Here is a 58,945-nt window from a genome sequence, read left to right as displayed (position 1 = left end):
AAGAGGACAGAGGTCGACCCCTAGGCCCCTCGTTTGCGGGGTGCCTCAGGGCTTGGTCCTCTCTCCCCTCCTATTTAACATCTACATGAAGCCGCTGGGTGAGATCACCCGGCGATATGGGGTGAGATATCAGCAATACGCTGATGATACCCAGGTGTATATCTCTACCCCACGTCAATTCAGTGATGCAGTGGATGTGATGTGCTGGTGCCTGGAGGCTGTGAGGGTCTGGATGGGAGTCAACAGGCTCAGACTTAACCCAGACAAGACCGAGTGGCTGTGGGTATTGCCTCCTAAAGACTATGTTGATTGTCCATCCTTGGTTCGGGGGGGGGGGAGAAATTGTCCCCCTCAGAATGGGCTCGCAATTTGGGTGTCCTCCTAGACTCACAGCTAAGATTAGAGCAACATCTGACTGCTGTGGCTAGGGGGACCTTTGCACAGGTTTGCCTGGTGCACCAATTGTGATCCTACTTGGATCAGGAGGCTCTCCTCAGTCACTAATGCCCTTGTCACCTCACGGTTAGATTATTGCAACACGCTCTATATGGGCCTACCCTTGAAAAGTGTTCGGAGACTACAGTTGGTCCAGAATGCAGCCGTGTGAGCTATCGTGGGTGCACCTAGATACACCCACATTACACCAATTTTCTGCGAGCTGCACTGGCTCCCTTTTGTTCTCCGGGCACAATTCAAGGTGTTGGTTATTACCTTTAAAGCCCTACATGGTTCAGGGCCAGGTTATCTTCGAGACCACCTTCTACCACATAACTCCCAGCGACCGGTAAGATCCCACAGAGTTGGTCTCCTCCGGATCCCATCAGCTAAACAATGCTGGCTGGCGGGCCCGTGGGGGAGGGCCTTCTCTGTGGTTGCCCCAGCTCTCTGGAACCAATTACCTCCTGAGGTCCGGACCACCCCCACCCTATTGGCCTTCCGAAAAGCGGTGAAGACCTGGCTTTTCCGGCAGGCCTGGGGCCGTTGATCTCGCTGTTGCGATCTTACAAGATCTGTCTATGAATGGTGTGAATGGGTTTTAATGTTTTAATTTTTAAATGTTTTTATAATGGTTTTTTTAAAAAACGCATTGTAAGCCGTCCTGAGTCTCCGGAGAAAGGCGGCATATAAATTGAACTAATAAATAAAATAAATAAATAAATACCACATTGGGAGCACTTTTAAAACTTGTTTCCTGTGTGGATGTCGTTGTACATAATCGGCTGCGATTTAGATCCTGTGTTTTTCCCACAACAGGCATATCTATGGAGCTTTTCCAACACTTATATTTTTGAGGTTAAAAATATGTGTGATCCATTGTTTAGTTGTGTTTTGATTAAATCTGGTTTTTTCTTCCCAATGAGGGAACACTTCCCAGTGACAGAAGCAGTGAGGCCTGCTTCTGTCTGCCCTACGTGGCTCTCCAAATGATCTTTTTCCTTCCCAGTAACTGCCAGATATTTCCCTCTATTTCTGGAAAAAAAAGTCTCCCTTGACTATTCATGTAATGTATGCTTGAGTTCTGTATAATCTACTTATTCCAGTTTGAAATCTTTCTTAATTTTTTCTCTTTTGCTTATCTGCTGCTGGAGAAGGAGAATTGTGTGAAAGAAATATTTTGATTTCTGGCTTGATTTTCTTTCCTTTTCAAAGTTGCTTGTTATTATCAGTTTTCCAGTGTGTTCTTATTGCCATCTTCTTTGCCTATGGGATTCAAAGTAAAGTGTAACGTTAATTGTTTATAAAGAGATTGTAGAAAATGTGAAAAAAGAAAAAAGTTTACGCTACAATGAAAAAGCGAATATGCCACATTGCTAGAATAACGTCTTACATTAATCATGATCCATTTGATACAAAATGCTGTGGATACAGTATATTGGAATTTCAGTAAGGCATTTGATAAAGTAGACCTCAATCAACTTCTTGGCAAGTGAAGAAAATGTGGGATAGATAGCTCTTATCGTGAAGGGATGCTGCCTGGAGAATTGTGGGGCTGAAAATCTCGAGGATACCCAGGGAGAAGAAGGCTGGTACTCTGCATGGGGCATTTCTATCATTTATTATGATAAAAAAGGCAAAGAACACTCCTAAAAAGATTTTTGCAGAATTGTACAATTTCTGCAAAAATAAATATCCAGCAACTGCTGCTCCTGATGGCCAGACAACATTATCAAATGAACATGTTCCATTTTTTTTTTCTTTCTTCCTTCCCATCTAATACCATATCATATTTGATGACAAAAAATCAGGCAAATTGTTTGTATTCAAATTAAAGAGTCAATTTCTCAGCTGAACTTACAATGGGACATTTGAAATGAAATTCAAGCCTTCTCTACACTCATCACTTAGGGTCGTAGGTGGATTTTCTTATGTGCAGTAAGGGTGGAAGGGTTCCTGAAGCACTGTCCACACTCGGGGCACTTAAATGGTTTCTCCCCTGTGTGTATAAGCACATGATTTAAAAGGCTAGCCCTAGTACTGAAATCTTTCCCACAGTCTGGACACTCATATAGTTTCTCTCCTGTGTGAGTCCTTTGGTGTGTCACGAGGTTGGAATTCTGACTGAAACTTTTCCCACAATAAGAACATTGAAAGGGTTTCTCTCCTGTGTGAGTCCTATGATGTTTTAGCAGATCGGAATTCCGATAGAAACTTTTCCCACAATCAGGACATTGAAAGGGTTTCTCTCCTGTGTGAGTCCTATGGTGTATCACCAGGTCGGAATTTCTACTGAAACTTTTCCCACAATCAGGACATTGAAAGGGTCTATCTCCTGTGTGATTCCTCTGGTGTATCAGCAGGCTGGAATTATCGCTGAAATGTTTCCCACAATCAGGACATTCAAATTGTTTCTTTACTGTGTGAGTCCTCTGGTGTTTCGCCAGGCTGAAATTCTCACTGAAACATTTTCCACAATCAAGACATTCAAAGGATATCCCTTCTGTGTGAATCCTCTGGTGGCTAATCAGGTGAGGATTTCTAACGAAACTTTTTCCACAATCGGGGCATTCAAAGAGTTTCTCTCCTGTGTGAGTCCTCTGGTGTATCACCAGGTTCGAATTTTGACTGAAAGCTTTCCCACAATCAGGGCATTCAAAGGGTTTCTCTCCTGTGTGAGTCCTCTGGTGCCTAACAAGGTGGGAATTTGTAATGAAACCTTTTCCACAATCAAGACATTCAAAGGGTTTCTTTCCTGTGTGTGTCGTCTGGTGGTTCATTAGGCTGTAATTGTGACTGAACCTTTTCTCACAGATAGGGCATTCAAAGGGTTTCTCTCCTTCAATTTTTTTTCTTCCTGTTGTGAGTCCTTATGCTCAGTATAGTATTTACCACATTGGGAGCACTTTTAAGACTTTTCTCCTGTGTGGATGATCTTGTGCATAATCAGCTGTGATTTGCAATCTGTGCTTTTCCTCACAATAGGTTCATCTATGGAGCTTTCCCAACATTTATATTCTTGAGGTCAAAAATTCATGTGATCCCTTGTTTAGAAGTATTTTGATTAAAGCCAGTTTTCTGCCAGAGCGAGGCCTGCATCTCTGTCTGCCCTACGTGGCTCTCCAAGTGACTTCTTCCTCCCCAGTGAGTTCCAGATATTTCCCTCTTTTTTCTGAATAAAAAATAATCTCCCTTGACTTTTCATGTAATGTATCCTTGAGTTTTGCATACTCTACTTTTTCCAGCTCGAAATTTCTTCTTAATTTTCCTCTCCTTTATCTCTCACCTGATCAGGAAGAAGAAGAATTGTGTGGTTTTTTTTAAAGGAAATGAAAAATATTTTGATTTCTGGCTTGAATCTCCGCGGGAAGTTTCTGCCCTCCCTGAGCTCACCTTAGGACACTTGCGTTACAGTTTGACAGGTGTACCGCCCCAGTCAAACTCCCCACCTGATGCTGTCCCTGAAGTGGGTCATACATAGCATGTGCCAGGAGCCTGGGCCACAAGCGAGCCCCCCTCGGGGCTTGTCCACCCGTCTTACTGGGTAAATGAAAAAATGTTCAGATTTTTGTGGTCAGTCCAGAGTTCAAACGGTTTCTGCCCCTCTTCCAGCAGGTGGCGTCAGGTTAGCAGTGCCCATCTTACCGTAAAAGCCTCTTTTTCCCATGCGGCCTCTCTGTGTCCATGAGCTTGTAGGAGATGTAGGCGCAGAGCTGTAGTTTTCCTTGGCTATTTCTTTGGATAATAGCCAATTTCTTTGCTCCCAGTGTCATGTCACTGGCTTGGATAATGAAGGGTTGTTCGGGATCAGGATGCTTCAGCACCAGTCCTTTGCAAAAAGTTCTTTTAGTGTTTCAAATGCCTTTGGGCAGGTTAGGTCCCACTGTAGGGGTTGCCCGGGGTGGGGCTTCGTCTCCTAATAAGTGGAATTATTTTGAAGCTTGACTCAAGGCTCATGATTTAATTAGGGAATCAGTTGGAACCCTGACATTATCATCAGTTGTCCAGTGTGCTTTTATTGCCATCTTTTCTGCCTATAAGATTCAAAGAAAAGTGTAATGTTAATTATTTATAAAATTGTTGTAGATATGAAAAAAAGAAAACAATGAAAAAACAAACATGCCACAATGCTAGAATGACCACTTAACATTAATCATGATTGATTTGACACATGGAAGACAACCAAGATCCAAGTTCAAATGTCCATTCAATCATGAAATTCTCTTGTTGATTTGGGTCAATCACAAATTCTTATAGTGTAAAGCCAAATATATAACTCATTTTGCTCATGGAAGTCCTCAGCTCCAAATATGGGCAGAAAATACTGTCCACAACCACTCTGGTGACATCCCAATTCAAGCATCTCCACCCTGGACCACCCCAACGATGCCCTTGATGTGATGTCCCGATGCCTGGAGGCTGTGCAGATCTGGATGGGAGAAACAGGCTCAGCTCAACCCATCCAAGACCGAGTGGCTGTGGCTTCCGGCATCCCGATATAGTCAGTTGGTGCCATCGCTGACTATTGGGGGTGAGGCGTTGGTCCCCACAGAGAGGGCTCGCAACTTGGGCATCCTCCTGGATACATGGCTGTCTTTAGAAGAGCATGTGACGGCTGTGGCCAGGGGGGCTTTTTATCAGGTTCGCCTGATTTGCCAGTTGCGTCCCTTTCTGGATCGAGATGCCTTACGCACAGTCATTCATGCTCTCGTCACGTCCTGCCTGGACTACTGTAATGCTCTCTACATGGGGCTCCCCTTGAAGGGCACCTGGAGGCTCCAGCTGATCGAGAATGCGACTCGGCGCTCCCATGTAACACCTCTCCTGCATGAGCTGCACTGGCTCCCGGTGGTCTTTCGGGTGCGCTTCAAGGTATTGATTATCACCTTTAGAGCACTCCATGGCTTAGGACCCGGGTATTTAGGAGACCGCCTTCTGCCACCAATAGCCTCCCACTGACCAGTACGCTCCCAGAGAGGGGCTCCTCAGGGTGCCGTCAGCCTGCTGTCGACCGGAGACCCCCAGGGGGAGAGCCTTCTCTGTGGGGGCACCTACCCTCTGGAATGAGCTGCCCCTGGAGATACGGCGGATCCCGGATCTACGCACTTTTCGCTGTACCCTAAAGACGTTCTTATTCCAACAAGCCAGGCTGGCCTAACTCTTTTAAACTCTTTTAAACTCTTTTAAATTGTTTTAATTTTTAACTGTTTAATTATGGGTTTTAATATAGGGGTGCTTTTAATTGTGGGCCAAATTAATTTAATCGGATTTTAATATTGTTTTTAATTTTGTATTTCTTGTGTTTTATCTGTTGGCTGTTCACCACCCTGAGTCCTTTGGGAGAAGGGCGGTATATAAATATAAACAATAAATAAATAAATAAATAAATAAATAAATAAGCAGTTCTCACTTACTGACCACAATTTGAACTGGCATCTGCATCACTAAACACTCTGATCATGAGCATGATGTCAATTGAGAGTGCCAACTTACATCTGATCCCCTGTAGTTCTTAAGAAAATCTTAGTTGTTAAAGGGAATTTCACATGACTGTGACTTGAGAATTCCTGCTGATATCTCCACTGATTTGCTTGTCAGAAGCTAGTGCAATCATGAGTATGGGATACAGAGGCAATCGTATATGTGCACTGGTTGGCAGAATCCAAATTGGTCCATCTGTTTTTCCTGCACCTTCATAACCACAGCAACTGTGGACGTGCGGTCACTGAACATGTGCTACGATGACCACAATTTTGGGGATCAGTATGTATCTGCCTTTACAGTACCATAGTAACTTTGAAGACTCAGGGAACAAATAGACAAGTACTACCGATACAACTGAACATCCCAAAAGATCCTCAATAACTATTTTTGGAAAGCACAATCAAACCAAGTTAATACATGGATGCAGCACTAATAGGAAACACTATGCTTACTGGGAAGACATGGAAGTTAAAAAAAACAAGCAGACCAGCTACAGCCAGCCAGCAGAGATGAGAGTCTCCAGACCACCTCTGATTAAGAAGAATTGCTCCTCCACTCGATCCACGGGTAATGAGAGCAGACCGGAGGGAGGCACGGAGGAGGTCAGCAAGGCTACTTGAGAGGAAGCAGCTCCAGCTCTCCACACAAAAAACAGCTGTGGAAGGGTGATTTAACCAGATGCTGGGTAAAAGTGTGTTTCTTGGGAACACCTGCTTGTTTTGATGTGCACTTTCCAGCTTTACTTGATCCCGTCTGTTGAACTTTGGACTGTGTTTTTGTACTCTAAACTCAGATTTTCCTTGTGGACTTGACTATTGGACTGTGCTTTTGTTGTTGAAAACCTGGACTTGTGGGTATCATTACTTCCCTCTTTGCCTCATGTTCAGCTAGGGCCTACTTTTTACAGCAGGGGAATCCAGACTGGGAACAGAGGGCTGGTGTGGAGCTTCACTGGCACCATTGGTGTTTCATTTGACACGGTGATAAGTGAGCAATAAACAGACATTACCTAAACCTTGCCTTGCCAGTGTGACTTGGTGCAGAACACTGATGCAGTTCCAATCTTCAAAAAAGGGGGAAAAATGGATTCACAAAACTACAGACCAATCAGCCTGACATCAATGCCTGAGAAGATCCTGAAAAAGAACCAAACAATTGATCTACAAACATCTGGAAGCAAGCAAACTTATAACCAGAAGCCAACATTGCTTTGTTGAAAAAAGACCGTAACAAAAAAAAACTTATTTCCTTCTTTGAGAAAGTGTCTAAATTAAATCAGCAAAATGCTATGGACACAGTATACTGGAATTTCAGTAAGGCATTTGATAAAGTAGACCAAAATCTACTTCTTGGTAAGTGAAGAAAATGTGGAATAAATAGCATCACCATCCAATGGATTTGTAACTGGCTGACAAACTGCACTCAACCGTTAGTCAATGGGACTACATCTATATGGAGGGAAGTAAGCAGTGGGGTAATATAAGGCTCCCTCTTAGGCCCATTATTCTTCAGTATCTTCATAAACAATTTCAATGAATGAATAGAAGGGAAACTCATCAAATTTGGAGACGACACTAAGCTGGCAGGAATAGCCACCATACTAGAAGACAAACTCAAGATACAGAAGAATCTCTATAGATTTGAACACTGGGCCAACAAAATGAAATTCAATGGAGAAAAAAATTAGGTTGTACACTTAGCCAAGAAAAACCAAATGGCAATGTACAGAATAGGTACAACCTGGCTCAATAGCAGTAACTGTGAGATGGATCTTGAAGTGCTAGTGAACAGCTAAAAGGAGCCAACAGTGTGATGCAGTGGCCACAAAAGCTAATGCAATCATAGGCTGCCTTAACAGAGGGCTAGAATCAAGATCATGTGAAGAATTAGTATCAATTTATAATGCTGTGTTAAGATCACACTTGGATTACTGCAACTAGTTTTGATTGCCACAATATGCCAAAATATGTAGAGACTATTTAAAGAGGGCAGAGAAGAGCAGCAAGGATGATTAGAGGGCTGGAGGCTAAAACATATAAAGAAGGGTTGCAGCAATTGGTTATGTCTAGTCTAGTGAAAGGAAGGACTAGGGGTGACATGATAGCAGTGTTCCAATATTAGAGGGGTCAAGAAAAAGGGGGCCAGCTTATTTTGCAATGCATCAGAAGGCAAGACAAGAAGCAGCGGATGGAAACTAATCAAGGAGAGAAGCAGTTTAGAATTAAGAAACAATTAACCAATTGTTTGAAATGATATTGGGTCTCTTGCTTGAGCAGGGCATAGGAATAGTAGACCTGCAAGGTCCTTTCCAGCTGTTACAAACCCCCAGTGATGGAGCACCTCTGGAGGGAAGCAATTCCCAAAGAATCAACCTTTACTTTAAAGAGGCATTTTAAATCTTCAAACCAGCAGAAACTTGCAGCCACCAGTTTCACAGCCTTGACTTCTAGCAACCGACCTTTGCAACTGAGCCAAGTGAAATAGTGAAATGTGAGGCTACTTAGTTTACCTGCTGAGTACTAAAAGGTCAACAACAACAACAAATAAAATAAAAGCAACAACACATACCCAATATTTCCCAGTTGTACTACAGACAATTACAACGATTACGGTGATCTTATACATATTGATTCTACAGAAGACAATGTTGAAAAGGCACTACATAATCTAAAGCCATCTCTATCTATTGGCTTGATGGACTATGTGCATACTTCTTAAAAAAGCTTTCCACTGCAATTGCAGAACCTCTAAGCATAATTTTTGAAAAATCTTTCAGTACCAGCACCTTGTCCTACCAATGGTCACAAGCCAGGGTCAATCCTATCTTCAAAAAGGGAGACCCTAGCCTTGTTGAAAATTGCAGACCAATCTCTTTATGCAAAGTCATAGAGTCAATCATTAACCAATCTATTACCCTACCACCTAGAGACAAACTACCTACTTTCTAACAAACAATTCGGTTTCAGAAAAAAATTATCCTGTAATCTACAACTACTACATTGCAAAAACATATGGACTACACATCTCGATCAGAGCAAAGCAATAGATGCAGTTTACATAGACTTCTGTAAAACTTTTGATTCAGTGGTACACGACAAATTACTTATAAAACTAAAATCCTATGGCATTTCTGGACTTCTACATAAATGGATAGCTGCCTTCCTGTCAAACAGACAAGTGGTCAAAATAGGAAGCGCTCTATTAAATCCTGTACCTGTTAACAGTGGTGTTCCCCAAGGCAGTGATTTAGGTCCAACACTCTTCATATTTTACATAAATGACCTTTGTGATCATATTAAAAGCAACTGTGTTCTCTTTGCTGATATGTTAAATTATTCAAAACCCAAGACAATGCAACTACCCTTCAAAAAAACCTTGACTATGTGCCAGATTGGTCTAACAAGTGGCAACTTCAAATCTCAACCAATAAATGCTCTGTCTTGCACATTGGCAAAAAAAATCAAAATATAAAATACAAATTAGATGGACATGATCTTGTAGATGACCCTCACTCTGTCAAGGACCTTGGAGTACTCATTTCTAAAGATCTAAATGCCCGAGACCACTGTAACAACATTGCCAAAAAGGCATTTAAGAGTTGTTAACTTAATCTTGTGTTGCTTCTTCTCTGGTAATGTTGTAGTACAAACTAGAGCATACAAAACATTTGCTAGACCAATTTTTGAACACAGCTCATCTGTCTGGAACATGCACTGCATATTGGACATAAACACAATCAAGAAAGTCCAAAGATATTTTATGAGAAGAGTCCTCCATTCCTCTAACCGCAATAAAATACCTTATGCTACCAGACTTCAAATTTTGGGCTTAGAGAGGGGGTGTGGCTGGCATCGGGCGATATGGTGTTGATTCTGGAGCTCTAGGAGAACACTGATATCCTAGCTGATTTTGGGGATCCCCAGGGATCATAGCTGTCTTGTGGAGACGGCAAAGAAAGAAGAGGCTGGCTGGCATGGATAGAGAATGAGCAAGTTCCCTGAAATGCCGGCATTAGTCTTCGACCCGTCGGCGAAGGAAGGCAACCATTAAGGAGCTGTCACAAGCCAGAATGGCCACGATCAGAAAGAGGGAATGTAGGAGCGGTAATTGAACAGAGTATTGTTACCAGGTGAGTAATTGGCCAACTCACAGGTAAAAGAAAAAAAAATCTTTGACAGCTTGAAAAAATTGTAGTGGAAGATTGGCGGCTAATTGGCACAGAAGGACTAAATCAGAGAGAGAAAAAAAAGGAACTTTAACAATCAAACCTAAAGCCCTGGAAAAAATATTCCATTTGGATTTAAAACTGGATTTGGGGGGAAAAATAAGACAAGGAAAAGAAGATAGAAAAACATTTTAAATAGCAGAAGAATTTAATGTGGAAAAGAGAAAGTGAACGCTTTTGTGTATTACAAGATGGCTATTTTGTTATGGAAAGGATTGTGAATCGGAGAGACAGCTGCTGGCAGAGAGCATGAGAAAGAGGTGTGAAAGAATTTATACAGCTCTACCAAGATAAGAGAATAAAGGAACAAAGACTGAAACAGTGCTGGCTCAAGTGAAGATCTGAATTGGACATTATTTAAAGGGGAAAAAAAGAACATTATATGGACTTGGAAATTTGAAATATATTTAAAGGAAAAGAATAAATGTAAAAATCGCAGCCTTTTAAATTGAAAATATGGAGAATTGGGAGGAGGAATATGAGACATTGAGGGAGATGTTTCAAAAAATAAGAGAAGCATTTAAGGGAAACAAAGAAGCAGAAGATTGGTTAGAATGCAAAAAGAGAGAAAGAGAACTGAAGAATGAGAAACAAAAGAAACAAAGAGATAATATTGGAGAAGAAATAATTGAAAATAAAGATAAAGATGATTACGCTGGGTTTAGCAGTGACAGAATAAGAATGGATAAGGGAAAATAAATCTCAAATAAGAAAAGAAGAGAAATAAATGGGGAAAGATTGAGAAAGAAAATTAATAAAGTTAAAATTAAAGAAAAGAGGCTGAAGGGAAGATACAAGAAAAGGAAAAAGAGGAAGGTAAGGGAATGGGAGAAAGGGAGAAAAATACCAAGAAATGGAGTTGTGGAGAGACTAAAGGAAAATGGTTACGAGTCAGTGAAAATGTTAATTTGTTAATAAAGAGAATTATGTTAGTGGTAGAAATTATATGTGAAAATGTTGTTAAGTGAAATAGACCAGTAGGTGCAATGAGAAAGAAAGAATGATTTTGGAGAAAGCATTAAATGGAGAGAAATAAATAACATAAGCATTAACTGAAATTATGATGGAAAATTGAAATTGAATGTAAAATTGAATGAAATTGAAATGTTAAAAAATGATTTAAGTGTTAAACTTGCAAGAAGTAAAGAAGAAAAAATATATTGTTAAAAGTAAAGAAGATAAAAGATCGGAAGACTGTTTGGGTAAAAAATTAAAGGGAAAAATGGAATAAGATGAAATATACTGTTTATAATTAAAAAGATAAGAGGAATTTTGTGAAATATACTTGATAAATGAAAGATCGGGGTTGCCTGGACTCCATAATGGAAAATATTAAATCGAAGATGAATACAGCAATAGAGAGAGAAGAGAAGAGAGATGGAAGGGAAGAGGAAGGAGAGAGAGGGAAGGAAGAGTAGGGAGGAAGGAAGGGAAGGGAAATTAGAGTAGGAGAGAAGGGAAGAGAGGGGGAAGAGAGGAGGAGAAGGAGAAGGGGAGGGGAAGTAGATAAGAGAAGAAGAGGGGAAGAAAAAGTAAGAAAGAAAGAAAAGAGGGAGATGGTAGGTTGGAGGAGAAAGATTGCTGTACAATAAAAAAGATGAAATGGAAGAAAGGCAACCCCGAACAAATACAAATATATTAAGATAAAGAATGAATTGTTAAAGAATAAAAGGGAATAAATATGAATAAATAGTAAAATTAGAATTTAAGGGCAAATGAAGTTATTGTGTATGTAAGTAAGCATAGAAATAGTGAGATATGATAAAAAAGGGGGGGGGGAGATTTTGACAAGAATTGTAATTGAGTAAAATATATTTGAATTTAATTAATTGTATAAGACAAGAAACAGCCAATACTCTGTTCAAAAAAGATGTAGGGAAATGTGGAAAAAAAAACAATAAAACTTGTTTTAAAAAAAAGTTGGGGTTTAGACAACTTAGAACTATGCCAACTTCCGTCTGACCTAAACATAGTTCATAAAATTATCTGCCACAATGTCCTTCCTCTCAATGATTACTTCAGCTTCAACCACAATACACGAGCAAATAATAGATACAAACTCAAGGTAAACCGTTCCAAACTTGATTGCAAAAAATATAACTTCAGTAACAGAGTGGTCAATGCCTGGAATGCACTACCTGACTCTGTGGTTTCTTCCCCAAACCCCCAAAACTTTAACTTTAAATTGTCTACTGTTGACCTCACCCCATTCCTAAGAGGTCTGTAAGGGGCGTGCATAAGTGCACCAGCGTGCCTACCATCCCTGTCCTAATATTCCTTTTTTACTAACTGTTTTCATGTATTCCAATTATGTTTATACTTTTCCCTGTTTTCTTATATATACTTGACAAATAAACTTATGATTATGATGTGTTTTTTTTACAGAATTACAGAATAACCTTTCTTGGGGGTGTCTCTCAATGGAGGTCAAAGCTTCTCTGCGCCCCAAATCTTTATGACTTATTTAATGTGGCTCCCAAGGATTTAGGACATGGCAGCACCATCAGGTGAGACGCTCCAGGACAGCCAGCTTCACTCCTGTTGGCCAGAGCTGCATCCAAGATCACCGAGCCTGAAGCTTTATTCCTGAAGAAGGAAACTGTATATCTACTAAATGCTTAATCCCATGTGTAACTTCTGCAAATTTATTTACAGGTAGAACAGAACAGAAAGAGTTGGAAGGGACCTTGGAGGTCTTCTAGTCTAACCCCTTGCTTAGGCAGGAAACCCTACACCATTTCAGACAAATGGTTGTCCAATCTCTTCTTAAAAACTTCCAGTGTTGGAGCATTCACAACTTCTGGAGGCAAGTTGTTCCACTGATTAATTGTTCTACCTGCCAGGAAATGTCTCCTAAATTGCTTCTCTCCTTGATTAGTTTCCACCCATTGCTGCTTGTCCTGCCCTCAGGTGCTTTGGAGAATAGCTTGACTCCCTCTTCTTTGTGGCAGCCCCTGAGATAGAACACTGCTATCATGCCTCCCCTAGTCCTTCTTTTCATTAAACTAGACATACCCAGTTCCTGCAACCCTTTTTTATATATTTTAGCCTCCAGGCCCCTAATCATTTTTGTTGCTCTTCTCTGCACTCTTTCTAGAGTCTCAACATCTTTTTTTACATTGTGGCGACCAAAACTGGATGCAGTATTCCAGGTGTGGCCTTACCAAGACATTATAAATTAGTATTAACACTTCACATGATCTTGATTCTATCCCTCTGTTTATGCAGCCTAGAACTGCGTTAGATTTTTTGGTGACTGCATCACACTGTTGGCTCATATTTAGATGATTGTCTACTACAGGCCTGTTAAACTGGTGGCTGGCAGGCCAGATGTGTTACACACAGGCCACACCCACCCCAGCTCCACAGAAGCCTGATAGTACAGTGGACTAAAGCACTGTTATTAAATCTGCTGCTTGCAATTACTGCAAGTTCAAATCTCACCAGGCTCAAGGTTGACTCAGTCTTCCATCCTTTCAAAGGTAGGTAACATGAGGACCCAGATTGTGGGGGCAATAAGCTGACTTTGTATAAATATACAAAAGTATGAAGGCTATTGCTTAACGCATTGTAAGCCGCCCTGAGACACCGAAGAAGGGCGGCATATAAATTAAAGCAAAAAAAAAAAGTTGCAATACGTCACATGACAGAATCAGGTTTGACACTCGTGGTGATCGTCGTGATTGTCTTTTAGTTTGCTCAATTTTGTTAGATATGTGGTGTTAGTCAGTTTTTGGGGTCTCATTTATCTTAGGAAATATTTTGTTGGGTATTCTGCTATTTCCTTTGGGTTAGTTTTAATGTTTCTTCTTTGTATAATGAAATTCAATTAATGTTTATTGTTGCTCTGCGCTTCACTCTTAATCATGACATAAATTATTTTTATCCTCATATGATACGTGTGGTAAGAAGATGGAACAGTGGGGGTTGTGTAAAGAGTCAGAACACACCATTACAGCTGATTGATTGAAGAGAGCTGGCTACTGCATGAGGCAATCTGAACTGATTGGCTGCCTTGAGTGAAAAGGGAGAGTTTCCTTGTTTCCCGCCTTTTTACCCTGTGTGCTGTTTTACCTCATGTTTCTGTCGTGTTGATTTTACCTCACTTTGCTCCCATTTGCCTGTCTTTACTGTAAATATATTTATTTACATAAAGCCACAAGTTCTTGTCAGCGTCTCTGACTCCATTTGGATACAGGCTGCACAATTCCCTGATACAAGAATCTTCCTTGTACCTTCTCCCATCTTCTTATACTCCTCTGAATTAGAGAGGTTTTTCTGTGAGTCTCTTCTGAATAGGATCCGTATGCTGTGAACTTGGGGAGATATTTTCCCCTCATCTCTTTAGTAATGGAGTTTGCATATCTCCCAAGATACTTTCTTTAGTGCACTGGGGCTTCTGGGCATAGGGTAGAGCGGGTGACAGTGCTGGGCTAAGAGCAGGGAGATACAGTTTGTGTTCTCCACTCAGTCATGGAAAGTCCTGTGATTATCCAGACAGACCACTGAGTTACATCTTGGTTTCTCCACACACTAGTCCTGATCTGCTCCAATGAAAAAGGATAAATGTTTGAAAAAAATTAAGGCACTCTGGGAGAGAAACAGAAAACAGGAAACGCCTCGCATGTGTTGGGAAGAATGTTGGATTGCCTTGTCTCAATGTTTACATAAATGCTGACACTTTCCTTTTTCTCTCTCAAAATCTATTCATGATTCTTATGCAATGCTGCTTTAGAAATTGAAACATTATTTACTGTATTTACTAATTTTTCTCACATTTTCCAACCAAGGGTGGACCACAAAATGTCAGATCCTTGGTGCTGCTCTCACACGCCAGCCATCAAAGACTAACAAGGAGGCAGGCACCTCCAAGCGAAGGAGATCACAACAGGAGTTGCGAATAAACCTGGAGATCCTGTGCTCAAAAACACAATGTAAGGACTTGCCTCTCCTCTCTCTTCAAGAAAGCAGGACTCTTGAAACAGGAGGGATTTCAAAAGGAAACATTTATTGAGAGACAGTGGCAGTAAGTAGAGCAAGGTAGGATCTGAACTTCCCGCTCAGAACAGTTAGGTAAAAAGTTGTAGAAACCCCTCCCCTCTGCCCAATCCAAGGGGAGCCAATCCACAGGTGCAAAGTTGTTATGCGAACTCTGAGTTGAGAAGGTGGTAAGAAGTTGTTCTCAGGCGCTGCTTGCTCCTTCTGCTGGAGCTGAGACAAAACAGATGGCCACAAACAATTCCTCCCCCCTCCCATTCCCAGGAAAGTACATCAAAGTTGAGAAAAGAGCAGAAACAAGAAAAGATCATAAAATGGCATTCAGGCCCTCCCTGCCAGAATGACAGCATCCCCATAAGGATCTATGGGGACCTGAAACACAATCCCTTTTCTCCTCAACTCAATATTCCTACAGCTCTTCCCCATGAAGGTCACCTGTAGGGCAGAACATTTACATCTGAAATTCTACACTGCTTTTGTCACTGCCCCAAACTCCCCCAATATATTTGCTATTTGTATGGTTTCTTCCACTTGCGTGCCTCATTCTTGACAAAATTTGAGCAGAGATGCTTGGCGCAATGAATTTCTGTAATTGTTAGGAAAGGATAAATGTTGATACCTCTGCAATTGTTAGGAAAAGATAAACTACCGTGTTTTTCAAAGTATAAGACACACTTTTCTCCTCCTAAGAGGGTGAAAATTTGGCTGCGTTTTATACAGTGAATGTAGCCCCGCCCATCCGCCGGCTCCGCCCTTTGGTCATTTTTGGCCTCCACGTGTCGCATTTTAGACTTATACCAGGCTGCAGGGAGTGCCACAGACCATCGCCACCTCCATGCCTTGCATTTTTGGTTTCTGTGCCTCGCGTTTTTAGCCTCCTAACACTCTATTTCAGACCTGTTCAAGGCTGTGAAAATTGCCAGAGCACATCATCACTGATTGCCGCCTCTGCGCATCGTGCATTGCATTTTCAGCCTCTGCATATCACATTTTTGGCCTCCGCACGCCCCATTTTTGGCTGCTGTGCATTGCGATTTTGGGCGGGATGAGTGGCCTGGAACCACCCAAAAACATGACACGCAGAAACAGGGCTGTAGAGGCTGAAAACAGAATGCAGAGGCAGAAAATGCAATGCACAGAGGTGGCAATTGGCGGCAATATGCTCTGGCGATTCCTGCAGCCTTGAACAAGTCTGAAATGGAGCATTCAGAAGCTGAAAATGCGAGGCACAGAGGCCAAAAATGCAAGGCACAGAGGCAGTGATGGTCTGTAGCAATCTCTGCAGCCTGGAACAGCTGATTGAGGGTATTCCGGGGGGGTCGATCCACCCGCCAATCAGCTGTTCATGCTGAATCAGGCTGCAAAAATGTGCTGAAGCTGACCTAGCTGTTCGCTATTTGCTGCAAGGAAGCTAGCCAGATGAATACCGATGGATGCTGGTAGGCAGAGGCAGAATTTTTTTTCCTCCCAAAAATTAAGGTGTCTCTTATACTCCAGAGCGCCTTATACACTGAAAAATACAGTATTCCTCTTCTCCTCTTGTTTTCTCATTATATGAGGAGTCACAATGTCTATATGTCTATAACTATAGCCTGAGTGCTCTTATTCTGAAAAGATGCTGGCTTGGGAATTCTGGGGCTGAAAATATTGAGGACACCCAGGGAGAAGACAGGGCCTCTGCATATGGCATTTCTACCATTTATTATGATAAAATTGGGAAGGACACTCCTAAGAAGATGTTTGCAGATTTCTACAATTTTTGCAAAAATAAAATATCCAGCAATTTCTGCTGCTAATGGCCAAACAGTCCTTATCAAATTAACATGTTCCACTTTTTTTATTTCCTCCTTCCCATCTAATACCATGACATATTTGATGACAAAAAATCAGGCAAATTCTTTGTACTCAAATTAAAGAGTCAATTTCCCAGTTGAACTTACAATGGGACATTTGAAATGAAATTCAAGCCTTCTCTACACTCATCACTTTGGGCCCCAGGTGCATTTTCTTGTGTGCGATAAGGTTGGAAGGTTTCCTGAAGCACCATGCACACTCAGAGCACTTAAATGGTTTCTCCCCTGTGTATATAAGCTTATGATTTAGAAGCCTATCCTTAGTACTGAAATCTTTGCACAGTCTGGACAGTCATATGGTTACTCTCCTATGTGAGTCCTCTGGTGACTCACCAGTCGACAATTCCAAAGGAAACTTTTCCCACAATCTGGACACTTATATGGTTTTTCCCCGGAGTGAGTTTTCTGATGGTTCACCAGGTCATAATTCTGACTGAAGCTTTTCCCACAATCAGTACATTCAAAGGGTTTCTCTCCTGTGTGAGTCCTCTGGTGTTTCACCAGGTTGGAATTCTGACTGAAACTTTTCCCACAGTCAGAACATTCAAAGGGTTTCTCTCCTGTGTGAGTCCTCTGGTGCCTTACCAAGTAGGAATTCTGACTGAAACTTTTCCCACAGTCAGGACATTCAAACGGTTTCTCTCCTGTGTGAGTCCTCTGGTGAATCACCAGATTGGAATTATCACTAAAGCTTTTCCCACAGATAGGACATTCAAAGGGTTTCTCTCCTGTGTGAGTCCTCTGGTGTATTACCAAGCTGGAATTCTGACGGTAACATTTGCCACAGTCAGGACATTCAAAGGGTTTCTCTCCCGTGTGAGTCCTCTGGTGTGTCACCAGGTAGGAATTTTTACTGAAACCTTTTCCACAATCAGGACATTCAAAGGGTTTCTCTCCTGTGTGAATTCTCTGGTGTGTCACCAGGCTGGAATTGTCAATGAAACCTTTCCCACAGTGAGGACATTCAAAGGGTTTCTGTCCAGTGTGAATCGTCTGGTGTGTCACCAAGTGTGAATTCTGACTGAAACCTTTCCCACAGCCAGAACATTCAAAGGGTTTCTCTCCTGTGTGAGTCCTCTGGTGTGTCACCAGGTGGGAATTCGTAATGAAACTTTTCCCACAATCAGGACATTCAAAGGGCTTCTCTCCTGTGTGAGTCCTCTGGTGTATTACCAGACAGGAACTTTGACTGAAACTTTTCCCACAGTCAGAACATTCAAAGGGTTTCTCTCCTGTGTGAGTCCTCTGGTGTGTCACCAGATAGGAATTTGTAATGAAACATTTCCCACATTCAGAACATTCAAATGGTTTCTCTCCTGTGTGAGTCTTCTGGTGCCTTACCAGGTAGGAATTCTGACTGAAACTTTTCCCACAGAAAGGACATTCAAATGGTTTCTCTCCTGTGTGAGTCTTCTGGTGTGTCAGGAAATTGGAATTATCGCTAAAGCTTTTCCCACAATCAGGACATTGAAAGGGTTTCTCTCCTGTGTGAGTCCTCTGGTGTCTTACCAGGCTGGAATTCTGACTGTAACGTTTCCCACAGTCAGGACATTCAAATGGTTTCTCTCCTGTGTGAATCGTCTGGTGTTTCAACAGGCTGGAATTCTGACTGAAACCTTTCCCACAGTCAGGACATTCAAAGGGTTTCTCTCCTGTGTGAGTCCTCTGATGTGTCACCAGGTGGGAATTCGTAATGAAAGTTTTCCCACAGTCAGGACATTCAAAGGGTTTCTCTCCTGTGTGAGTCCTCTGGTGTGTTACCAGGTGGGAATTCGTAATGAAAGTTTTCCCACAGTCAGAACATTCAAAGGGTTTCTCTCCTGTGTGAGTCCTCTGGTGCCTTACCAGGTAAGAATTCTGGCTGAAACCTTTCCCACAGAAAGGACATTCAAAGGGTTTCTCTCCTGTGTGAGTCCTCTGGTGTGTCAGCAAATTGGAATTATCATTAAAGCTTTTCCCACAGAAAGGACATTCAAAGGGTTTCTCTCCTGTGTGAGTCCTCTGGTGCCTTACCAAGCTGGAATTCTGACTGTAACGTTTCCCACAGTCAGGACATTCAAAGGGTTTCTCTCCCGTGTGAATCCTCTGGTGTATTACCAGGCTGGAATTCTGACTGTAACGTTTCCCACAGTCAGGACATTCAAAGGGTTTCTCTCCTGTGTGAGTCCTCTGGTGTATTATGAGGTGGGAATTTCTACTGAAACTTTTCCCACAATCAGGACATTCAAAGGGTTTATCTCCTGTGTGCATGGTCTCGTGTCTCATGAGTTGGGAATTTTTAATGAAACTTTTCCTGCAACCTCGACACACACAGAGTTTCTCTGTGGAGTGAATCCTCTGATGTATCACCAAACTGGAAGTTCAACCAAAACTTTTTGAACAACCAGGACATTCAAAGCATTTCCCTCCTATGTGAGTCTTCTGGTGTATCACCAGGCTGGAATTGCCACTTTTCCATAATCAGGACATTCAAAAGGTTTCTCTTCTGTGTGAGTTCTCTGGTGTCTCATGAGATGAAAATCTCTAATGAAGCTTTTCTCACAGTCTAGACACTCATACAGTGTCTCCGTGGAGTCAATCCACTCATGGATCACCTGGCTGGAATTCTTACAATGCCTTGTTTAGTGTTGCTTTCATTGAAGCCGTTTTCTTCCTCACAGGGAAAGGCCTGCATTACTGTCTGCTCTACATGGCTTTACTATTGACCTTTTTCTCCCCACTCAGTTCCAGATATTTCCCTTTTTTGCTGATTGAAAAATAATCTCCTTTGACTTTTCATGTAACGTATCCTTGAATTCTGCATAATCTGCTTATTCTTTCTTGATTTTCTCTCTTTTGTCTAACAGCTGTTGGAGGAGGAGGAGAATTGTGTTTTTCTGAAGGAAATGGAAAATATTTTGATTTCTGGCTTGATTTTCTTCCCTTTTCAACGTTCCTTGTTATTGACAGTTGTCCAGAGTGCTCTTATTGCCGTCCTGTTTGTCTGTAAGATTCAAAGAAAAGTGTAACATGGTTTATAAAGTGGTTAGAGATGTGAAAAATGAAAAAAGTATATATTACAATGAAAAAGCAATCATGCTGCAATACTAGAATAATCCCTTAAATCAGGGGTCCCCAACCTTTTGGACCTCAGGGACCATCAAGTTCATAATTTTAAATTTTGCGGACCACTAATACAAATCCAGCGCACCCTTGCTGAAGCACCTGGATTCCCAGTGACGGGATGGGTCCTTCAGGCACTGTTCTCCCTCCTCTCTCTTTGTCTCTCTCTCTCTCCCACTCTTTCTCTCTCATTCTCTCATTCTCTCTCCCCCCTCTCTTTCTCTCTCTGTTTCTTTCTCTCTCTCTCATTCTGATTATCTCAGGGTTTTTTTTTGCTTTACTTTATATGCCACCCTTCTCCGGAGACTCAGGGCGGCTTACAATGCGTTAAGCAATAGCCTTCACACTTTTGTATATTTATACAAAGTCAGCTTATTGCCCCCACAATCTGGGTCCTCATTTCACCTACCTTAGAAAGGATGGAAGGCTGAGTCAACCTTGAGCCTGGTGAGATTTGAACTTGCAGTAATTGCAAGCAGCAGATGTTAATAACAGTGCTTTAGTCCACTGTACTATCATTCTGATTCTCTCATTCATTTTGTCTCTCTTTCTCTCTGATTCTCTTTCATTCTGTCTCTCATTTTCTCTCATTCTCTCTCTCTCTCTGATTCTCTGTCTCTTTCTCTCTCTCTCATTCTCTCTCTCATTCTGTCTCTTTCTCTCTCTCTCATTCTGATTCTCATTCTCTCTCTCTCTCTGTCTCTGTCTCTCTCATTCTCTCTTTTTTATTCTCTCTCTGATTCTCTCTCCCTCTCATGGGCCAGCCAGTATCTTGGGGCTGAGATGAAGTGAATCATCTCCCTGAGAGGCCGAGGTGCACGGAGCACCAACAAAGGCTGGAAGAAGAAGATTCTCTCATTCATTTTGTCTCTCTTTGTCTCTCTGATTCTCTTTCATTCTGTCTCTCATTTTGTCTCATTCTCTCTCTCTCTCTCTCTCTCTCATTCTTCCTCTCATTCTCTCTCTTTCATTCTTTCTCTCTTTCATTCTCTGTCTCTTTCTCTCTCTCTCTCTCATTCTGATTCTCTCTCTCTCTCTCTCATTCTCTTTTTCATTCTCTCTCTGATTCTCTCTCCCTCTCATGGGCCAGCCAGTATCTTGGGGCTGAGATGAAGTGAATCATCTCCCTGAGAGACCGAGATGCACGGAGCACCAACAAAGGCCGGAAGAAGTGCGGGAGCGAAGCACTACTTGATCTTGTGAAGCATGAGCATTTGCCTCGGTATATTTGCGCCAGCTGGTGGCACAAAGCAGCCCTCATCTCCTGCCACTTGGGACTCAGAATGTTAAATGGCGACTGGTCTGGGGAGCAGCTGGATTTTGCCCTCCATTGTGGATGCCAGATTGGCCCCCTGCAAGCTCTCTTCTCTCAAGGAGCGCTCCCTGAAGTGGCGTGGGAAACTTTGGTCAGGCTCCTCGAGAGACGAGAGCTTGCAGGGGGCCAATCTGGCATCCACAATGGAGAGCAAAATCTGGCTGCTCCCCGAACCAGACGCTGTTCACCACTCTGAGTCCCAAGCAGCAGGAAACGAGGGCTGCCTTGCGCTGCAAATATACCAAGGCAGTATATCCGGATGCCGCACTACAGCATGGAGAAGAAGCTGGATTTTTCTCTTCATCGCAGACACCAGATCGGCCCCCTGCAAGCTCTCGTCTTGAGAAGCCCGACCAAAGTTTCCAGCGCCACTTCAGGGAGCGCTCCTCAAGAGACGAGAGCTTGCAAGGTTCCAATCTGGCATCCACAATGGAGAACAAAATGAAACCAGTGGTTTCAACTCTTAAATTTATTTATTATTTATTTATTTATTAGTTCGATTTATATGCCGCCCTTCTCCAGACACTCAGGGCGGCTTACAATGCGTTAAGCAATAGCCTTCATACTTTTGTATATACCTGCTTAGTAGGGCTTTCAGCCCCCCCAAGTGGTGTTCTTTTTTATACAAAGTCATCTTATTGCCCCACAATCCGGGTCCTCATTTTACCTACCTCGAAAGGGGCTGAGTCAACCTTGAGCCGATGAGATTTGATCTGCTGATCTGCTGAACTAGCAGTCAGCTGAAGTAGCTGCAGTACTGCACTCTAACCACTGCTCCACTTCGGCTCTTTTTAAATAACATTTTTACTTTAATTTTTTTAATTTTTAAATCTTTTTCAATTCTAAAATTCTTTTTTCAATTTTTAAATAACATTCTTTTTTCAATTTTTAAATCTTTCAATTTTAAAATTCTTTTTTCAATTTTTTAAATAATATTCCTTTTTCAATTCTTCAATTTTTTTTCAACTAAAGATTAAAAAAACAGTTTACTTATATTAATTCTTTAGAAATGTTTAAATTCTTAATGATCTAAGAGGAAAAAAATAAACAACAGAAAAGGAGACAGACACTTAAAACAGGGAAGATAGTGAAGAATTTTCTAAGACAGAAGAGAAAAGGTCAAGAACTCTTGTAAACTATTGTAAACTGACACTTTGCAACAGAAAATATTTAAATTTTTTAAAAAAATTAATTTTAATTTTTAAGCCAACAAAGAAAAAAGTCATGGAGATAGAAACTGACACTATAGTTCTTGCAAAGTCTGCCATATGTTTCAGCTTATGCCCACAGAGGAGCCAAACTATAAACTACTTGAATTACTAGAAGAAAAAGTAAAGTGTTTAGAGGCAACTCTAGCGCTCTGAAAGTCAATGAGCAAAACGAGAAATCCCAACCTAAACAAGAAGACTACACCAAAGTAAAACACAATAGGGAATGTTAAGGAATATGCAATAACCCTTGCTACTCAATAACCCTTGAGTAGCAAGGGTGTGCACATGAAAACGGCTGAGAGTAGTTATGAATAATCACAGTCAACACACAAATACACTGAGTTGTGATATGATTTTACTTTTAGGAAAAAATAAAGCAAAGTCCAATAAACAGTCCAGGTCATACACAGATAAAGCAGTATATAGTCAAAATGTCAGTCCAGGGATATTCCAATAACAAGGTCTTCTTACCAGTCGTTGTAGTCATACACAATAACAGTTCTTCTATATTTGCAAACAGTAGCAAAAAACAGCAGTGAGCAGTAGAGAGCAACAGCGAGCAGCAGAGAACAGGCAGAGAGAGATAAGCCATGTTTCAAGCTCCCACTTAAGGACATTGGCTACAGAGCTAGCCAATCAGGACACAGTATGATGCAATACAGCAATACAGTCTTAAAGCTATACAACACAGTTTTTATACAAACATATATTGATGGTTTATATATTGCCAACCCAATCAGTTAGGTAACAGCCATTTCCTAACAGGGAGCATATGCATTGGCAGTGGCATCTTTCAGCCTCAAACGACTATGGTATCGTGCTCTGGAAAGAGGTCCTAAAACAGCATCTAGTGTGACTAAAAAGGCCAATTCGAGAATGGCAATCCCTTCCACACTGAGGGAGCAGACAGCAGACAGTCTTTTAAAAATGACTCCATTGTTGTTGTTAGTTGCGAAGTCGTGTCTGACCCATTGAGACCCCCGTCGACAATGTTCCTCCAGGCCTTCCTGCCCTTTACCATCCTCCTGAGTCTATTTAAGTTCACGCCGACTGCTTCAGTGACTCCATCCAGCCACCTCGTTCTCTGTCATCCCGTTCTTCTTTTGCCCTCAATCTTTCCCAGCATTAGGCTCTCCTCCAGTGAGTCCTTCCTTCTCATTTGGTGGCCAAAGTATTTGTTTCATCTTCAGGATCTGGCCTTCTAAAGAGCAGTCAGGGTTGGTCTCTTCTAGGACCGACAAATTTGATTGCATTGCAGTCCAAGGGACTCGCAGGAGTCTTCTCCAACACCATAGTTCAAAGGCCTCAATTCTTTGGCACCCAGCCTTTCTTATGGTCCAGCTTTCACAGCCATACATTGCAACTGGGAAAACCATAGCCTTGACTATATGCACTTTTGTTGGCAGGGAGATGTCTCTGCTTTTTAGTATGCTATCTAGATTTGCCATAGCTTTCATCCCTAGGAGCGAGCATCTTTTAATTTCTTGGCTTTAGTCCCCATCTGCAGTGATCTTGCAGCCCAGGAAAATAAAATCTGTCACTACCTCCATTTCTTCCCCATCTATTTGCCAGGAATTGAGAGGGCCGGATGCCATGATCTTAGTTTTCTTAATGTTGAGTTTCAAGCCAACTTTTGCACTCTCCTCCTCCACCTGCATCAAGAGGCTCTTTAGTTCCTCTTCACTTTCTGCCATTAGAGTGTATCATCTGTGCTCTGCATATAAGTTAAATAGGCAGGGCGACAGTACACAGCCTTGCTGAACTCCTTTCCCAATTTTGAACCAATCAGTGGTTCCGTGTCCAGTTCTCACTGTTGCTTCTTGACCTGCATATAGGTTTCTCAAGAGACAAATAAGATGGTCTGGTACTCCCATCTCTGTAAGAACTTGCCACAATTTCTTGTGATCCACACAATCAAAGGCTTTAGCATAGTCAATGAAGCAGAAGTAGATGTTTTTCTGAAACTCCCTTGCTTTCTCCATGATCCAGCGCATGTTGGCAATTTCATCTCTAGTTCCTCTCCCTCTTCGAAATTCTGCCTGTACTTCTGGTAGTTCTCGGTCCACATACTGCTGGAGGCTAACTTGTAGGATTTTGAGCATAACTTTGCTAACATGTGAAATGAGTGCAATGGTGTGGTAGTTGGAACATTCTTTGGCATTGCCCTTCTTTGGAATTGGAATGTAAACTGACCTTTTCCAATCCTGTGGCCACTGTTGAGTTTTCCAAATTTGCTGGCAAATTGAGGGTAGCACTTTTACTGCATCGTCTTTTAAGATTTTGAAGACCTCAAATGGAATATTGTCACCTCCACTAGCTTTGTTGTTGCTCAGATGTTCCCAAGGCCCATGTCTGGCTCGAGGTCAACGACCACTCCATTGTGGTTATCAGGGATGTTAAACTCGTTTTTGTATAGTTCTTCTGTGTAATTTTGCCACCTCTTCTTAATCTCTTCTGCCTCTATTAGGTCCCTGCCATTTTGGTCCTTTATCATGCCCATCTTTGCATGAAACTATGTATGTATTAAAGGTAAAATATTTGAATTACTAGAAGAAAAAGTAAAGTGTTTAGAGGCAACTCAAGCACTCTGAAAGTCAAATTTATTTTAAAAAATGGATACACCCAAATTGAATACAATAAGGAACAAACAGCTTCCATAAAAAATGAGCCTCCATATGTATCTAAAGAGGCAATGGAAACATGTCACTCTTAGGAAGAAAACAACCAAGAGCCCCTACTATCTATCAGACCACCCAATCAAGCAGAAGAAATAGATGAAGTCTTTGCTAATCAAATAACAAATGTATGTAGGAAAAATACCGCAATAGTAATGGGAGACTTTAACTGCCCTAATATCAACTGGGTGTCGAACCTCAAGTATTCCCTCAATACAAAGTCTTATGTGATGACCATGACGGGGGGGAGGGGTGTGTGCTGACAGCGAACATCCAGAGAACATGCAGCAGCGCACGGTGAAAGGGGTGATGTGAATAGGGCAACACAACGGTGATGACGGACGGGACGTGAAAAGGGGAATCTGGATGACAGGCGGTCGGAGTGGCAAAGCCAATGACATCACACGCCCACGCCCGCAGCTCCACGGGAGGAGTGAGTGAGCGGCAGATTCGAATGCGCTACAGCTGCAACTGATCCCATGGCCGATAAAGCCAAGCAGGTGGATCATACAGCCGACTCTGACTTTGAGTTATTCTCGCGGTTCCAGCGTTTCCCAAAAATTAAAACCCACGGAACGGAATTGGACCTTATGGGAAAAGGAGGCTTACGCTATGAAATGGACTCTCCAGACTTGGAGACACCTTTTAGAGTGCACCAATATACAGTCCAAGGTCTGGACGGATCATAAGAATTTGGAAACCCTCCAGACACCCTGTAGATTATCAACAAAACAGATCAGATGGGCACAATATTTCCGCTGGTTTAATTTTAGTTTGAAGGTCGTACCCGGTGGGAAGAATTACTTGGCTGATGCCCTATCCCGTATGCCCCAATACGAGAGCAAATGAGACGAAATAACACAAGCTTTAATAGCTCCTCCTCGGCAAACTGGGCATAAGGTGAGAGATAGGGTTCCAGTGTTTCCTTCCTGGATAGCGGAGTTACGAAAGGAACTGTTAACTGACCAATGGCTCGTGACGCATCGGATGTCAGTAACACACAGGGGAGGGCACGTATGGAGAGGAGAAAATATATATCCCCTCCACACTGAGAGATAGAGTGTTAAAACAATGTCACGACGTAAAAACCGTGGGGCACTTCGGCTTCGTTAAAACGTTACATTTGGTTAGGAGACAGTTCTGGCAGCTGCGAATGCGCACCCAGATAGAGGCCTATGTACGGAGCTGTCCGGTCTGTGCCCAAGCCAAACTATTCTCAGGCAAACCCCTTGGTCTTCTACAGTCCATAGCAGACCCACATCGTCCATGAGATGATATAGCCATGGACTTTATAGTCGAACTACCAAAGAGCGAAGGACATACTGTGATATGGACCATAATCAACCTGTTTTCAAAACAGGCACATTTTATCCCGTGTAAGGGTTTACCTTCCGCAAGGTGCTTAGCTAAGCTGTTCGTGCAACGTTTACCGTCTTCATGGCGTGCCCAAAAGGATCATTTATGATAGGGGCTCCCAGTTTACTGCCTGTTTCTGGAGAGCTTTTCTACGGCGGATAGGGACCGATCAGGGACTCAGTTCCGCCTTTCACCCTAGCACCAATGGGGCGGCTGAATGAGTTCCGCCTTTCACCTGAGCACCAATGGGGTGGTACTTACAATCCTACGTTTCATACCAGCAGAAGGATTGGGTCAAACTTCTACCATTTGCGGAAGCAGCATATAACAATACCATACATAGAAGTACGGGGTATACCCCTTTTCGGGTAGTATCGGGAAAAGACTTTCCTGCCATCCCAGAGCTAGATGTACAAATGCAAGACCGAAACACCCCCCCTGGATGTATGGAGAAAGTAAACAGGATTTGGCCGCATGTAAAAGCCACCTTAACTATGGCATCCACGGCATACAATCAACATGCTGATAAGGGGAGATGCAACAGCCCACCATTCAAGGTGGGGGATAGAGTATACTTGTCCACCAAATATATCAAATTATGGATACCCAGTAAGAAATTGGGTCCGAAGTATATAGGCCCTTTCACCATAACCAAAGTAATAAACCCTGTGACGGTAACGTTGAAACTTCCACCCTTGTTAGGCAGGATACACCCGGTCTTTCATAGCAGCCTCCTAAAACCAGTTACCTGCATGAAGATACCTGAGAATCATCCGGGACCCATAACAGGGAACATATATGAGGTGGAAACAATACTTGACTCAAAAATGTGCCATGGGACACTCAGATACCTGGTACGTTAGAAAGGGTATCCCGATACAGATGCGTCATGGGTACGCGTTGAGGACCTCAATGCCCCACGGTTGCTGAAACGATTCCATAAAGAACACCCACACAAACCAGGGAACCATTCCACATAACAGACAGTAACCATCTCTGTTCTTACCCCTACAGGAGGAGACCTGGTAGGGGGGGCGGCATGTCGAGCCTCAAGTACTGCCTCGACACAAAGCCTTACGTGATAACCATGACGGGGGGGGGGGGCTGACAGCGAGCATCCAGAGAACATGCAGCAGCACACGGTGAAAGGGGTGATGCGAATAGGACAACACAACAGTGGTGACAGGTGACAGACAGGATGTGAAAATGGGAATCCAAATGACAGGCGGTCAGAGGGGCGAAGCTGATGACATCACACGCCCGCGCCTGCGGCTCCACAGGAGGAGTGAGTGAGCAGCGGATTCGAATGCGCTATAGCTACAACTGATCCCACAGTCGATAAAGCCGAACAGGCAGATCATACAGCCGACTCCGACTTTGAGCTATTTTCGCGGCTCCAGCGTTTCCTGTAAGCTCCCGTTCCCCGTGTGTGTGTGTGTGGTATGTGACTCGGCTTCGGAACAGGTGGTTCCAGAGACATTGAGACTGGGAGACAAACTGCAGCAAGTGGGAGATCAAACAGATTCCTAAAAAACTTAGCTGACAACTTTATCAAAAAAGGTAGAGGAAGGAACTAGAAGAAAAACTATACTGGACCTAATTCTTATTAATACAAAAAAAGTGATAGGAGTTGAAGATTTCAGAACCTTGGGCGAGAGTAACCATGTCTTACTGAAATTCAATATAAAGCAAACACAAGCAATAGAATATAACCCAACCAGTGTTTTAAACTTTAGAAGAGCTGATTTTAACAAACGCAGAGAGACCCTAAGCAAAATTTTATGGATAAAAAGCCTAAAGGGGAAAACAACTCAAGAAGTGTGGGAAACACTGAAAAATATGATCATATAAGCCCAGTCAAACACTATACCATTAAAAAGGAAAAACATGAAATCCAAACAGAAACCAGCATGGTTGCAGATCTCTCTCTCTGATAAACTGAAAGATAAAAAGGACAAGTACAAAAAGTGGAAAGAGGGACACATAACTAAGGCAGAATATCAGCAGATAGCCTGAATCTACAAAGATGAAGTCAGGAAGCAAAGGCTTACAATGAATAAAGACTTGCAACAAAAGTCAAAGATAATAAAAAAAGTTTCCACATATAAATAACAACAAAGTCAAGGAAACAGTCGGTCCACTAAAGAGAGAAGAAGATAGCAAGGAAGTAACAGGCAGTAGAGAGAAAGCAGAGCTGCTTAACTCATTCTTTGCATCAGTCTTCACACAAAAGGAAACTATTGTCCAACCTACCAAAAACTGTAAAAGACAGACTAGAAATAAAAATTAAAATAAGCAAGAAAATGGTAAGAGAACACTTGTCTGATCTTGATGAATATAAATCACCAGGACCTGATGGATTACATCCCAGAGTTCTGAAAGAGCTGGCAGATGTTATCTCATAACCATTGTATCATATCTTTAAAAAAATATTGGAGCACTGGGGAACTACCAGAGAATTGGAAAAAAAAAACTGATGTGGTTTCCATCTTCAAAAAAGGAAAACATATAGACCCAGGAAACCACAGACCAATCAGCCTACCATCGATACCTGGGAAGATACTGGAAAAAATAATAAAAAAACAGATCTGTGAACATCTAGAAACAAATAAAATTATAACTAATAGCCAGCACAGGTTTGTTAAAAACAGATCATGCCAAACCAATCATTTCATTCTTTCACAAAGTAGATCAGCGAAATGCTTGGATTTAGATTTCAGAATGGCATTTGACAAAGTAGTCCACAACCTACTTCTTGGTAAGCTAGAAAAAAAGTGGGATAGATAGCATCACCACCAGATGGATTCATAACTGGCTGACAAACCATACTCAACAAATAGTCCTTAATGATACCACATCCACAAGGTTCTGTCTTAGACCCAGTACTCTTTAATATCTTCATAAATGACTTAGATAGTATAGAAGGAGAACTCATCAAATTTGCAGGAATAGAATACTAAACTGGCAGAAATAGCCAGCTCTCCAGAAGACAAGCTCAGGATCCAAAAAGATCTTGACAGACTTGAACAATGGGCACTATCCAACAAAATGAAATTTAATGTGGAGAAAAAATAAAGTTTTACACCTGGGCAGGAAAAACTAAAGGAACAAGTACAGATTAGGTAAAACCTGGCTCCAAAACAATAACTGTGAGAGGGACCTTGGAGTCTTAGTAAACGATCAGTTAAACATGAGTCAGCAGCGTGCAGCAGCAGCCAAAAAAAAGCTAATACAATCCTTGGTTATATAAACAGAGGCATAGAATCAAAATCACATGAGGTTATTAGTACCACTTTATAAAGCCTTGGTAACAGCACACCTGGAATACTGAATCCAGTTTTGGTCACCACATTACAAAGAAGTTGAGACTTTGGAAAAAGTGCAAAGAACAACTAAGATGACGAAAGGCCTGGAGACTAAAATATATGAAGAATGATTGGAGGATTTGGGTTTGGCTAGTCTAGAGAAGAGACTAGGGGGGACATGATAGCAGCATTCCAGTATTTGAGAGGCTGCCACAAAGAAGAGGGGGGTCAATTTATTTTCCAAAGCACCAGAGGGCAGGACAAGAAACAATGGATGGAAGGAGAGAAGCAACCTGGAATTGAGGAGAAACTTCCTAACAGTGAGGACAATTAACCAATGGAATAGCTTGCCTTTAGACATTGTGGATGCTTCATCACTGGAGTTTTTTGAGAAGAGTATAAAATCTTGCTTTTCTCCACATTAGATTTCATGTTTTTGGATAGGGCCATTATTCAAGTCTGTCAAGATCTTTTTGGATCCTGAGCTTGTCTTCTGGGGTGCTGGTTATTCCTGCCAGTTTAGTGTCATCTGCAAATTTGATGAGTTCTCCTTCTATACCCTCATCTAAGTCATGTATGAAGATACTGGAGAGTACTGGGCCTAAGACAGAATCCTATGGCAAATCACTGCTTACCTCCCTTTCATGTAGATGTAGTACCATGAAGGACTGTACGGTTGGTCAGCCAGTTAGAAATCCATCTATTGGTGATGCTGTCTTTCCCACATTTTTCTAGCTTATCAAAAAGTAGGTTGTAGTCTACTTTATTGTATGCCTTGCTGAAGTCTAAATATACTATGTCCGCAGCATTTCTCTGATCTACTATTTTAGTCACCTTGTCAAAGAATGAAATGAGAAGTTTGGTATGATCTGTTTTTAACAAAGCCATGCTGGCTTTTAATTAAAACTTTGTTTCTAGATGTTTGCAGATCTGTTTTTTTATTATTTTTTCCAGTATCTTCTCAGGTATCGATGTTAGGCTGATTGGTTTGTAGTTTTGTAGTTTCCTGGGTCTGGTTTTTCTTTTTCTTTTTTTGAAGATGGGAACTACATTAGCTCTTTTCCAATCCTCAGGTAATATCCCGGGGTACCCCAGGATTTTTGAAAGATATGGTACAAGGTACAAGGGTTCTGAGATAACATCTGCCAGCTCCCTCAGAACCCTGGTGTTCTGAGAATCAGGTCCTGGTGATTTATATTCACCAAACTCATCAAATTTCAGATGACACCAAGCTGGCAGGAATATCCAACACCCCAGAAGTCAAGATACAGAAGAATCTCAACCGACTTGACCACTGGGCCCAAATGAAACTCAATGGAGAAAAAAACCTCTAAGGTTTTACACTTAAGCAAGAAAAACCAAACGTACAGGTACAGAATAGGTGGAACCTGGCAGTATCTATGAGAGGGAACATTGAATCCTAGTCAGCAATCATTTAAATATGAGCCAGCAGGGTGTTGCAGTGGCCCCAAAAGCAAATGCAATCTTCAGCTGTATTAACAGAGGGATACAGTCAAGATCAAGTGAAGCGTTAGTACAATTTATAAGGCTTTGGTAACACCACACTTGGAATACTGCATCCAGTTTTGATCACCACAATATAAAAAGGGTGTTGAGACTCTATAAAGAGGGCAGAGAAGAGCAGCAAGGGTGATTAGAGGGCTGGAGGTGGAAACATATAAAGAATGGTTGCAGGAAGTGGGTATGTCTAGCCTAGTGAAAAGGAAAACTAGCTGTTCCAATACATTAGGAGTTGCCACAAAGAAGTGGGAGGGGGTTTCAACCTCTTCTCCAAAGCACCTGAAGGTAGGAGGAGAAACTGGATGGAGCAAGGAGATAAGCAGCCTCAAACTAAGGAGAAATTTCCTGACACCCAGAACAATTAACCAGTGGAACAGCTTAGCCTTCAGAAGTTGTGGGTGCTCCATCACTGGAGGCTTTTAAACAGAGACTGGACAGCCATTTGTCTGAAAGGATATCGGGTCTCCTGCTTGATCAGGGGGTTGGAATAGAAGACCTCCAAGGATCCTTCAAACTATGAGCTCCTCTGTTACAAACCTCCAGGGATGCAGCACCCACCACCTCTGGAGAATCAACCTCCATTGAAAGAGGCTTTTTCAATCTTCCCACCAGCAGAAATTGCAGCCCCCAGTTTCCCAGCCTGCAGCACCAGTGGGCTTCCATTTGGGGAGGGAAGGAACCTGCAGCAGCCGCAGCTGAGAGGCTCCAGCCCAGTTGCTTCTCCGCTTCCAGGCCGTGGAGGGAACCGAACAGCCCGACTTGCTCCCGGACTCTCCTCCCACCTGCAGCCTTCAACTCACCTGCCAGCTGCTGCTTCAACCCTGGGAAGAGCAGAAAAGCCGCTCTGCACACCAACTTCCTCCCATGAGTCATCCGGAAAAGGAAGTTCCTCTGCGCTTCTCCTCACCTCCCATCCTTTCTAGCAATACGGTACTCGATGGTTTTAACTCCTTTATTATGCACTTTTCAGGCACAGAGGTTGCCTACCTGATCGCCATCTCCAGATCGGAGGCAGAAAAACACGCTTGTCCCGTTTCTACTACCTGGTCCTAAAGCGTTTGCAAGATGTTTCCCCTGTTTAAACCAGGGGTGTCCAAACTTGGCAACTTTAAGACTTGCGGATTTCAACTCCCAGAAGCTGCCTGAGGAATTCTGGGAGTTGAAGTCCACAAGTCTTAAAGTTGCCAACTTTGGACACCCCTAGTTTAAATGCTATCAAGTTGGTTTTGACTTCTAGCAACCGACCTTTGCAACTGAGCCAAGTGAAATAGTGAAATGTGAAGCTACTTAGCTCACGTGCTGAGCCCTAAAAGGTCATGACGTGTTTTTTTGTTTTTTTTTACAAAATTAGAGAATATGCAGCAGGGACTAGAAAATGGGGGCTAAGAAAGAGGAGACAATTGTTAATATATAGTAGAAGAAAGAACAGAACAGAAGGAGCTGGAAGGGACCTTGGAGGTCTTCTAGTCCAACCTCTTGTTTAGGCAGGAAACGCTACACCACTTCAGACAAATGGTGTCCAATCTCTTCTTAAAAACTTTAAGTGTTGGAGCATTCACAACTTCTGGAGGCAAGTTGTTCCACCGATTAATTGTTCTACCTGCCAGGAAATGTCTCCTAAGTTGCTTTCTCCTTGAATAGTTTTCCCCCATTGCTTCTTGTCCTGCCCTCAGGTGTTTTGGAGAATAGCTTGACTCCCTCTTCTTTGTGGCAGCCCCTGAGATAGAACATTGCTATCATGCCTCCCCTAGTCTAAGGTGACCAGACGTCCCGCTTTTGGTGGGACAGTTCCGCTTTTGAAAAATTTGTCCCGCGTCCCGCGGCGTTTTAAAAAAGTCCCGATTTTGGGAAAGAATGCACCACGCAGTGGTGGGTTGCTCCCGGCTGCCTCCTGAGTCCGAGGGGAAAAAACTGTTTAAACTCTTGCCCCCGGGCTTCAAAGGGCCGTCCTACAGCTGATCAGTGTTAAAAGAAAACAAATGAGTAGACGATGCCTGCAAAAATAGAAAAAACAGCCCCTTAAAGCTTCAGCATAAATTAATTAGCACAAGTTGATTAGATCGGCTTCCCCACTCTCAGCTGATTTGCTCTCAGCTGTTTTGCTCAGGGCTCTGTAGTTGCTAGCTGCAGAGTGCTGGAGATTTTTTCCCCCTAACTATGCTGAAAAAGCGAAAGCGAAAGTAAAGAAGGGTCTTTGCTGCAGCGTGGCAAAATGAGGCAGAGAGAGATTTCTTTTTCCTCACCAAAAAAGGTAGGTGCAAAACTGCAAACAATGGAAAATTTAGGGCAAAAGAGGAGAGTTCAAGATTTTAAAACACAAAAGAAAAAAAGCTCTATTTAACTAGGGAATTGTAATAATTGAGATACTATAATTAATTGTATATTGTGTTGAAAGCAGGAATGGTTAAGTTGTGGTTTGGAGGAATATATGGGGGAAATTATTTGGTTTATTATTATTGGTAAATATAATTAATTGATTTGTAAGAAATTGGATTGCATGGAAATAATTGGAATATTCATATTCATATTGATTAATATACAAAAAAGATAGTTATACAACTAATTGATTTATATTAAAATGTTGAATTTGTATTAAACAATTGTATTACATAATTACATAATTAACCAATGTGAGGATGGATATAAAAATAGATGCAATGGGAAGTGGTATAATATAGAATAGAAGGGAAAAATTGAATTTGATTAAGATTAGAGATGAGGATGAAGGGTAATGTTTTTTTTAAAAAATAGATGAGGAATAAATATGGCAAAAAGGAAATATAGAAACTGTAAATTTAATTGAAATGACTAAACACTGTTTAAATTTGTGAACCAGGCAAATATTCTGTTCAAAGAAAATACATTGTATGTTTGTATGTGTGTTTCTAATTATTGTTATTTATTCATATTTGTTCTCTTTTATTATTTAAAGTTTAACAATTCATTCTTAATATCTTTTTATTTGTTTGGGGTTGGCTTTCTTTCCTTTCATCTTTTTTTTTTGTACAGCAATCTTTCTCCTCAAACCTACCACCTCTCTCTTTTCTTTCCTTCTTACTCTCTTCCCCACCCTCTTCTTCTCCTCCCTACTTCTGCTTCCTTTCTCCTTCTCCTCCTCTCTTCCTCCCTCTCTTACCTTCACTCCTACTTTAATTTCCCTTCCCTTCCTTCATCCCTCTCTATTGCTGTATCCTTTTATGCATATGGACTACTCAGAGGGCTGAAAAAGTTATTTTTGACTGGTCTGGTCCTCACACTTTTGACCAGTCCTCCAACTTACGACTGTCCTCACATTTTACATTTTTGCCCTATCTTGTCATCATGGTGAAGAGAAGCAGTTGTGAAATGAGTGACATGGTTGTTAAGAATGCTGCACGGGCATAAATGTGAGGATGGTCATAAGTGTGAGGACCAGTCAAAAGTGCAAGGACCTGTCAGAAATGACTTTTTTCTATACACATAGCCATGGCCACCTGGTCACATGACCAGCTAGCCACGCCCACCCAGTCACATGACCTCCAAGCCACGCCCACAAAATGGTGGGTGTCCTGCTTTACCAATGTTAAAATCTGGTCACCTTACCCTAGTCCTTCTTTTCATTAAACTAGACATACCCAGTTCCTGCAACCCTTCTTTACATATTTTAGCCTCCAGGCCCCTAATCATCTTTGTTGCTCTTCTCTGCACTCTTTCTCAACATCTTTTTTACATCGTGGCGACCAAAACTGGATGCAGTATTCCAAGTGTGGCCTTACCAAGACATTATAAAGTGGTATTAACACTTCACATGATCTTTTTTTAAATTTATTTATAAAACAACACAATATAACAGAAAACACCTAACATAGATTCCCTTATTACAACTGTTTCATAGCGGTATTCTTCTAATATTTTCTCCCATTTTCCCTTATAATATTTATATCCTTCTTGTCCCATTATCCCTTATTACTCTATAATTTCTATCAGTCATAATATTGATTTTATACACTTTATACACTAACTTACAAACACTTTACGCTTATGATTTCTCCCCTTTTGTTATTGTTCACTATTTCTAATCTCCAGCCAGTTGTACCATTTGTTCCATATTGCATAGTATTCTGTATCTTACTTTTAATTTCCTTTGTTAATTTGTCTATCTCGGCACAATCTAAAATTTTCTTTATCAGTTCTTCCTCCGTTGGTGTATTTTCTTTTTTCCAATTTTGTGTATATGATATTCTAGCGCCCGTTATTATATGTACGATTAAGTATTTTATTTCTTTGGTATAATTTCTAGTGAATATTCCAAACAAGAATGTCTCTGGTTTCCAATCAATCGGTTGATCCGTTATTTTTTCAACCATTTCTTGATTTTGGCCCAAATTTCTCCTCTGTCCCTTGTATAATTTTGTCCAGGTCATGCTGCTCGTTTTGTATTTCAAATAATTTTATGTCTTCTTTATATTTGGATTGAATTTGTGTATATGTCCACCAATTTCCCTACCTAAATCCTGTTCCAATTCCTGTTTTGTTTTCCAATTTGGTAGTATAATCCCCATTCTAGAAGTGCTAATCCCCCTTTGTCTTTTGTGTCTTGTAAAAGTTTGAGTCTAATTCTCGGCCTTTTCCCCTGCCATATAAATTTAGTAACTATTTTATTTAAAGCATCGGAAAAAAAAAAATCCCTAATTTTATTGGGATAACCTGAAACAAAAATAGTATTTTTGGCAGTATATTCATTTTGATTGTAGCGATCCTCCCCCAAAATGAGATCTGTAAGTTTTTCCAATTTTCTAGGTCTTTTTTTATTTGCTGTAGAATTTTATCGTAGTTGACCTCCTTGATTGAGGAACATTTAGTTTTAAGCCAAATCCCTAAATATTTTATCTTCTTGGTTGTTTGTATTCTTATACTGGGGTTGGGGGGGGGAACACTTCACATGATCTTGATTCTATCCCTGTTTATGCAGCCTAGAACTGCGTTGGATTTTTCGGTGACTGCAGCACATTGTTGGCTCATATTAAATGATTGTCTATTACAGGCCTCTTAAACTGATGGCTGGCAGGCCGGATGAATCACGCCCATCCCAGATCAACAGAGGGGAAAAAAAGTTGCAATACGTCACGTGACAGGATCAATTTTGACACCCGTAGTCTACTAGGACTCCAAGATGCCTCTCACAGTTACTACCATTTCTAAACTTATTTTAAATGTATTTCTAAAACACATTTAAAAAAAATAAAAGAGAAAAATAGAATATTCCACCAAAGCACATGGCTGACTGATCATCAGGCTAACTTTATTACGGGGGCACCCTACTCTGCCATTTTTAATGCAGATCTAGTAAGAATTTCAGACTTTTCTTCTGAGGAAATGGAGAATTCCTCTGATTAGGGACTGGTGGCTTCTGGCCTGGCCCCATGGATCATCTCCTCTGGCATTGGATTGTCTTTTAGTTTGCTCAATTTTGTTACATATGTGGTGTTAATAAGTTTTGGGGGTCTCATTTATCTTAGGAAATATTTTGTTGGGTATTCTGCTATTTCCTTTGTGTTCGTTTTAATGGACATTGTTTTAGAAAAGTTCAAGTCCCTGCCCAACACCCACAAGTCCATCATATGGTCCAATCAAACATTGTCCCAACTGGAGATGTCTCCCAGGTCCAGCCTTCCAGGTGCAGGGCAAGATGTCCTTGACTTTCTGAGAAAGGAATGTCATTATGACTGTACATCACCCCTGCTCCATACAATCCCCCCCTCCCAGTTTCCCACAGTAGTAAATGTGGCAGGACTGAAGGCCTAAGGCAAAAGATGGCTTCCAGGCCTGACACAGGATGGGCAGGGGGGATGCCAGGTGTGAGATTGGGATTGTCACATCAGAGGAAAGTAAGCCAGCAAAATAGTAGGGCAAACAAGAAAAGGGAGGCTTTGTGAGGGAAATGAACAGAAGAGATAAGCAAGAGTAGAAACATGCCAATCACGTTATCAGTTTATTATAATTTCCACTTTAGTTTGTGACCAGCACAATTCCGATCATTCCCCATCGAGAACAGACCAATCACACACCACATAAGTCATTTTTGAGCTGGCAAAAGATTAGCTTGATGTTATTTATTAAAATGAATAAAATATGATTAACTAGCAAAATGGTCTTTGTTTCAAAAACCCAGTTACTTCTTAATATTTTTTTTGTATTTTGGTAGGTAGAGGGATTTCAAAGGGAAACATTTATTGAAAGACAGTGATAGTAAGTAGAGCAAGGTAGGATCTGAAGTTCCTGCTCAGAACCATTAGGTAAAAAGTTGTAGAAACCCCTCCCCTCTGCCCAATCCAAGGGGAGCCAATACACAGGTGCAAAGTTGTTATGCGAACTCTGAGTTGAGAAGGTGGTAAGAAGTTGTTTTCAGGCACTGCTTGCTCCTTCTGTTGGAGCTGAGACAAAACAGATGGCCACAGGCAATTCCTCACCCCTCCCATTCCCAAGAAAGTACATTAAAGTTGAGAAAAGAGCAGAAACAGGAAAAGGTCATAAAATGGCATTCAGGCCCTCCCTGCCAGAATGGCAGCATCCCCATAAGGATCTATGAGGACCTAACACACAATCCCTTTTCTCCTCAACTCAATATTCCTACAGCTCTTCTCCATGAAGGTCACCTGTAGGGCAGAACATTTACATCTGAAATTCTACACTGCTTTTGTCACTGCCTCAAACTCCCCCAATATATTTGCTATTTGTAAGGTTTCTTCCACTTGCGTGCCTCATTCTTGACAAAATCTGAGCAGAGATGCTTGGCGCAATGAATTTCTGCAATTGTTAGGAAAAGATAAACTATAAATGTTTTTCGGAGTATAAGACACACTTTTCTCCTCCTACAAGGGTGAAAATTTGGGTGCGTCTAATACACTGAATGTAGTCCTGCCCACCTGCAGGCCCCACCCTTTGGCCATTTTTGGCCTCCACACATCGCGTTTTAAACCTATGCCAGGCTGCAGGGATTGTCACAGACCATCGCCGCCTCCGTGCCTTGAATTCTGGTCTCTGTGCCTCGTGTTTTCAGCCTCTGAACAGTACTTTTCAGACCTGTTCAAGCTGTGGACGTTGCCAGAGCATATCGCCACTGATTGCCACGTCTGCGCATTGTGTTTTCAGCCTCTGCACATCGCCTTTTTGGCCTCCGCATGCCCCATTTTTGGCCTCTGCGCATTGCGCTTTTTCGGTGGGATCGGCGGCCTGAATCCACCCAAAAACATGACAAACAGAGGCCAAAAATGGGGCCGTGGAGGCTGAAAACGCAATGCACAGAGGCAGAAAATGCAATGCACAGAGGCAGCGATTGGCAGCAACATACTCTAGCAATTCCCGCAGCCTTGAACAGGTCTGAAATAGAGCATTCAGAGGCTGAAAATGCCTGGGACCCAAAAACATGACGAGGCCATAAAAAGGCTGTGGAGGCTGAAAACGCAATGCACAGAGGCGGTGATATGCTCTGGCGATTACCGCAGCCTTGAACAGGTCTGAAATGGAATGTTCAGAGGCTGAAAATGTAAGGCACAGCGGCCAAAAACGCAAGGCACGGAGGCGGTGATGGTCTGTAGCAATCCCTGCAGCCTGGAAAAGCTGATTGGGGGTATTCCAGGAGGCCGATCCACCCGCCAATCAGCTGCTCACACTGAATCAGGCTGCAATAATGAGCTGAAGCTGACCTGGGTGTTCACTATTTGCTGCAAGGAAGCTAGCCAGATGAATCCTGATGGATGCTGGTAGGCAGAGGCAGATTTTTTTCCCTCCCCAAAATTAAGGTGCGTCTTATACTCTGGAGCGCGTTATACACCGAAAAATACAGTATTTCTCTTCTCTTGTTTTCTCATTATATGAGTAGTTGCAATGTCTAACTATAGCCTGAGTGCTCTTATCCTGAAAAGATGCTGGCTTGGGAATTCTGGGGCTGAAAATATCAAGGACACCCAGGGAGAAGACGGGGCCTCTTCATGTGGCATTTCATTCATTTATTATGATAAAAATGAAAAGAACACTCCTAAGAAGATGTTTGCAGGTTTCTACAATTTTTGCAAAAATAAAATGTCCAGCAACTTCTGCTGCTAATGGCCAAACAGTCCTTATCAAATTAACATGTTCCACTTTGGTCTTTCCTCCTTCCCATCTAATACCATGACATATTTGATGAAAAAAAAATCAGGCAAATTCATTTTACTCAAATTAAAGAATCAATTTCTCAGCTGAACTTACAATGGGACATTTGAATTGAAATTCAAGCCTTCTCTACACTCATCACTTTGGGCCCCAGGTGCATTTTCTTGTGTGCGATAAGGTTGGAAGATTTACTGAAGCACCATGCACACTCAGAGCACTTAAATGGTTTCTCCCCTGTGTGAGTCCTCTGGTGTGCCACCAGGTTGGAATTCTGACTGAAACCTTTCCCACAGTCAGGACATTCAAAGGGTTTCTCTCCTGTGTGAGTCCTCTGGTGTGTCACCAGGTGGGAATTCTGACTGAAACCTTTCCCACAGAAAGGGCATTCAAAGGGTTTCTCTCCTGTGTGAGTCCTCTGGTGCCTTACCAGGTAGGAATTCTGATTGAAACCTTTCCCACAGAAAGGACATTCAAACATTTTCTCTCCTGTGTGAGTCCTCTGGTGTATCAGCAAATCGGAATTATAATTAAAGCTTTTCCCACAGTCAGGACATTCAAAGGGTTTCTCTCCTGTGTGAGTCCTCTGGTGCCTTACCAGATAGGAATTATAATTAAAACTTTTCCCACAGTCAGAACATTCAAAGGGTTTCTCTCCTGTGTGAGTCCTCTGGTGTGTCACCAGGCTGGAATTTTGACTGAAACCTTTCCCACAGTCAGGACATTCAAAGGGTTTCTCTCCTGTGTGAGTCCTCTGGTGCCTTACCAGGTAGGAATTCTGACTGAAACTTTTCCCACAGTCAGAACATTCAAAGGGTTTCACTCCTGTGTGAGTCCTCTGGTGTGTCACCAGGTAGGAATTATAATTAAAACTTTTCCCACAGTCTGGACATTCAAAGGGTTTCTCTCCTGTGTGAGTCCTCTGGTGTGTCCCCAGGTTGGAATTATTACTAAAACGTTTCCCACAGTCAGGACATTCAAAGGGTTTCTCTCCTGTGTGAATCCTCTGGTGTGTCACCAGGCTGGAATTCTGACTGAAACCTTTCCCACAGTCAGAACATTTGAAGGGTTTCTCTCCTGTGTGAGTTCTCTGATGTGTCACCAGGTGGGAATTCGTAATGAAACTTTTCCCACAGTCAGGACATTCAAAGGGTTTCTCTCCTGTGTGAGTCCTCTGATGTGTCACCAGGCTGGAATTATTACTAAAATGTTTCCCACATTCAGAACATTCAAAGGGTTTCTCTCCTGTGTGAGTCCTCTGGTGTATCACCAGGTACGAATTCTTACTGAAACCTTTCCCACAGAAAGGACATTCAAACAGTTTCTCTCCTGTGTGAGTCCTCTGGTGTATCAGCAAATCGGAATTATAATTAAAGCTTTTCCCACAGTCAGAACATTCAAAGAATTTCTCTCCTGTGTGAGTCCTCTGGTGTGTCACCAGGTTGGAATTATCACTAAAGCTTTTCCCACAGATAGGACATTCAAAGGGTTTCTCTCCTGTGTGAGTCCTCTGGTGCCTTACCAGGTAGGAATTCTGACTGAAACTTTTCCCACAGTCAGAACATTCAAAGGGTTTCACTCCTGTGTGAGTCCTCTGGTGTGTCACCAGGTAGGAATTATAATTAAAACTTTTCCCACAGTCTGGACATTCAAAGGGTTTCTCTCCTGTGTGAGTCCTCTGGTGTGTCCCCAGGTTGGAATTATTACTAAAACGTTTCCCACAGTCAGGACATTCAAAGGGTTTCTCTCCTGTGTGAATCCTCTGGTATGTCACCAGGCTGGAATTCTGACTGAAACCTTTCCCACAGTCAGAACATTTGAAGGGTTTCTCTCCTGTGTGAGTTCTCTGATGTGTCACCAGGTGGGAATTCGTAATGAAACTTTTCCCACAGTCAGGACATTCAAAGGGTTTCTCTCCTGTGTGAGTCCTCTGATGTGTCACCAGGCTGGAATTATTACTAAAATGTTTCCCACATTCAGAACATTCAAAGGGTTTCTCTCCTGTGTGAGTCCTCTGGTGTATCACCAGGTAGGAATTCTTACTGAAACCTTTCCCACAGAAAGGACATTCAAACAGTTTCTCTCCTGTGTGAGTCCTCTGGTGTATCAGCAAATCGGAATTATAATTAAAGCTTTTCCCACAGTCAGAACATTCAAAGACTTTCTCTCCTGTGTGAGTCCTCTGGTGTGTCACCAGGTTGGAATTATCACTAAAGCTTTTCCCACAGATAGGACATTCAAAGGGTTTCTCTCCTGTGTGCATGGTCCGGTGTCTCATGTGTTGGGAATTTCTTATGAAACTTTTCCTGCAACTTCGACAACTCACCGGGTTTCTCTGTGGAGTGAATCCTCTGATGTATCACCAAGCTGGAAGTTCAACCAAAAGTTTTCCAACTATCAGGACATTCAAAGCATTTTCCCACAGTCAGGACATTCAAAGGATTTCTCTCCTGTGTGAGTCCTCTGGTGCCTTACCAGGTAGGAATTATAATTAAAACTTTTCCCATAATCAGGACATTCAAAGCGTTTGTCTTCTGTGTGAGTTCTCTGGTGTCTCATGAGATGAAAATCTCTAATGAAGCTTTTCTCACAGTCTAGACACTCATACAGTGTCTCTCTGGAGTCAATCCACTGATGGATCACCTGGCTGGAATTCTTACAATGCCTTGTTTACTGGGGCTGTCATTGAAGCCGTTTTCTTCCTCACAGGAAGAGGCCTGCATTACTATCTGCTCTACATGGCTTTACTATTGACTCTTTCCTCCCCACTCAGTTCCAGATATTTCCCTTTTTTGCTGATTGAAAAATAATCTCCTTTGACTCATGTAACGTATCCTTGAATTCTGCATAATCTGCTTATTCTTTCTTGATTTTCTCTCTTCTGTCTAACAGCTGTTGGAGGAGGAGGAGGAAAATTCTGTGTTTTTCTGAAAGAAATGGAAAATATTTTGATTTCTGGATTGATTATCTTCACTTTTCAACGTTCCTTGTTATTGACAGTTGTCCAGAGTGCTCTTATTGCCATCCTGTTTGTCTGTAAGATTCAAAGAAAAGGGTAACTTTGTTTATAAAATGGTTAGAGATGTGAAAAATGAAAAAAGTATATATTACAATGAAAAAGCAATCATGCCCCAATACTAGAATCATCACTGAAATTATTTATGATTCATTTGATACATGGAAGACTACCAAGGTCTATGTTCAAATATCCATTCAAATTCAGTTGTTGATTGGGGTCAATAACAAATTCTTAGCAATGGAAAGGACTATCATCAATTATATCTTGAAGTACTGGGGATAGGTTATGTAACTGCAGATATATGCATATAGAGAAATATAGATTCACCCACTATATAGCAGAAAATACTGTCCAGAACCCCTCTGGTGACATCCTTGTTCAAGTAGTCCTTACTTAACCTACTGCAATTAGAACTGATATCTGCAACACTAAGCAGCTCAATCATTAAGCATGATGTCACATGACAGGACCAACTTACATCTGTTCCTCTGTAGTTGTTAAGCAAATTACTGTGGGTTGCTAAAGGCAATTTCATATGACCGTGACTTGCAATTTCCTGCCAGTATATCCACTGATTTTGCTGGTCAGAAGCTAGCTGGGAAGGTCACAAATGGGGATCATGAGTGTGGGATGTTGCAGGCATCATAAATGTGCAACTATTGGCAGAATCCGAACTGGTGCAACTTCTTTTCCTGCACCTTCAAAACCACAGTCACTGCTGACATGCGGTCACTGAACAAGTGCTAGGATTACCACAAATTTTGTAGACCAGTAGAAGCACGTCTGCTTCTACTGTGCCATAGTAACTTTGAAGGCTCAGGGAAGAAGTGGTAAGTGAGGACTACCTATGCAACCAAAAATTCCAAAAGGTCCTCAATAGCTATTTCTTAGGAAGTGCTGGATTAAGCACAATTGAACCTGGGTAATACATGGATGGTGGGACAGGAAATACCATACTTATTGGCAAGACATGGAAGTAACATCTGCCAGCTCCCTCAGAACCCTGGTGTTCTGAGAATCAGGTCCTGGTGATTTATATTCACCAAACTCATCAAATTTCAGATGACACCAAGCTGGCAGGAATATCCAACATGCCAGAAGATAGGGTCAAGGTACAGAAGAATCTCAACAGACTTGAACCCTGGGTCCAAATGAAAGTCAATGGAGAAAAAAACCCCAAGGTTTTACACTTAAGCAAGAAAAACCAAATGTACAGGTACAGAATAGGTGGAACCTGGCAGTATTTATGAGAGGGAACATTGAATCCTAGTCGGCAATCATTTAAATATGAGCCAGCAGGGTGTTGCAGTGGCCCCAAAAGCAAATGCAATCTTCAGCTGTATTAACAGAGGGATACAGTCAAGATCAAGTGAAGCATTAGTACCAATTTATAAGGCTTTGGTAACACCACACTTGGAATACTGCATCCAGTTTTGATCACCACAATATAAAAAGGGTGTTGAGACTCTATAAAGAGGGCAGAGAAGAGCAGCAAGGGTGATTAGAGGGCTGGAGGTTGAAACATATAAAGAATGGTTGCAGGAAGTGGGTATGTCTAGCCTAGTGAAAAGGAAAACTAGGTGTTCCAATACATTAGGAGTTGCAACAAAGAAGTGGGGGATGGGGGGGGGTCAACCTCTTCTCCAAAGCACCTGAAGGTAGGAGGAGAAACTGGATGGAGCAAGGAGATAAGCAGCCTCGAACTAAGGAGAAATTTCCTGACACCCAGAACAACCCAGAACACTGTACTACAAGGGCCTTGGTAGTACAGTGGTTTAGAGCACTCTGTTATTAACACAGCTGCCTGCAATTACTGCAAGTTCAATTCTCACCAGGCTCAAGGTTGACTCAGCCTTCCATCCTTTCTAAGGTAGGTTAAATGAGGACCCAGTTTGTGGCTTAACGCATTGTAAGCCGCCTTGAGTCTCCGGAGAAGGGCGGCATATAAATCAATTTTTTTTAAAAAAAAAAATTAACCAGTGGAAAAGCTTAGCCTTCAGAAGTTGTGGGTGCTCCATCACTGGAGGCTTTTAAACAGAGACTGGAGAGCCATTTGTCTGAAATGATATCGGGTCTCCTGCTTGATCAGGGGTTGGAATAGAAAACCTCCAAGGATCCTTCGAACTATGAGCTCCTCTGTTACAAACCTCCAGGGATGCAGCACCCACCACCTCTGGAGAACCAACCTCCACTTGAAAGAGGCTTTTTCAATCTTCCCACCAGCAGAAATTGCAGCCCCCAGTTTCCCAGCCTGCAGCACCAGTGGGCTTCCATTTGGGGAGGGAAGGAACCTGCAGCAGCCGCAGCTGAGAGGCTTCAGCCCAGTTGCTTCTCCGCTTCCAGCCCAAGTTGCTCCCGGACTCTCCTCCCACCTGCTGCCCTCCACTCACCTGGCAGCTGCTGCTCCGACCATGGAAACAGCAGAAAAGCCGCTCTGCACACCAACTTCCTCCCATCAGCCATCCGGAAGAGGAAGATCTTCTACGCTTCTCCTCGCCTCCCATCCTTTCTAGCAATACGGTACTCGATGGTTTTAACTCCTTTATTATGCACTTTTCAGGCACAGAGGTTGCCTACCTGATCGCCATCTCCAGCTAGGAGGCAGAAAAACACGCTTGTCCCGTTTCTACTACCTAAAGCGTTTGCAAGATGTTTCCCCTGTTTAAACCAGGGGTGTCCAGGGGAGCCAGCTTCACTCCTGTTGGCCAGGGCTGCATCCAAGAGCACCTAGCCTGAAGCTTTATTCCTGAAGGAGGAAATTGTATATCTGCTAAATGTTAAATCCCATGTGTAACTTCTGTACATTTATTTGCAGTCAAGTCTTCATTAGGTCACAGTTAGAGGAAAATATGCAGCAGGGACTAGAAAATGGGGGCTAAGAAAGAGGAGACAATTGTTAATATATAGTAGAAGAAAGAACAGAACAGAAGGAGCTGGAAGGGACCTTGGAGGTCTTCTAGTCCAACCTCTTGTTTAGGCAGGAAACCCTACATCACTTCAGACAAATGGTTGTCCAATCTCTTCTTAAAAACTTCCAGTGTTGGAGCATTCACAACTTCTGGAGGCAAGTTGTTCCACCGATTAATTATTCTACCTGCCAGGAAATGTCTCCTAAGTTGCTTCTCTCCTTGATTAGTTTCCATCCATTGCTGCTTGTCCTGCCCTCAGGTGGTTTGGAGAATAGCTTGACTCCCTCTTCTTTGTGGCAGCCCCTGAGATAGAACACTGCTATCATGCCTCCCCTAGTCCTTCTTCTCATTAAACTAGACATACCCAGTTCCTACAACTCTTCTTCATATATTTTAGCCTCCAGGCCCCTAATCATCTTTGTTGCTCTTCTCTGCACTCTTTCTCAACATCTTTTTTACATCGTGGCAACCAAAACTGGATGCAGTATTCCAAGTGTGGCCTTATCAAGACATTATAAAGTGGTATTAACACTTCACATGATCTTTTTTTAAAATTTATTTATAAAACAACACAATATAACAAACAGAAAACACATAACATATATTCCCTTATTACAACTATTTCATAGCGGTAGTCTTCTAATATTTACATTTTCTCCCATTTTCCCTTATAATATTTATATCCTTCTTGTCCCATTATCCCTTATTACTCTATAATTTCTATCACTCATAATATTGATTTTATACACATTACACATTAACTTACAAACACTTTACGCTTATGATTTCTCCCCTTTTGTTATTGTTCACTATTTCTAATCTCCAGCCAGTTGTACCATTTGTTCCATATTGCATAGTATTCTGTATCTTACTTTTAATTTCCTTTGTTAATTTGTCCATCTCGGCACAATCTAAAATTTTCTTTATCAGTTCTTCCTCCGTTGGTGTATTTTCTTTTTTCCAATTTTGTGTATATGATATTCTTGCGGCCGTTATTATATGTACGATTAAGTATTTTATTTCTTTGGTATAATTTCTAGTGAATATTCCAAACAAGAATGTCTCTGGTTTCCAATCAATCGGTTGATCCGTTATTTTTTCAACCATTTCTTGATTTTGGCCCAATACTTTTTTGCAGCCGGAAATGTCCACCAAAGATGATAATATGTTCCATAAACTTTGTTATATTTCCGCCATATTGGTGAGCTGTTCGGGAACATCTTACCAAGCCTTGCCGGCGGGAGGTGCCATCTCTAAAATATCTTCAACTGGTTCTCCTTGAATGCTGCAGACATAGTTGATTTTGCATTTACTTGCCACATTTTTTCCCATCTCTCCAGTTCTGTATTATAATTAAAACTTTTTGCCCATTTAATCATTGTTTCCTTAACGACCTCGTCTTCTATCTTGTACCGCAATAAATATATGTATATATATATATATATATCTTGCTAATTAATTTCTCCTCTGTCCCTTGTATAATTTTGTCCAGGTCATGCTGCTCGTTTTGTATTTCATATAATTTTATGTCTTCTTTATATTTGGATTGAATTTGTGTATATGTGCACCAATTTCCCTACCTAAATCCTGTTCCAATTCCTGTTTTGTTTTCCAATTTGGTAGTATAATCCCCATTCTAGAAGTGCTAATCCCCCTTTGTCTTTTGTGTCTTGTAAAAGTTTGAGTTTAATTCTCGGCCTTTTCCCCTGCCATATAAATTTAGTAACTATTTTATTTAAAGCATCAAAAAAAAAAAATCCCTAATTTTATTGGGATAACCTGAAACAAAAATAGTATTTTTGGCAGTATATTCATTTTGATTGTAGCGATCCTCCCCCAAAATGAGATCTGTAAGTTTTTCCAATTTTCTAGGTCTTTTTTTATTTGCTGTAGAATTTTATCGTAGTTGTCCTCCTTGATTGAGGAACATTTAGTTTTAAGCCAAATCCCTAAATATTTTATCTTCTTGGTTGTTTGTATTCTTATAGCACATGGCTGACTGATCATCAGGCTAACTTTATTACAGGCGCACCCTACACTGCCATTTTTAATGCAGATCTAGTAAGAATTTCAGATTTTTCTTCTGAGGAAATGGAGAATTCCTCTGATTAGGGACTGGTGGCTTCTGGCCTGGCCCCATGGATCATCTCCTCTGGCATTGGATTGTCTTTTAGTTTGCTCAATTTTATTACATATGTGGTGTTAATAAGTTTTGGGAGTCTCATTTATCTCTTAGGAAATATTTTGTTGGGTATTCTGCTATTTTCTTTGTGTTCGTTTTAATGGACATTGCTTTAGAAAAGTTCAAGTCCCTGCCCAACACCCACAAGTCCATCACATGGTCCAATCAAACATTGTCCCAACTGGAGATGCCTCCCAGGTCCAGCCTTCCAGGTGCAGGGCAAGATGTCCTTGACTTTCTGAGAAAGGAATGTCATTATGACTGTACATCACCCCTGCTCCATTCAATCCCCCCCTCCCAGTTTCCCACAGTAGTAAATGTGGCAGGACTGAAGGCCTAAGGCAAAAGATGGCTTCCAGGCCTGACACAGGATGGGCAGGGGGGATGCCAGGTGTGAGATTGGGATTGTCACGAGAGGAAAGCAACCCACAAAATAGTAGGGCAAACAAGAAAAGGGAGGCTTTGTGAGGGAAATGAACAGAAGAGATAAGCAAGAGTAGAAACACACCAATCACGTATCAGTTTATTATAATTTCCACTTTAGTTTGTGACCAGCACAATTCCAGTTATTCCCTCTCCCTAGAACAGACCACTCACACACCACATAATTCATTATTGAGTTGGCAAAAGATTAGCTTGATGTTATTTATTAAAATGAATAAAATATGATTAACTTGCAAAATGGTCTTTGTTTCAAAAACCCAGTTACTTCTTAATATTTTTTTTTGTATTTTGGTAGGTAGAGGGATTTCAAAAGGAAACATTTATTGAAAGACAGTGATAGTAAGTAGAGCAAGGTAGGATCTGAAGTTTCTGCTCAGAACCGTTAGGTAAAAAGTTGTAGAAACCCCTCCCCTCTGCCCAATCCAAGGGGAGCCAATACACAGGTGCAAAGTTGTTATGCGAACTCTGAGTTGAGAAGGTGGTAAGAAGTTGTTCTCAGGCGCTGCTTGCTCCTTTTATTGGAACTGAGACAAAACAGATGGCCATAGGCAATTCCTCGCCCCTCCCATTCCCAGGAAAGTACATTAAAGTTGAGAAAAGAGCAGAAACAGGAAAAGGACATAAAATGGCATTCAGGCCCTCCCTGCCAGAATGGCAGCATCCCCATAAGGATCTATGGGGACCTAACACACAATCCCTTTTCTCCTCAGCTCAATATTCCTACAGCTTTTCTCCATGAAGGTCACCTGTAAGGCAGAACATTTACATCTGAAATTCTACACTGCTTTTGTCACTGCCTCAAACTCCCCTAATATATTTGCTATTTGTATGGTTTCTTCCACTTGCATGCCTTATTCTTGACAAAATCTGAACAGAGATGCTTGGCGCAATGAATTTCTGCAATTGTTAGGAAAAGATAAACTACCATGTTTTTCGGAGTATAAGACACACTTTTCTCCTCCTAAGAGGGCGAAAATGTAGGTGCGTCTAATACACTGAATGTAGTCCTGCCCACCTGCCGGCCCCACCCTTTGGCCATTTTTGGCCTCCACACATCACGTTTTAAACCTATGCCAGGCTGCAGGGATTGTCACAGACCATCGCCGCCTCCGTGCCTTGAATTCTGGTCTCTGTGCCTCGTGTTTTCAGCCTCTGAACAGTACTTTTCAGATCTATTCAAGCTGTGGACGTTGCCAGAGCATATCACCACTGATTGCCACGTCTGCGCATTGTGTTTTCAGCCTCTGCACATCGCCTTTTTGGCCTCCGCATGCCCCATTTTTGGCCTCTGCGCATTGCACTTTTTGGGTGGGATCGACGGCCTGAATCCACCCAAAAACATGACACACAGAGGCCAAAAATGGGGCCGTGGAGGCTGAAAACGCAATGCACAGAGGCAGAAAATGCAATGCACAGAGGCAGCGATTGGCAGCAACATACTCTAACAATTCCCCGAGCCTTGAACAGGTCTGAAATAGAGCGTTCAGAGGCTGAAAATGCCTGGGACCCAAAAACATGACATGAAGAGGCCATAAAAAGGCTGTGGAGGCTGAAAACGCAAGGCACAGAGGCGGTGATATGCTCTGGCGATTCCCATAGCCTTTTTTTTTTTTTTTTGAAAAAGTTTTCAATTACAAATTTTTCCCTTTCCCCCCCTCCTCCCTAACCCCCACCACCCCACCACCCCTGTGACTTCTTCGAAATAAAAACCTAATACATAACAGATTTTATAATATTTTACCATCCCCTTACTCCCTCCTCCAAATACTGACCCTTACTTCTAATTATATTATTAATATTATTACTTCCCCCTCTTATCATGCACTTCAAAATAACATTCTATTATAACACTATATAATAACTTCTGATTTAACACAGTAATATTATTATAACTCCCAATTTAGCAATAATCTGCCCTTTTTTCTCTCCTCCCCCATACTTATGTCTGTATATTAATATAACATTTCAAAACAACCTTCCACTTTAGAACTATATAATAAATCCTACTTTAACATTTAATCTTTTGTGTATATTAATATGACATTTCAAAGCAGCCTTCCCCATGAATTCTAGTTTTACATTTGTTCTGCTCTATCCATTTCCTCCACTCCCATAAATATATATCTTAAGCATCCCTTTTCTTAATCTATACAATCAATACACTAGCCTGTCTCCACCCACTTTCCTACAAAATTACCATACACAACAATTCTTAATATCTTTGTTCTTCTGCCCATCCTACTAGAAAATATTCCCTTATATAGACAAAATCAATGACTTTAAATTTATAATCCATATAATATCTTCTTTGATGTCTTTCCACTGGATTGCTGACTCCATCATCCGTATTAGGGTAACATAACATCCCAGTTGCAACAGAATATTCAAAATCCTCAGTTATCATCTGCCCCCATCAATAATGAATATCTTCGTATATATATAAAAAAAGAAAACAACCACCCGAGTGACTTTATAATTGTATTCCATATAATATCTATAATAGTGGCTTTCTTCAGGATTATTAATTCCCATCGTCATAATGGGGTAACAGCCAGATCTTCTGCATGCCCCAACATAACTCTCTTGCCTTATAGCTCAGCATAGATATAATACGTTGATCAATGAAAAGAAAACCAAAAATAGATAATTCCAATCGAACAGTTTAAGGCCCTTTTCACATCCCAAAATTACAGCATTGCAGAGGTCCGTCACTCTCCTCAGGATGATATTAACCACTACTTCGCCTCAACCATCTCCTCAAATATTCAATCATGTATTTTTTAAAAATAACTGGCTTCGCTGTTGCTTAATTTAGAAATTTTTATTTTTGTGAGACCTGTTTCTTTTTTTCCTTTCTTTTTGTGGGTTTGATCTCCATCCTAATTTCCTTTCTGCAGGTTTTGTATCAACTGATCGGTTTTCATTCTGATTTATAACTTGATCTTGTTGGTTTTGCTTTTGTGACTCATATTTCTTTTCTGTAAGTTGTGTATCAATTAGTTGATTTCCATGGTTGTCTGTGACTTGATGAATCATCACGTTAGAATCCGATGCCACTTCTCTCTTATTCATAAATAATCCAGCTGAGGTGTCTGAAGAATCCAAAGGCAATTCATCTACAAAAGCCTCTGTGTCTCGATGTTTTTCCTTTATTTCTAACTCCTTCTGCTTTTCTTGTGTTGTGCATAAAGATGTTAAGTTCATTTTGAAAATTTTTTGATAAAATTCTTCCGCTTTTTCAACAGTATTTAATTGATATCTTTCTCCTTGATATCTCAATATTATACCAACTGGAGCATTCCATCTGAATAAGATATTTCTTTTTTTAAGCTCAGCCACCAGAAAACCAAATTTCTTTCTTTCCAATAACATCTTAGGCGGTAATTCTTTATATATCCAAATCTTTCTTCCAAACAGTTGCAAAGTAGACTTAAAAGATTTCTGCACAATATTATTTCTTATTTCTTTATCTGTAAAATAAATCACCACATCTCTAGGCAATTGCCTTTGCTTTGCAATCCAGGAGTTTATTCTATAGACTCTATCGATCCTACAAAATACCTCCTCAGGTTGAACCTTTAAAATCCCAGCCAGAACTTCAGAAGATATTTTCCTTAAGTCATCTCTGTTATTTTCCTGTAATCCTCTCAGTCTAATTGCATATTCAGTAAAATTATATTGCATCATTAAAACTTCCTTTTCAATCCGTTGTTGTATATTTTCTACATTACAAATCTTTGGATCAACTTCCATTTTTGGTTTTTCTTCTAAACTATTGTCTTGAATGTTTATCAAATCATTTTCAATTTTTTCTATTTTATTTTCCAAATTTTCCTCAATTTCCTCCATTTTAGACTCTAATAGATTAATATTTGTATCCAACCTGATCATAAATTCTGAGAAACCATTAGCCATTTTTATAATCTTTCGATGCAAAATATCAAACTTTAATTGCACCAATTCTTTAGTTTCCTGCTTAAATTTCTCAAAGTTTATTTATTTATTTATTTATTAATCAAATTTCTATACCGCCCTACTCCCGAAGGACTCAGGGCGGTGAACAGCCAAGATAAAATACAGATAATACAAATATTAAAAAAATCCCTTAAAATTATTAAATATTTCGGCCGAAACACAGATTAAAACACCCAATTTATAAAATCACAAATTGAAAAATTTAAAAAATTTAAAAGATGGGAGTTAGGCCAGGCCAGCTTGCTGAAATAGAAAAGTTTTGAGAGCACGGCGAAACGTGCGCAGGTCCGGGAGTTCTGATTCATAATCTCATCCCTTCTCACAATCTCCTCCAGAAGAAATTCAATTATATTAAAATCAGTTATCTGAAACTGTAAGTTAAGAACTTGTTCATATAGTTTGTGGATGGGGGAATCCCCCCCCCTGCTTGTTTGTCCGGCTTTGTAAGCCTAAACGCCATATTTCCACACAGGCAAACTTTTTTTAAAAAAGAAAAAAAAAGCAAAGCTTCTTTCCAAACGAGATCAATATCAAATCAAGTCTCCAGGAAGGAGAAAACACAAAACACAAAAGTGGAGCTTTTTCTTCAATTGTAGCCAGGAGTATTTATTCCGCTATTTTGTGGCTTAATAAGAAACGGAAGGACTTTCCCTTTTCATCTTCCCTGCTCAAATTTCGGCAGTCGCCATTTTAAAAGTTCTTTTTTACTTTGTTCAATATCCTTTGCAAAATAAGTATAAATACTTGCAGTTTAGGGTCACAGATCTCATCCTCTTTGCTTAATCTGTTAGTTATCTTGAAAAGCTTGTTTTCATAGCCTTGCTCTGCAAAAAAGCAGAGGTCTCCCAACGCCCGGAGCAAACGGCGAGTGATATAGGGTGCCTCATCCGCTCGCCCCCCAGAGTAAAAAAAAAACTCTGGGGGCTACGCGGAAAGCTCTACCTACACTCACCTGCTCTATCTCACATTTCCTCCTGGAAATGGAGTTTTTCGAGCCGCCTTTCCGTTGTAAAGGCGGCTCTTTACAGGCGAAGGGGCTGGCGGTCCCAAAGGACCATCTGGCGGCTACGAGAAGCAAACCGGAAGTCCCCCGTAGCCTTGAACAGGTCTGAAATAGAATGTTCAGAGGCTGAAAATGTAAGGCACAGCGGCCAAAAACGCAAGGCACAGAGGCGGTGATGGTCTGTAGCAATCCCTGCAGCCTGGAAAAGCTGATTGGGGGTATTCCAGGAGGGCGATCCACCCGCCAATCAGCTGCTCACACTGAATCAGGCTGCAATAATGAGCTGAAGCTGACCTGGGTGTTCACTATTTGCTGCAAGGAAGCTAGCCAGATGAATCCCGATGGATGCTGGTAGGCACAGACAGATTTTTTTCCCTCCCCAAAATTAAGGTGCGCCTTATACACCGAACAACACAGTATTTCTCTTCTCCTCTTGTTTTCTCATTATATGAGTAGTCACAATGTCTAACTATAGCCTGAGTGCTCTTATCCTGAAAAGATGCTGGCTTGGGAATCCTGGGGCTGAAAATATCAAGGACACCCAGGGAGAAGACGGTGCCTCTTCATGTGGCATTTCAATCATTTGTTATGATAAAAATAGAAAGAACGCTCCTAAGAAGATGTTTGCAGATTTCTACAATTTTTGCAAAAATTAAATATCCAGCAACTTCTGCTGCTAATGGCCAAACAGTCCTTATCAAATTAACATTAACATGTTCCACTTTGGTCTTTCCTCCTTCCCATCTAATACCATGACATATTTGATGAAAAAAAACAGACAAATTCTTTTTACTCAAATTAAAGAATCAATTTCTCAGCTGAACTTACAATAGGACATTTGAATTGAAATTCAAGCCTTCTCTACATCACTACATCACTCATCACTTTGGACCCCAGGTGCATTTTCTTGTGTGCGATAAGGTTGGAAGATTTACTGAAGCACCATGCACACTCAGAGCACTTAAATGGTTTCTCCCCTGTGTGAGTCCTCTGGTGTGTCACCAGGTTGGAATTCTGACTGAAACCTTTCCCACAGTCAGGACATTCAAAGGGTTTCTCTCCTGTGTGTGTCCTCTGGTGTGTCACCAGGTTGGAATTCTGACTGAAACCTTTCCCACAGAAAGGACATTCAAAAGGTTTCTCTCCTGTGTGTGTCCTCTGGTGCCTTACCAGGTAGGAATTCTGACTGAAACTTTTCCCACAGTCAGGACATTCAAAGGCTTTCTCTGCTGTGTGAGTCCTCTGGTGTGTCACCAGGTTGGAATTATCACTAAAGCTTTTCCCACAGTTGGGACATTCAAAGGGTTTCTCTCCTGTGTGAGTCCTCTGGTGCCTTACCAGGTAGGAATTCTGACTGAAACTTTTCCCACAGTCAGAACATTCAAAGGGTTTCTCTGCTGTGTGAGTCCTCTGGTGTGTCACCAGGCTGGAATTATTACTAAAATGTTTCCCACAGTCAGGACATTCAAAGGGTTTCTCTCCTGTGTGAGTCATCTGGTGCCTTACCAGGTAGGAATTCTGACTGAAACTTTTCCCACAGTCAGAACATTCAAAGGGTTTCACTCTTGTATGAGTTCTTTGGTGCCTTACCAGGCTGGAATTATTACTAAAACATTTCCCACAGTCTGGACATTCAAAGGGTTTCTCTCCTGTGTGAGTTCTCTGGTGTGTCACCAGGCTGGAATTATTACTAAAACGTTTCCCACAGTCTGGACATTCAAAGGGTTTCTTTCTTGTGTGAATCCTCTGGTGTGTCACCAGGCTGGAATTCTGACTGAAATCTTTCCCACTGTCAGGACATTCAAAGTGTTTCTCTCCTGTGTGAGTCCTCTGGTGTGTTCCCAGGCTGGATTTATTACTAAAATGTTTCCCACAGTCAGGACATTCAAAGTGTTTCTCTCCTGTGTGAATTCTCTGGTGATTCACCAGGCTGGAATTATGACTGAAACTTTTCCCACAATCAGGACATTCAAAGGGTTTCTCTCCTGTGTGAGTTCTCTGATGTGTCACCAGGTGGGAATTCGTAATGAAACTTTTCCCACAGTCAGGACATTCAAAGGGTTTCTCTCCTGTGTGAGTCCTCTGGTGTGTTACCAGGTGGGAATTCGTAATGAAAGTTTTCCCACATTCAGAACATTCAAATGGTTTCTCTCCTGTGTGAGTCCTCTGGTGTATTACCAGGTACGAATTCTTACTGAAACCTTTCCCACAGAAAGGACATTCAAACAGTTTCTCTCCTGTGTGAGTCCTCTGGTGTATCAGCAAATCGGAATTATAATTAAAGCTTTTCCCACAGTCAGGACATTCAAAGGGTTTCTCTCCTGTGTGAGTCCTCTGGTGCCTTACCAGGTAGGAATTATAATTAAAACTTTTCCCACAGTCAGAACATTCAAAGGGTTTCTCTCCTGTGTGAGTCCTCTGGTGTGTCACCAGGTTGGAATTATCACTAAAGCTTTTCCCACAGATAGGACATTCAAAGGGTTTCTCTCCTGTGTGCATGGTCCGGTGTCTCATGAGTTGGGAATTTCTAATGAAACTTTTCCTGCAACTTTGACAACTCACCGGGTTTCTCTGTGGAGTGAATCCTCTGATGTATCACCAAGCTGGAAGTTCAACCAAAAGTTTTCCAACTATCTGGACATTCAAAGCATTTTCCCACAGTCAGGACATTCAAAGGATTTCTCTCCTGTGTGAGTCCTCTGGTGCCTTACCAGGTAGGAATTATAATTAAAACTTTTCCCATAATCAGGACATTCAAAGCGTTTGTCTTCTGTGTGAGTTCTCTGATGTCTCATGAGATGAAAATCTCTAATGAAGCTTTTCTCACAGTCTAGACACTCATACAGTGTCTCTCTGGAGTCAATCCACTGATGGATTACCTGGCTGGAATTCTTACAATGCCTTGTTTACTGGGGCTGTCATTGAAGCCATTTTCTTCCTCACAGGGAGAGGCCTGCATTACTATCTGCTCTACATGGCTTTACTATTGACCCTTTCCTCCCCACTCAGTTCCAGATATTTCCCTTTTTTGCTGATTGAAAAATAATCTCCTTTGACTTTTCATGTAACGTATCCTTGAATTCTGCATAATCTGCTTATTCTTTCTTGATTTTCTCTCTTCTGTCTAACAGCTGTTGGAGGAGGAGGAGGAAAATTCTGTGTTTTTCTGAAAGAAATGGAAAATATTTTGATTTCTGGATTGATTATCTTCACTTTTCAACGTTCCTTGTTATTGACAGTTGTCCAGAGTGCTCTTATTGCCATCCTGTTTGTCTGTAAGATTCAAAGAAAAGGGTAACTTTGTTTATAAAATGGTTAGAGATGTGAAAAATGAAAAAAGTATATATTACAATGAAAAAGCAATCATGCCCCAATACTAGAATCATCACTGAAATTATTTATGATTCATTTGATACATGGAAGACTACCAAGATCTACGTTCAAATATCCATTCAAATTCAGTTGTTGATTGGGGTCAATAACAAATTCTTAGCAATGGAAAGGACTATCATCAATTATATCTTGAAGTACTGGGGATAGGTTATGTAACTGCAGATATATGCATATAGAGAAATATAGATTCACCCACTATATAGCAGAAAATACTGTCCAGAACCCCTCTGGTGACATCCTTGTTCAAGTAGTCCTTACTTAACCTACTGCAATTAGAACTGATATCTGCAACACTAAGCAGCTCAATCATTAAGCATGATGTCACATGACAGGACCAACTTACATCTGTTCCTCTGTAGTTGTTAAGCAAATTACTGTGGGTTGCTAAAGGCAATTTCATATGACCGTGATTTGCAATTTCCTGCCAGTATATCCACTGATTTTGCTGGTCAGAAGCTAGCTGGGAAGGTCACAAATGGGGATCATGAGTGTGGGATGTTGCAGGCATCATAAATGTGCAACTATTGGCAGAATCCGAACTGGTGCAACTTCTTTTCCTGCACTTTCAAAACCACAGTCACTGCTGACGTGCGGTCACTGAACAAGTGCTAGGATTACCACAAATTTTGTAGACCAGTAGAAGCACGTCTGCTTCTACTGTGCCACAGTAACTTTGAAGGCTCAGGGAAGAAGTGGTAAGTGAGGACTACCTGTGCAACCAAAAATGCCAAAAGGTCCTCAATAGCTATTTGTTAGGAAGTGCTGGATTAAGCACAATTGAACCTGGTTAATACATGGATGGTGGGACAGGAAATACCATACTTATTGGCAAGACATGGAAGTAAAAAATCTTGTAAATTACATTCATCTGTCATTTTCAATACACATGTTGATTACAAACTATATCAAGAGGGCAACATCAAGTTGTCATGGAAGACTTTAACTGTCCTGAAAGAAACCAGGAGACAAACTCTACAGCAAGTAGGAGATTGAACAGATTCCTAACTAATTTAGCTGACAACTTTGTCATCCAAACGGTAGAGGAAGGAACTAGAGGAAAAACTATACTGGACCTAATTCTTACCAATAGAGAAGCAATAGAAGGAATTAAAGTTGCCATAACGTTTGTTGAGAGTGACCACATCATACTGGAATTCAATATTCCTTAAGGAATATTCTAATATTTCTTAAGGAATATTCCAATATTCCTTAAGAAAAATTCCTTTTCAATTTTTTCAATTTCTTTTTTTCAATTTTTAAACTCCTTGTTCCAATTTTAAGTCTTCTTTTTTTAACTCTTAAATAACAGTTTTTAATTTATTTTTTTAGTTTTTAAATCTTTTTCAATTCTAAAATTCTTTTTTCAATTTTTAAATCTTTCAATTTTAAAATTCTTTTTTCAATTTTTTCCCCTCTAGTCCCATGAGTGGCGAGACCCAGCTGGGGCTCGACATTTCAATTTTAAAATTCTTTTTTCAATTTTTTAAATAATATTCCTTTTTCAATTTTTCAATTTCTTTTTTCAACTAAACATTAAAAAAACATTTTACTTACTTTAATTCTTTAGAAATGTTTAAATTCTTAATGATCTAAGAGGAAAAAAATAAACCACAGAAAAAGAGACAGACACTTAAAACAGGGAAGATAGTGAAGAATTTTTCAAGACAGAAAAGGTCAAGAACTCTTGTAAACTATTGTAAACTGACACTTTGCAACAGAAAATATTTAAATTTTAAAAAAAAATTAATTTTAATTTTTAAGCAAACAAAGGCAAGTCATGGAGATAGAAACTGACACTATAGTTCTTGCAAAGTCTGCCATATGTTTCAGCTTATGCCAACAGGGGATCCAAACTATAAACTACTTGAATTACTAGAAGAAAAAGTAAAGTGTTTAGAGGCAACTCTAGCGCTCTGAAAGCCAATGAGCAAAACGAGAAATCCCAACCTAAACAAGAAGACTACACCAAAGTAAAACACAATAGGGAGTAGATGCAGTGGCAGTGGCATCCTTCAGTCTCAAAAGACTATGGTATCGTGCTCTGGAAAGAGGTCTTAAAACAGCATCTAGTGTGACTAAAAAGGCCAATTCGAGAGTGAAAATCCCTTCCACACTGAGGGAGCAGACAGGGTCTTTAAAAAATGACTCCATTGTTGTTGTTAGTTGCAAAGTCGTGTCCGACCCATTGCGACCCCATCGACAACGTTCCTCCAGGCCTTCCTGTCCTTTACCATCCCCCTGAGTCCATTTAAGTTCACGCCAACTGTTTCAGTGACTCCATCCAGCCATCTCGTTCTCTATTGGCAGAACCCGAACTGGTGCAACTTCTTTTCCTGCACCTTCAAAACCACAATCACTGCTGATGTGCGGTCACTGAACAAGTGTTAGGATTACCACAAATTTTGTAGAC

General features: G+C 41.3%; 1 protein-coding gene across 3 annotated transcripts; it reads right to left on the bottom strand.

Moving 5' to 3' along the window:
- Nucleotides 1-1,892: 1,892 nt before the first annotated feature.
- Nucleotides 1,893-55,794, bottom strand: LOC139311956 (zinc finger protein 84-like). Of its 3 annotated transcripts, XM_070936480.1 has the most exons (5): nt 54,095-55,794; nt 40,064-41,922; nt 17,337-18,863; nt 3,550-3,553; nt 1,893-3,219 (listed from the first exon to the last, which is right to left on the bottom strand). In XM_070936480.1, exons 1-5 carry the CDS (start codon nt 55,654-55,656, stop codon nt 2,343-2,345), a joined length of 5,829 nt encoding a protein of 1,942 aa, XP_070792581.1. In that variant the 5' UTR covers nt 55,657-55,794; the 3' UTR covers nt 1,893-2,342. The 3 variants fall into 3 exon arrangements, with proteins under 3 accessions (XP_070792581.1, XP_070792579.1, XP_070792580.1); XM_070936478.1 differs by lacking the exons at nt 1,893-3,219; nt 3,550-3,553; nt 17,337-18,863 and having other exon boundaries at nt 38,966-41,670; XM_070936479.1 differs by lacking the exons at nt 1,893-3,219; nt 3,550-3,553; nt 17,337-18,863; nt 40,064-41,922 and having other exon boundaries at nt 54,003-54,923; nt 55,092-55,794.
- Nucleotides 55,795-58,945: the final 3,151 nt, after the last annotated feature.

Source organism: Pituophis catenifer, unplaced genomic scaffold, assembly GCF_029215685.1.
Source record: "Pituophis catenifer annectens isolate HBS135680 unplaced genomic scaffold, rPitCat1.0.hap2 SCAF_2, whole genome shotgun sequence".
In the NCBI taxonomy this organism is placed as follows: Eukaryota; Metazoa; Chordata; class Lepidosauria; order Squamata; family Colubridae; genus Pituophis; species Pituophis catenifer.
This window is presented reverse-complemented; position numbering and strand designations above follow the sequence as displayed.

Bases quoted from the DNA above. Each gene is read 5' to 3' on its own strand.
- LOC139311956 (XM_070936480.1), bottom strand. From the start codon at position 55,656: ATGAGACACCGGACCATGCACACAGGAGAGAAACCCTTTGAATGTCCT. The intron at 41,923-54,094 runs GTGTGCATGGTG...GAGTTGTCGAAG, and splicing joins AAACCATTTAAGTGCTCTGA to TTGCAGGAAAAGTTTCATAA. The intron at 18,864-40,063 runs GTTTCAATCAGA...TCTGTGGGAAAG, and splicing joins ATGTCCTTTCTGTGGGAAAG to GTTTCAGCCAGAATTCTTAC.